Source organism: Rhamphochromis longiceps, linkage group LG4, assembly GCF_057381845.1.
Source record: "Rhamphochromis longiceps isolate RC_006_pf linkage group LG4, R_longiceps_female_GT1.1, whole genome shotgun sequence".
NCBI classification, from domain to species: domain Eukaryota; kingdom Metazoa; phylum Chordata; class Actinopteri; order Cichliformes; family Cichlidae; genus Rhamphochromis; species Rhamphochromis longiceps.
The window spans coordinates 37,647,697-37,716,861 of NC_140560.1; the positions used below are offsets into that span (position 1 = coordinate 37,647,697).

A 69,165-nucleotide genomic window follows, 5' to 3' on the forward strand; every position below is an offset into this window, starting at 1 on the left:
TCAGCTTATTAGCACGATGATTTACTCTCCTAATAAACTCAACTGTAGAAACAACAGCAGAAGTGTCCTACGTGTGGAGAAATGTGCATCACAGGGTTAACAGAGAGTACAACAGGACACACTGACAGGGACGAAGGGAACTCAGGTCTGTGTAAACAGTGGGAACTAACTGGGGATAGGAAATAGACAGGGAACAGCACGCAGGTGAAGACGGTCGGACACACAGGAAGTCAAACTAAAGGTTAAACCTGCTGTCTGGAACAGGCACGCCCTTAAAAAGCACAGATGCAGTGCTGGGCTCCCTGAGGCCTCGGACTTACTGTGGAGAGGTTATTCTGCTCTGAGCCAGCAGCGCCGTCCAGGGGTGACCGACGGAAACGCGCTACTCTGACGTCTTACCTGTTCCTCAGGTTCCGGTACATACCTGTAAAATATCACCTTTTGCTTGTCACCTGTTGCTGTGTCAAACTACAAACATGTAGATCTTACTACAGTACAACAACACTGAAACTCACAGCTCAGCTTTAATCCAAACATGATATAAGCGTGACCTAAACGTTAAAATAAAATAAAATAAAATAAAATAAAATAAAATAAAATAAAATAAAATAAAATAAAATAAAGGGGAGACGCTCACGTTTCAGAACCACCGCCTGCCTGCAGAAAAATCCTGCTAAAGCTTTGCATCATCCATCAGCTGCACATCCAGATACTTTAAATACTTTGAGTGCTTTTACCTGAATACATTTACTTTACTAAAGTCAGACCCGCAGAACTCTGTTTGTTGTTTTTCTTTAGATTTTTATTACCCACTTTGTTTCGTTTCTGTTGTACAAGTTACGTTTTATTTTCTATTTATTTATTTGTCGCATTTTCAAGCGTGTTAGTAAAAGTTTACAAACAGTAGATGGCGGTAGAGAGAAAAAGAAGCTCTTAATCGTCTCACTGAAGAAGAACTCGGATACCCATAATCCTCTTCTTCTTCCGTTTTCAACCATTCGAGTCCTAAGATGGCGGACCGGCGGCGAAGGAGGAGGCGCGCGTCCCAGGACAGCGAGGATGACGACGAGTCCGGGTCGGGTTCGGACAGCGGGAGGTCCGGGTCCCCGTCCTCGAAGCCCCGGGGACGGGAGCCCGACCCGGCGGAGCCGGCCGCGAGCCGGGTCCCGGCGAAGAGCGACGTGGAGTCCGAGTGTGTGAGTACCAGCTAGCGGCTAATGTTAGCTCCCAGGGCTCGCCCGGTCCCGGGCGGGAGATCAGAGCCGAGCTTTCCGGCGTTAGAGCATTTATTCCGGGCCAGAGACCCGCTCCGGGCCCGGGTCACTGTGGGAAATGAACCCTGGATAAAACAGCAGGTGACGTGTTCGAGTCCCACAGACAGCTCGGTGTTTGTTCGGCGTTAGCTCGAAGGAAACGGGTAACGGCTCCGTCTGACGGTTCTGGTCCATGACCTCGGGAAGCCTGGCGGTTCGGGCTGGAACAGACCGAGTAGCTCGCTTTAGCGCTTGTGTCCGAACCGGAAAGGCTCAAACTAACACGGACACCAAACGTGACACAACACCAAGGTGTGAGAGTGATGTCCGGGACCCCCGGGCTGGCTGCATCACGCACCTCCGCGTGACCCGAGGTCTGAGAGAGGCTCTGGGCTGAGCCTCCATTTTGTGGCCGTGGGTCTGTCTGAGATCATCCCGGGCCCCTGTGGTGGTGTTTGGCTGCCGTTTTTGGTCCCCGCAGCGAGGGGAAACATGACCGATTCAGTCCGAGCGCAGTGCAGCCTGAGGCGGGTTTACTGGCTCCAGGATGTTTACATGACAACAAACAGCAGATTAGTAAGAACCAATCAGCAGCAGGCTTGTTGATGAGTGTGCTGAAGTGAAATGTGAGTCCTGCCTGTGATTTCAGACCTTTGCTGTGTTTAAGCGCTGTTACTTTGGTTCCCAGTTTCCGGGCTTCTGCTTCATCTGATCTCTGCTCTCCTTCGGGTCGCCACGGCAGCTCTGCCTCCACCTCCTCCTTTCCCAGCATCCTCCTCTGTCACTCCACCCCTCTGCATGTCCTCCTTAACTACATCCATGAACCTCGTCTCCTCCTGCCTGGCAGCTCCATTTTCATCATCCGCCCTCCCTCCTCTGCACATGCTCAGACGCTCTCTGACTCCGAGCTGTCGCTCATTTCTGACGCTCAGTTGCCTTCTACAAATCAAACATCACAGCAGGTCTCACCACCTTCTCATAAACCTTCCTCTTCACTCTGGTAAATCCTGTTTTTTATCCGGATGCACAGACACAAAGTGAATCTGGCTGTTGGCGTGAGATCAGACCGAGCGCCGGTTTGAAGAGACTGACTCTGTGAGACGTTTGATCTTTGAGCTGCGTTCAGACTCTGCTGAAGTAATCCGAGCTGTGCTGTTGGTGGTCTGTACGGCTGAATAACGTGCCCGGCGCTCTGTGACGCACTCGCAGCAGAGCTCTGACACAAAGCCGCGTCTGATCCTCGGCGCTTTGGAGCTTAACGTTGGTTTTCTTGTTTGTCGTTGCAGGAGAGTGAAGACGGCGTTGGAGAAGGTAAGCTGCTTCTTTGCACCACTCTGAAGTCACAATCTGGGAAATCAGGCCGCTGTCGGGTGATTTCACTCCTCTTTGTTTTTCAGCCGTCCTCTCAGATTACGACAGCGCCGACCCCGAGGACAACGGCTCGCATTCAGAGGTACGACCGCCGACTCGCCGCTTCCTCTCGGCTGTGACGTCACGTTTTAGCCTCTTTAGGGAGTGTTTCTCCTAAAACTGTGTCCTCCTCAGGGAGTGGAGGAGGAAGAGGAAGCAGAGCAGTACAGCGACGAGGAAGCTCCAGCAGCAGCCAGCGAGCCCCAGCCCCCCACTACAGACGGGCCTGTGGAGGGAGCGCAGGGAGAGGAGGAGGAGGGCGGAGAAGCTGAGGAGGAAGAAGAGGCTGGAGGGCGGAGCAAAGAGGAGAGCAAAGCAGAGGAGAAGGGAAACCTAGCAGGAGAGCGACAGAGCGGAGACGGACAGGTGAGACAGGAACAGGAAGTGAGCCTCTGCTCAGGCAGAAGGGTAACAAGAGCGAGGGGAGGGATTAAAGACGGTACCTGCTGCCATCTGATTGGTCTGATCTGAACTTTCATACAGGAGTCGACGGACGACCCGGAGACGAAGGCGGGGGACAAACCGGGGCAGCAGCTGGACGACGACGAGGACAGGAAGAACCCGGCGTACATCCCGAGGAAGGGTCTGTTCTTCGAACACGACGTCAGAGGGCACGCTCAGGAGGAGGAGAGGTAATAGCTACATGCTGCACGCTGACAAACTGAAGCGCTGAGAGTTTAGGGAGGAGTTAGACGGGCTGGAACGCTCCGCCCACAGATTTGCGTCACTGCTTGCACGGGTCAGTCGTAACTCTGCGCAGGTTAGGGCTCGTTTTTAAAGCCTCTCTGCTGTTACCTCATCGATGTGATGTCATTTATGTCCTCTCCGTCTGTCTTCAGGCCGAAAGGCAGAAACAGGAAGTTGTGGAAAGACGAGGGCCGCTGGGAGCACGACAAGTTCAGGGAGGAGGAGCAGGCGCCCAAGAGCCGCGAGGAGCTGATCGCAATCTATGGTTACGACATCCGAAACGGCGGCGGCCCCGGAGACCGAGGGTACAGACAGCGGAGGCCCAGGTGAGCGGCGTGTCGGCTGAACGTTGAACGTCTCCAGAGCTGCGAGCTTTGGGACGTCCGCGGGTCACTTTGAGTGAGGTCATCACACTTCCTGTAACGAGCGTAGCCGCTGTTGGTTTGATGTTTCACCTCCGTCTCTGTCTCCTGCAGACCGACTTTGTCTCCCAGCAGAGACAAACGGTGGCGAGATGGAGGCGGCGAGCGGCCCGTCCGGTCCTGGCAGAACAGGGGAGGAGGTCTGAACCGAGGAGGAGCTCCTCCACCTTCATCTGTCCACCCCTCCTCTTCGTCGCCATCCTCTGCACAGCGAAGCGGCGTCCCCTCCAGACCGCCTCCCTCCCGTAGCAGACCACCCCAGAGTAACCTGCACCCCCCACCTTCGTCTCACTACAGGAACAATGAATCAAACGCACCCCTGGTGCACCACCGAGAGCGGCCGGGTCCTCGGGCTGAGGCGGAGCCTACAGGGGAAAGGGGAGGTGTCAGAGGAGGGCGAGGAGGAAGGGCGCCCTCTGTGGTCATTGAGGACATTACAGTCAGTCAGGGAGGGGCCACGGAGCAGGACTTGAGCGTTGGCGCCGTAACGCCGGCAGCGTCGCCACAGCCGGGCGGTTACCAGTCCACATCGCCGAGACGCCAGCAGGAGCAGCGAGGCGGCACGGACAGATCTGCATCAGGATTGGCCGCTTCCTCTTCCGGCTCCGACCCCTCCCTTCAGTCGGCAGCAGCGACCAATCGGGAAGCTTCCCCTCCCGCCGAGCGGCCAGTGGAGCGCAAGTCTTACTCGCTGGCTCGCAGGACTCGCTCGCGTCCCGCAGACCTGGGCAGTAAACAGGCGTCTGTGGAGGAGTCCGTTGCCGGGGGCAACACCTCTTCTCCCAGCAACGTGGGGGGAAAGAGCTGGTCGGGTGGAGGCGACGCGCCGAGCCAGGCGGGAGGAGGTGTGACGGAGCTGGACCAGGACGTGGCTCGACTCAATCTGGCCAGGCAGAGCTGGAGCCCGACCTCGTACGTGCGGTCTGAGATGAGAGGTGAGCGCTTTTACACCGTCACCTCACAGGTGGCGCTCACGAGTCAGGTGGTTCATGCTAAATGTTGACTGAACAGCTTCACCTGAGGCGGCGCCAAAACAAATATCTACAGCAGTCTTACACCTCAGTGATCTCTGGTCCCTGTGAGGCTGAAACACCTGCGCAGCTTCCTGATGTCTCACATTCTTCTTCTCTCTGTAGATGTTTGGCTTTTTCTAACTTTGTCATTGTTCTGAATTCTCATGCAGACTAAATCTTACGTGTTCCATAAAAGTCAACATTTGAATGTTGTTGATGATGAATGTGGCTCCATGTTGGGCCCTGTTATTTGGCGCCCCCTGAGCGCGTGTGGTTGTCTGTCGTTAAACCAGTCTCTCTGACCGCAGGCCTTCCTAACCCCCTGCACATGCCCAGCGGCCCGCCGCAGTTCTCCAGCATCGAGGAGATGGGTGTCGGCAACAACCGGGCCAAACGCTACTCCTCCCAGCGACAGAGAGCCGTGCCCGAGCCGGCGCCGCCCATGCACCTGGGAGTGATGGAGGGACACTACTATGAGCCCAGTAAGCCTAAGATCACGTGACCAGCACCACATGGCTACGTCACATCAGTTTCCAGCTGTTGTGAAACACCGCAGCGTCCTTTTATGAAAACGAGCTGCTGGAGAAGAAAACGTCGCCTCGCTGTGATTAACCTGCTGTCATTTTCTGTCTCAGTGTCGTACCAGGGACCAATCTATGCCCACGGGGATAGCCCCGCCCCCATGCCGCCACAGGGCATGCTGGTGCAGCCTGAGATGCACATCCCGCATCCCGGTAGGTGGAGTTTGCAAATAGCAAAGAGAAATGAAACATGCATGAAAGAGTTCGGGTCTTAGGAGGTCAATGGATGTTGTCACGCAGTGACCTCATGTCTTCGTCTCTGTTAAGGTCTCCATCCCCACCAATCAGGAGGCCCCATCGCTAACCCCGCCCTATACGGAGGCCCACCAGTGTCTCTTTCACCAGGGCAACCACAGCAACTGCTGCCACCGCCTTTCTACCCTCCACCGGGGGTCATGACCTTCCCCTACCCCACCATGTACCCAAACCCACAGGTACTGATGTCAGTTTAAAAGGTGGCGTGGAATTCACTCTGATTGGCTGTCTTCCTGTCTTTGAGCCTCAGTTTGTGGCCAGTGTCGTGTTCTGTGCAGGAACAATAGAGTGAAAGTTTGATCCAGGAGCTCTCTGATTGGTTGCAGGGTCAGACCCAGGTGACCTACGGAGGCGTGACGTACTACGACACGGTGCAGCAGCAGGCCCAGCCCAAGCCTTCGCCCCCCCGCCGCACATCCCAGCCCGTCACCGTCAAGCCCCCCCCTCCAGAGGTGCCCTTTGCCTCAGAGTGACTCTGCCCCTCACCCCTCCCTGCCACTCCATCTCAGCCTCGCTCTGGTCCAAAAACTGTAGGTGAGTAACACCTGAGGGGGGAGTAGTGGGTGTTTTTAGGAGGCTAATGCGAACGAGGAACGCCGCCCCCTACAGGTGGGCGCAGGAAGTGCACAGGTCATTCTTTGTAGGCTCAGGCTACGTCCACACGTAAACAGCGTTTTGGGTTCACGTGTTGACGAGGAAAACGTAGGGTTAGCCGCACATCGTCAAACATGTGCACCACTGATTCAGGTCAAATTTACAGACTTCTGATTGGCCAACGTGTTGACACGGTTTGCATTATATCGCCACCGGCTGCTGTGGCGTGTTCTTCACAGCGTTTGACTTCGTTTTTTGTGTTTAGATGTGGACGCAGATCCTTTTTTTTTTTTTTTTCCCCCAACTGTACGTGTGGACGTAGCCTCAGTAAGAACTGTGACGGAGGAGAAACGAGCGAAACGATGCGCAGGCACAGAACTGATCCAGGACTCGTTATCAAAGTTTCATGCTTTAAACTAATCAAGTCGTTTAAACAAAAACAAACATGATTCTTGTTTCTTTGATGTTTGTGTGTCCCTCTGTCCGCAGGAGCGAGGTGGGCGGGTCGGTGAGGAGCTGCGGTCCAAAAACATCCACCATGGTAAAGGAGGGAGGGCGGGATGGAGACAGGCTCCGCCCACAGCATCACTGGTGGATTCAGACTTTCTCCCCTTTTTTTTGTTTTGTTTAGCCCGTGTAGCAGTCGGGCGGGTCGGCGGTTCGATGCTGTATCTTTGAGCAAAATGGGACTGACGAGTTGACGAGGAGTCGACCTCGGCGCTGTCGGTGCTCTCAGAGTATTTTTATTTGTTTTCTGTTGAATCTTGGAAACGGATTTCTGCGTCAGGCGCTCCTCCTGCAGGAGGACGCGTCGTGGTCCATCCGTCGCAGTTACAGAGTTTGAAGACAGCTCGGCTTGTTTTGGCTTCTGCTCAGTGCTCATTCCTCTAACTTTAACGTGTAATCAGCAGATAAACATGTAATAAACGGTTAATAACACTTTATAAAGGTGCGGTAACTCACGTGGGCGCTCAGAGGTGCAGGTAGAGCAAAGATCGCTTCCTCCGTGTTCGGACGGCCGTAGTTTAGCGAGACGTCGCGTGTGTTTCAGCGTTCAGTGAAACTGCAGTTCAAACTTTAAACGAGACTTCAAACCTGGAGGAAACAAAAACAGCTTGAATCAAATCCAGAGCTTCTCTCTGACAGCATCACTGCAGCTAAACGCACTCAAACATTCCTGAATGTTTATAATCCGGATATTTTGCTGTGTGCCATCAGAACAGTCTCACACGTGCGACGCAGACGCGTGAGACTCGTGAATAAACTGAGTTTAGCGACTTGTTTCTGTTTAAACGGATGGTTTTGACATTTCGGAGTGTTTTTGAGCTTCAGGAAAATAATTCCAGCTTCTCGTTTTTCCTTATCGTAAAGATTCAAACTGCAGACCTGCGATGGGGGCGGGGTTTAGGGTCCAGCATTAAAAGAAGAGTTATGTACTTTGTGATAAATGAAGAGAATAATTAGCAGATTAAACATCAGATAGTTTAAGTTGAATTAAGCTGAACTTTCCTTCATCCTTTATGAAGGCCTCGAGTCCTGTAACGGCGCCGCGTCCCTTTAACGTGCGGCTGTCTGCCCTCCTGAGCGTACACGTGTCACTTCCTGTTGCGATGGGGAGTTGGGGCAGGTGGAGGCGGTTCGTGTTGCTGTGCAGGCGTACGTGTAAATAGAAGCTGCAGAGTAGAAACATTCTAATAGGCTTAGAGGAGCTTCGGCAGGGACCTCGAGCGAATCGATGGATGATGGAGAGCGGCCGTGTGGGTTTGGTTTCCTCTGTTCTCACGTCTGGTTTTTTGGGTTTATTATCGTTGTTGTTGGGGGTGCGTGCCGCCTCGTCTCTTTGTTTTCTGCACACAGGAAGCTCGAGCTAAAACTTGATGATGAACGCCAGGCTGTCATGTTTCTGTTTGTTTGCGCTCCGTGTTCTGGGAGCTCGTGGTCGGACGTTAGCGTTCCTCCTCTCGTTAAACTCGGGGAGTTGTTTGACTGATGGGTGAGGACAGAAGCGAGTTGCCGTTAGAAACGCCTGCCGTTCAGCCCGTTAGCAGGGTCGTCAGGAGAAAACAGGTTGAATTTAACAGGAACATTAATCGTTCCTGATCCCCGTGCTGATGTTTGATTGGGGGGATTCCTCTGATGGCGGGGCTCGGATTCAGTGGGAGGAAGTCGGGGTTTTGGTGCTTGCATCAGAAACGACACCGCTCTGATCTTCGTTCACCTTCATCGGAGGAGGAAGAGGAGGCCTTCGGCTGTGACGGTAGCTTCAGCTCCAACCGTTAATGTCCACAGATGTTTCAATAAAGTTTAGAGACGTCTCCTGTTCTCTGGGTCTTTCTCTTTGTTTTCTTCTCTCAAATAAATCCTGCAGAGCTGGAGTTGGGCTGACTGCTGTGACCTTTGACCCGAGCCGCCCACACTGCTCACTGTAGCTATGTCCCAATTCATAGGCTGCATCCTTCAGAGAAAGCCTGAAGTGAGCGGCTGTGAAACGGGACGGTCGAACCTTCAGATCTGCGTCACCGCTGTCTGGGTGGAGTTTAATAAACTCGCCGTCTGCTCCTTGCTGTCTAAAATATAACAGGACACCGGAGGAAACTCGACCGTCTCACACTCCTGTTTATCAGTTTTCCGTTTGACGTTTATTCAGCTGTGTGAAAACTAGAACTTTAATCTCAGCCACACCGATTTACTCACAAACAAATGAAACACTGAAAAAAACAAACAACATTTTTAGGTTGTTTAAGTGACTCATACATCACGTTTAACCTGAGCAGAAAAAAGACCGCGGGGGGTTTGAAAGCGATGTGCCGGGAGTCTGGGCGGCTCCAGTGACCCTCGAGCTCCCGGTCAGCGATCGAGCTGGTGGGTAACAGACATCCCTGAAAACGTCGCAGCACTTTTGCAAATATGTGGTGTCTTGATAAACAGAGCAGACATTTGAAGTTTACACAGCTACGTTCTCACCAGGAAATATGTTAAACGTTTATTTTGTGACCCAGAAAGATTAATAAGAGTAACATTAACGCTAAAGGCTGCCGCCATTGTTGGAAACTGGAATTGGCTGGGCCACACTGAATTCTGGGATAGGTGGGCCACGAAGGACACACCCGATCCATCCTTCAAATCTGGGGAAAAGGAGGACTCGTTTGGAGGAGTCTTCGAATCGGGACAGCCTTTGTCACCTGGCTGTGATGTAATCGGCCTATGAATCGGGACATACCTTGTGACCGCAGTTGTTTTACAGTGATGATGATGACTGCATTGATTTGGTTCTGTTTCTATGTGGAGAACGTCGTCGTCCACGCAGAGGGTCAATAAAGAACCTAAAACATGTTTCTGCTCACTGTTTAGATTTATTTATTTTTTAAATAATTTTAAATCCAGCAGAAGCTTCAGGAGGGATTTGGGTTCAGCACCAGCAGCTCTTCAGATGTATTCAAATCAATCATCCAGCATCTGAGCAGGACGCCTCCTGGGCGAGCCTGGTGGATCCAGAACAGTCTGCTCACATCCTGTCGGTCCACTCTGGTGTCATCAGGTGTCGCTGAGGTGTTCAGGACACTGAGCGGCTGATGGGCAGAGCCACAATGAGGCAGAATCATAAAATCACAGACTTATATAAAAAGTAGCCAGCGTGCTGTCAGTGTTTGACTCTGCACTAATTATTCTGAAGCCTCAGTGTTTGTCTTTTGTTTGCTGCAGCCAGCATTCACATATTTTGTTTCATTTATTTAGATTTTTGTTTTCCATGAATAACAGTGATGATGAGAGCAATGCAGTGAGTCAGGTGTCAATCAGCACCTGTAAAGAGGTAAACATCTCAGACAGAAGCAAGTGAATGTGAAAAATGATCAAAATGGACATCACAGCTGTCCCTCTGCAGTCTGGGGTTCAGGCTCCTCAGTGGGAGTTTGGGGGGTCTCGTTGGGCCCTTTGTGTCCTCGTGGCCGCCCCAGTTTTCCTCGGTGCAGTAACTATTCCGTCCAGCAGGCGGCGGCAGCGCGTATTGACTCAAGCCGCCATTATCCCGTAGTAGAAGGAGGAAGAACAGAGGGGAAGCATCCAGGAATTCTGCCACAGTTCTCCTGAAAAACCTCCTCGGCGCCATGGAAATGTCGGGAGCGGACAGCGACTGGAGGAGCCCACAGTTCCGACAGAAAGTCGTGGCTCAGATGTGAGAAAGTCTCTGTTGTTCTGTTTAATGTCACTGTTTTGGTTTGTGTTAGCCGCTCAGGCTAAGCTAAAGGCGGCGCTGTTAGAAAATGCGTCATGTCTGAGCAGGCGTTTAGAAAACGTTAAATTAAGAAAAACCGGTAAAAAAGCAAAGCGAGCTCGGATCTGATGACACGACGGGACACAGAGGACGAAAGGTCCGGATGGTGGCTTCTATTCGGCGAAGAGAAAATGGACAAAATGACGCTAACAGATCATTTCTGTCAACTTTCATTGTTAGCACCATTAGCTGCTGAAGCTAATGAGTTACAGTTATCTGCGCTGTGAGAACGTTCACCTGCATGACTGAAAGTCAGGCTGTGTAGTGTGAATAAGCGGCTACAGTCAGCGTGAGATCACGTGACGCTCCCGCTCTTCTGCTCGTACACAGTCAGGAAAGTAAAAAACAAGCAGCTCAGGGCTGCTTTGGTTTAACACGGGAAAGGTCGCCGGTTCGAAACCGGAGGATTTCTTCAGGTGGGTCGTGAACATGTGTGGATTAATTCCTGAAAGCAGCGGATTACAGCAGTGAGGTCCTTTTAATAAAGATTAGAGTGTCCCCATCTTTATAGAGAGAAATGCTGCTCATCAGGCTGAATGGGTTCAAATCCACTGTCACAATGTTCCATTCACTCCTATAAGGGACGCTGAAAAAAGGCAGACCTGAATCTAAATAATCTGAAAGAGGTGTTATGAAAGTTTGAGTCAGGATACTCTGTTGATCCTGGGTTCAGATTAGGTTTAAAGTGGGCACACTGTTTGAACTGTCCTCCAAAGGCTTCTGATACAGTGCATTGATGTACTGTCCGAGTAAAAACAGAAGCAATAGAGCTCAGCAGAGCAGCAGATCATAGTCTTCATCCAAACTCAGTGCTGTGGAGTCTGTGAGGTCGTTCGTGTCATTTCTAGTGGAAAGAAATCTGTATGTCGATGTAAACAACAGCTCCTCGCGGTGTACCACAAGGCTCTGCTTTAGGTCCACTGCTGTTTTCCACCTGTGCCGTTTTTCCTTTATGCAGAACAGGGAACATTATTGTTGACGGTGGGAAAGATCCAAAAGCTTTTGTTGCATTTAGGAAAGACGTGACATGTCCTTTCTGCCAATAATCAAAAAGTTAGCGAGGTCTGAAAGCATCCGAACATGTAACGTCGGACCAAAATATACGAGCATAGGAACCTCCACTCTGTCCCACAGCAGCAGCAGCAAACAGGTCATTTATAGAAGCTACGTCGTTATTTTTCATCATGATTTAGACTTTTTTTCATTATTAGGTATCAGAACCTGTAATATACAAAGATTACAGCAAACAGCTGGCACGTGTGACTAGTTTAACTGTTGTAGAAGAAGATTTGGATAACAAGTGCTTTTATTTCAATAAAGAAGATATAAAACCTGCCCTCGCAGTTGTAACAAAATAAACACATTTTAATACATTAATAACTTCCTGTAAAACACCTTTCCCGTTCAGCTACGTTTCCCCGGCTCAGCGATCCTGACGTCCCCGTACAGTCTTTATCCGTCAGGATCCTTATCCACATGCAGACTGTGGTGTTCCAGGATTGGTTCAGCGTTGCGATTTGAGCCGTGTTAACTTAACGTGTTCGCTGCTTAGAGTCGTTTCTGTGGTGTCTTCTCACAGGTCCGGTTCATGTGCAGCGTCGTGGTTTTAAATTATGCATGTGATGCTCACGGTGAATGAATGAGTGTAACTGGGGAGGTGGGGGTGAATGCAGAGACCAATGAAGATATCAAGGTGTGTTTGTGACGATGAGTGTGATTCCTGCAGCGAAGAGGCCATAAGGAAGGCAGGAACCTCGAACACCACGCACAAGTCGGGCACGGACATGGAGAACCACGTCTACGTCAAAGCCAAATCCAGGGTGAGTCCCGCCCACCGCCGCCGCGTCTGGATTAGTTACTGCTGACGCTGCTTTCTGAAAATGATTGGCTTACAAAAGAAGTGAAAGTTGTTACTGATCAGTGTTAACGCCACCTGCTGGGCAGGTTTGAGGGGACAAAACAAACACAGGAGAGCCAGATCGCACCAGCAGACTGGTTATTAAACTACAAACTGGGACCGTTTATGAGTTATTTGATCAGCCTTATTTGTGGAAGCAGATCACTGGTTTTAGAGGTTGTTTGAAGCTAGAGAGCTGCATTTTTTATATCACGATAAAATGCAGAATAACAGAAGCAGGTTTAATGCACACTGAAGTATTTAAATGAAGCCGTGAATGTCGCCGTTCTCCTGAAATGTCCTCGAACGTCGTTCAGTGAATGTAAATTCTGCACCATGTGTCTGGTTTTTCCTCAGGAGGAGTATTTATCTCTGGTGGCCCGGCTGATCATTCACTTCAGAGACATCCGTGAGTATCCGAGGAGCGCATCGTGCCTTAGTGATCGCAGATCAATGACCTGTCGCCGATCTTATGGGTGAAGCTGGCGTTGGACTGCAGGTCACAGTCACGCACTAATCTGGTCGTTTGTTGCTTTTGATTCATTTGAGCATCAAATTCAGGAAAAACAAGAAACACAATTTTATATTTCATGTTAGAAAGACAATGTGCTCAGCAGTCGGGCTGAGAGCAGAACGCACCCTCACTGATTTACCTGCCGGCGGGCAGGAAGTGAGTCTTTACAGACTCCATCCACAAAAGCAGAGTGAGCAGGAAGTCTCGTTCCTGTGGGTACAAACGCTTTTTCAAATCAGCAAACGTGACTTTGACTCACATCGCTCATACAGCAACCTGTAAATGTCTGCTGTTTATTCACACCTGTGCTGTTCAGAGAGGGGCGGAGCTTGTCTCCACATTCATATAGAGGAGTTGTTTGTGTATTTAGCTGAGTGGATCTGCTGCTCAGCCCTGAATCCTTGATCAGAGTTATTGACGGCTGTGTCCTCTCTGCAGATAAGAAGGCTCATGGAGGTTCAGGTAGGTGGGCTTCGTGTCTCTCTGGTCTCCCCTCCCCCGCCCCATTTGTTTTCTTTGCTGTGTTCTGTCCTCTGCTGGACCGGTCTGTACCGGACTCATGGCGTTCATGATTTCTGCTGTGCATGTTGGAGCTGCTTAATATGGTCTGTTGTCTACCCTTCTGCTAGATCCCATGAATGCCCTGAATACCCTGACAGGGGTTGGAGGGGGTCCTGGCGCCATTGGCATGGGGCCTCGCCCTGCCGGTGCTCCAGTGGGTGGCATGGGGGCCATGGGGCCGATGCAGATAGGCCAGCATGCCATGGCAGGGGTGGCTGGAAACCCACAAGCCAGTGAGTGTTTCCTCCATGTGGTGTTTGCTGTAAATGCACATCTTCCGAGTGTTCGGTGGAGGCTGGCTGCGTCTACATGCCACGTTTCGGCGTCAGAGCCGGCCTGATTTTCAGTCTCTGCTTTAGCACGGTGTGTGTCTGAGAGTCCAGAGCTGGCCTCGCACGCTGGCCCGCTGCTTCATCTCCCCCTCTCTCTCCCCCTGCAGTCGGCGGACCGGGATCTATGCAGCAGTTGGTGCAGCAGCAGCAGCAGCAGCAGAACGCCATGCAGTTCCAGCAGTTCCAACAACAGCAGCAGAACGCCATGCAGCAGCAGCAGAACGCCATCCAACAGCAGCAGCAGCAGCAGAACGCCATCCAGCAGCAGCAGCAGCAGTTCCAGGTGCAGCAACAGCTGAGGGCACAGCAGCAGCAGATGCAGCAGCAGCTCCAACAGCAGCAGCAGCAGCAGCAACAGCAGGCCCAGAACCAGCAGCAGCAGAACCAGGTGAGACCAGGTCATACTCCCTGCAGGCGGAGTAAATGCTGCGTAGGTGCCGGGATTAAAGTCCGATCCTCTCTGCATAAATCAGCTCTATCCAGAGACGGGATGAGTTGTAAACTGTGAGAGCAAATAAACAGCTAACAGATCATCTGCAGAGGTTTATTTGAAGAGTTTCAGTCAGGTTTCAGAGCTCAGCACAGCACAGAAACAGCTTTAGTGAAGGTTACAAATGATCTTCTTATGGCCTCTGACAGTGGACTCATCTCTGTGCTTGTCCTGCTAGACCTCAGTGCAGCGTTCGATACTGTCGACCATAATATCCTATTAGAGCGATTAGAACATGCTGTAGGTATTACAGGTACTGCACTGCAGTGGTTTGTATCATATCTATCTAATAGACTCCAGTTTGTTCATGTAAATGGAGAGTCCTCTTCACACACTGAGGTTAATTATGGAGTTCCACAGGGTTCAGTGCTAGGACCAATTCTGTTTACATTATACATGCTTCCCTTAGGCAGCATCATTAGAAGACATAGCATACATTTACACTGCTATGCAGATGACACCCAGCTCTATCTGTCCATGAAGCCAGATAACACACACCAATGAGTTAAACTGCAGGAATGTCTTAAAGACATAAAGAAATAATCTGACTTTCAGTGATCAACAGTTTCTGCAAAATCAATTTAAAGCTAACCTTCCAGCGGTGCCTTAAGTTGCCTTACAGAGGATAAGTTTAGTGCCCCGAGCTCACAGCTGCGATCTGGCCACCCTGAAACCACCGCTCTGATCGCTAGTGGCTGTGAGGGGAGACGAGTGGCTTTCCTCTCATTACTCATCAGCTGTGTTTGTCTGATTACAGATGCACCAGTCCAGGCTGCAGCTTATGCAGCTCCAGCAGCACGCTCAGGCCCAGGCTCAAGCCCAAGCTCAAGCCCAAGCCCAGGCTCAGGCCCAGGCTCAGGCCCAGGCCCAGTCCATCCAGCAGATGGTGCAGCAGCAGCAGGTCCAGGCTCAGACTCAGCCGGTTCAGATGCCTCCTCACTCCCAGCAGCAGCAGCAGCAGTCGGGCATGGTGTCTCAGTCTCTGGCCGGACAGATGCCATCCCAGCACGTCTCTCTGAACCAGCAGCAGCAGAGGCTGCAGGCCTTCCAGGTGAGACAGAACTGCAGGTTTGGTTCTGTAACTCCGACTGAATCACAGCCAGACAGTCGGTGTCTCAGCGTTCAAAGTCCAAATCGAGTCAGAGAAATTGTTTTTAAGATTGTAATTCATAACATAAGTTAGCACAGTTTCACTCAGTGCTGTCATTTAAAAAACTGGACGCCTGAAAAAGCAGCGAATCAGATTTTCAAAGTAAAACAGGAAGTCTGCAATGAAAATCCGACCAGAGGCTGTGATCAGTCTGCAGTTCCTGCTCCAGTGGTCTGAATTTTCTCAGTGCTCCCTTCCTCTGCTTGCATGCTTTGCTATGTGTGTGTGTGTGTGTGAGAACAGGCCCGTGCAGCCTTGCAGCAGCAGCAGCAGCAGCAGGCAGCGCAGCAAGCTCAGCAGGCCGCAGCGCAAGCACAGCTCAACGCAGCCGCCGCTGCAGCCGCCATGCCGGGACAGGTGAGGACGCCGCCACAAACTCAGGTTCATCAGCTCTGAGTTATTTAGACGATCAGACAAACGGCAGGAGATTGTAGAGCAGGTGTCGGGAGTACGCTTCACGGCAGCAGAAACAGGAAACTCAAAATGACAGGTTCGCCTGCTCCGGGGCGACCGCTTCCTGTTAACTGTAGGTTAAACTGTCCACACCTGATATTCTCACTGCTCAAGTCACAAAGCTGAACCTGCAGGAACATCTGAGCTGGTCCTCACAGGTGTAGAAAGACAGAGGTCTCACCTGTCCTCTCTGCTCACCTGTGCTTTGTTTCTTCTGAAGCTGGTTCGTCCTGGGATGCAGATTCCAGCCCGGCTACCTCGAGCACCTCTGAACCCCATCCCTCCTCAAAACGCCACCACCGCTGCAGCTGGCGTGGTGGGAGTGCAGGCCATGACACCGCAGGTATTTATCCCCAGTGTGACCTCTGACCTTCACCTGCTCGTCCTCATGTTTCTTCAGTCTGAAGCAGCTTCATGAGGTGGAGACAGTTTCTAACGACCTCATGGAGCTGCTTCACGCACACAAACATCGTGCCTTCCCCTCTGTGCTCTGATTGGCTAGTTTGTCTTTCCTTGTCTGTCCAATCACCTCGAGCAGATGTCATCGCCCTCACCGGTGCAGGTCCCGACTCCTCAGTCGATGCCGCCTCCTCCGCAGCCGTCACCCCAACCCCCGACCTCACAGCCCAACTCGGCCAGGTACGTCCAGTAAATAGACCACACCGCTGACCTTTCAGGACAGCAGTGGGTCAGCCAGTCGTCAGCCTCTGGCTGAGGCGAGTTCAGATTCACGTCTGCGTCTGGTCTCTGACCCGCTCGGTGTCACAGGACAGAATCGGCGCAGGTTACATGTCTGTCAGCGAGTCTAACTCCTTCTGGCTCCTCCCACAGCTCCGGTCCCACTCCGTCTCCGGGGGGTTTCCAGCCCAGCCCGTCTCCTCAGCCGTCGCCGAGCCCCGCCAACTCCAGAACCCCCCAGAACTACGGCGTGCCCTCCCCCGGGCCACTCAGTACTCCAGGTAACCCCACAAACATCTGGAAGGAACTTTTCACAGAGCTCAGAATAACGTGAACGCAGCAGCTCCGTCACGCTCGCTGACCACGCCGCTGAGCGGCGCAGTCGTGTGCACCTCGATCACAGCTACACACACACTGAGGTCAGAGAAGGTGAAACACACGTCTGTTTTCCCTCCTCAGAGTTTCACCGGCTTTTATTGTGAAACTTTCAGTGAACCCGAGCTCGGTGATGAGTCCGGCGGGGCCCACGTCTCTGGAGGACCAGCAGTACATGGAGAAGCTCAAACAGCTCTCCAAGTACATCGAGCCGCTGCGCCGCATGATCAACAAGATCGACAAAAACGAAGGTGAGCCGCTCGCCTCGCTGACATCACAACCTCCTTCCGAGGCGCCACAGCACACACATGCACGGGTTCCCAAACTGAGGTTCGTGGAGTTCATCTTTGGTAATGGTACACTTGGAGATTTAAAGGATAAATCCTCTTCTTACTAAAGAAACGAAAGCACGATGATCATGACTGGAAGAGTCGGAAAGGAAAAATGTTCTGATAGGAAACATGAACAGGAAGACGATGTCGAGGTAGGAAGTGGAAGGGAAGCGAGGAGCTCATGATTAGAAGGGCAGTCATGTGACACGAAGTGAGGAGAAGAAGAAACACATGATCGAGTCGTTCATGTTGATGATGTTCAAACACGAGTCCACTGCAAAGTCACAGAATCAGCAGATCGCTCGAAAGAAGGGAAACTTCTGCTCCTGAACAGGGATGCGTATCGTTTAGGTTTGATCCGGTGCCCGTCCTGAACGCATCCACGCGTGGTTAAAGTTCAGCTGCTTTCTTCTGTGTTTTCAGACAGGAAGAAGGACCTGAGTAAGATGAAGAGCTTGCTGAACATCCTGACCGACCCCAGCACCAGGTGGGATTCATTCCTTTCAGGTTCGATTTGTGCGTGAAACAATCCAAACTCGGCTGACGTGGTTAGCCGCCTCCACCCAGAGCCTGCTCCACGTCTTCGCATCAGACACTAGGAGTCCGGCGTTTTCCAGCTGTGGTCGCGTGATCACAGCTGGAAAACACAAACACTGTAGATATGGGAAGTGATGTCAGCCACGCCTCCAAGCTCACAGCTGAAGCTGCTGCTCCTCGCTACACTTCCTGACCTCCTTTTCCTGACCTTTGACCTATAGGTGTCCCCTGAAGACGCTGCAGAAATGTGAGATCGCTTTGGAGAAGCTGAAGAACGACATGGCGGTGGTAAGGCGAGCGCCTCCTCTCATTTCTAATCTTCAGAGGGTCGACGCCAGTCTGAGCCTCTGTTTGTGTTTCCTGTCCTTTCAGCCGACGCCCCCTCCCCCGCCCGTGGCCACCAACAAACAGTACCTGTGTCAGCCGCTGCTGGACGCCGTCATGGCCAACATCCGCTCGCCCGTCTTCAACCACTCCCTCTACCGATCCTTCGCCCCCGCCATGAGTGCCATCCACGGACCACCCATCATGTAGGTACCACACACACGTCGCGCTACACTTTACAGGTCAGAGGTCATATTCACAGCGTCGCGTCCTCCTCAGGGGGCCGAACATCTCCGGGCGCAAGAGGAAGCACGAGGACGACGAGCGGCAGACGATCCCCAACATCCTGCAGGGCGAGGTGGCGCGCCTCGACGTCAAGTTCCTCGTCAACCTCGACCCCGCGTACTGCAGCAACAACGGCACCGTGCACCTCATCTGCAAGCTGGGTGAAAACGCCGCCCCCCACTGCTCCGCCCACTGCTCCGCCCACTTCAGATCACACAGTGAAACCTTATTGGTGTTTGATTTTTCTTTCAGACGATAAAAACCTTCCCAGCGTTCCTCCGCTGCAGCTCAGTGTTCCCGCCGATTATCCCGACCAGAGTCCGCACTGGGCCGATGACGGAGAGCAATACGGTAAGACACGCCCACCACCGCCATCTTTCATCACCCAATAGAGCCGCACATCCACAGAGACGTCCACAGGCTCAATAAAAGTATTAATAAACAAAATGCAGATAAATAGGTGAAAACACTCTTAAAAGCATAAATTCACAAAAGTCTAAATTAGAGCAGGAAATAAGAGCGTTTGTGAGGGGCAGCCAATCAGGATGCCACACAGAGGCGTGGCCTTGAAGAGGGAGGATAGAGTCAGAGTAGAAACGTTTCTATCAGATGGCCGTCGGACATTTAAAGTGTTTTTGTCTTCAAACTTAAATCTGGGAACGTGTGGTGATGACATCATCGACTGCGTGCGTTTCAGGTGCGAACAGCTTCCTGCAGACAGTTCACAGGAACATGACGTCCAAACTGCTGCAGCTGCCCGACAAACACTCGGTGACCGAGCTGCTCAACACCTGGGCTCGCAGCGTCCAGCAGGCCTGCCTGTCTGCAGCCTGAGACCCCGCCCACTGCTCCCCGTGCATGCTGGGTAAGACCTGCAGATGGGCGTCATCAGAGCCGAAACCCATTACCGATTTCTCTGCTGCTCCTTGAATGCGTCATGAGTCTGTTTCTGTTAGTTTAAATAAAGTTTTAGTCCCTGTTTTGTATGACGTCTTTTTGTATTAAATAAAATGTGTTCACTTCAGTCCAATCAGCTGTTTTCTGTTTACCTGCTGCAGGTGTGAACACACACCTGTCAATCAGCCGTTTACTTCCTGTTCACTCACAGGTTCATCTGTGTCAGTGAAAGAGGCGGAGTTTCCAGCATGTGACTAATCAGAAACAAACCGGTGAACTGACAGCAGAGTGTGCGTGTGTGCTGTGTTAATAAAGTTTATCTAAAAGCTTTCGTAGGAGCGTCACAGCGCTGATTTCAGTTGGGAACACTTTCATGAGCGCACACCTGTGATCAGAACATCAAAGTTCAATTGTTCATCACAGGGTGGGCTCTTTGGTGGTTGGTTTAACCAGAGCTCAGCTGGTGAAGACGAGTGAAGCGTGGTGTGCTTTTATTTTCATATGTTTATTCTTTAAAGAAGCTCACAGACAGCTGATACAAAACGCCCAAAAACAAATAAAAACATGGAAAATGAACAGACAGTTTATCGTGCGTGGGGTCTCATGAAGTTCGGAGTTCAGAATCTGAGGGAGAACGCTCTGTAGGACAGGTTGGTGAACACGTCGATACGGTCGCTGCTGCCGCCGACCGTCAGCACCTGAAACACACGACACGTTCACTAACACTGGGGGGAAAAACCTGACGTCGCTCTGTCTTCATTCACATCCTCTCTCTTCTGGCCACACCCCTTGCTGACTTTTAATGTGTAGGATGTTCCGGTTGTCTTCTCCAGCTTCAACCAATCAGCACTGAGCCACATTGTACTGTCCCGCCGTGTTTGCACACGCTCAGTTTGTCACGGCTCAGGTGTGATATGTGGACTTTTGAAATAGCGAAGTGTGAAACGCGTTAAACTTCACTCGTGAACCTGTCGTGTCATGTGACCTCCGTGTTTGCGTGAGGATGTGCGTGCTGCATTCAGGGTCTCACCCGGTGCTCGGTGCTGTTGTTGTTGAGCTGCAGCGTGTTCAGGCTCTGTGGGGTGCAGGGAATCTGAGCTTTGACCTCGCCGCCCAGCAGGCAGTGCGACACGAACGCACCTTCACCCACCGTTAGGATCTACAGGAAATGCATCACAGGAAGTGAACCAGAGCGAGCACCGGCACAGATGGACAAACACTGACTGAAGCGTCTTCCTCACCAAGTCCTGATGGAAGGTGGACTGTCGTTGGCACCCGCTCAGGTTAAAGATGGAGGTCGGTGACAGCGAGCGGAGGTGCCACAGAGACAGAGACGGTCCGCCGCCGCACAGCTGTGAGAACAGGAAGTCAGACATGTTCAGAATCTTACACATCTGGAATCTAAGGAAACATCTGTAAAAACAACAAACCTCAGAACAAGAACGAAGGAGAACGTTTCATCTCGCAGTTTAACGTCACCTGAACTCACCTGGAGTCCATCACCTGTTTCTAACACAACACGAGTCCTCACAGAGTCAGTCTGACTCAGAAATAAGACTTTCATCTTTAGAGGTTTTCACGGTTAAAGCTGTGATCAAAGATCAAAGATGACATCATTTTCATCAAAGTGAACTTTGATGAAAGGAGGGGGAGGAGTCACAGCGATGCGAGGAAACGTTTTCTCACCATCCAGTCGGAGTCGGTGGTCACGCAGCTGATCCATTTACCGTACTGAGGACGCGCACACACCTGAAACACACACACACCTGTGTTTATCCTCAGATAAAGAGGAAGTGACATCATCACAGGAAGTCTGCGACGCTTTCCAGCACTCACCTCGTACTTGTAGACCTCGATGCAGTGAACACACTGACCCGTCCTGCTGTCTGCAACAGCAACACATCACCTTCATCATCACCTCCATCACCAAAATCCTCATCGTCACTAATATCACCATCATCCTCACTAGGGCTGAGCGATAAGGCCTAAAATCCATATTGCGGTATAATTTGAAGCATGTGCGGTAACGATATATAGGCGCAGCTTGATGAGATCATCAACATGCGCCATCACGGTAGAGCGGTATAGTCAAAACCCCACGTTGGCCAAATTCATATCGTTTCTACTGTATATTGTTTATACCGCCCACCCCTACTCCTCGCCACCATCATCATCCTCCCGACAGCCCCATGTTTCCTGTGAACTCACCCCACAGCCTCACTGCTCCGTCCTCTCCCCCCGACAGGATCTCCGCCTCCCTCTCTCTTACAGTCACGCAATGGACGTAGTCCGAGTGACCCTGAAGCACCGTCTGAAGACAAAACACAAACCTGTCACCATGGAAACACAGAACTCCCCCAACAGACGCTGCCATGAAAATCAGATTGAAACAGTTCAGTGCACACACGGACATCCAGGCATAAAACCTGCAGTTCCTCTGACATCCAGCAGAGGCTCCAGCAGTGAGTCGTTCCCCACAGACTCACACGTTAACAGCAGAAGTCAGCATTTACACACACACACACGACAGCGACGTGCTGTAAGGAGAAAACATGGAGTCAACGTTGTTCCCCACTCACCTTGAACACACCGTTTTCCAGGTCCATGACATGGATGTTGTTATCGCCTCCTCCAACCACCAGGCTGTTATCCTGACACACAAACACAACTCCTCATTACACGTCGGAGCGACACGTCCGACAGAAAGACAACTATCCTCATTATCATCGGAGAAAAGGCCCCGACTGCAGCTGCATCCCTTCTACAAGCAAAAAATTAAATAACATTCAAAAAGAATGAAAAGAAGTCAGAATAATAAAAGGACCTCAATAAAACATCCAAAAACAAATAAAGGTTTAGTAAAAGGGTGGCTCTGACGACGAGGATGATGAGGAGGAGAATATTCTTCATACTGTCACAGGTTTGTGTTTTATTTCAGGTTCGAGTGTTTTCTGCTCGTAGAGGCGGGCCAGCTTTAACGCGATGAAGAGAAGCAGAGCAGACAGGTGGAGCTGTACTCACTCTGGGGTTGATGGTCATGGAGTTGATCTCTGGGATCTCCAGGCTGGATCTGTAAGGAGACAGCAGATGCGTGAGTGAGGAAGCAGACAGGAAGCAGACAGGAGGCAGACAGGAGGCAGACAGGAGGCAGACAGGAGGCAGACAGGAAGCAGACAGGAGGCAGACAGGAGGCAGACAGGAGGCAGACAGGAGGCAGACAGGAAGCAGACAGGAGGCAGACAGGAGGCAGACAGGAAGCAGACTGTTACGCCCCAGTCTAGGGGTACAGGAACGCAACACAAGTTTGAAAGAATTGCCCCGCCCTGGTCCCCAAAACCATACACAAAGGGAAACCAATTTCTTAGTGAATCATGATTTATTTTTCTGCACTGCAAAAATGAAGCTCCGGGGTGAACAAAGGCCAAAATAACAAACAAAACAAGCTAAGACAGGAGGAGGTGTTATCTACAACCCTATGTGAAATCAAATATCAAACAAAAGACAAGCGCTACACCTAACTCCCTAACTGAAATAAACAGGAGAAAACAGTGCAAGGAAAAACAATAAGGCAGCTCACCCCTTCTGTTGCAGTGCTATTTACAAGGCTATTTACAATGAAAACTAATGTACACACTATATACAAAACTCCCAAAAAAGTCGCACAAAGTCACAGGCACAAAAGTCTCAGGTTTTGGAGGCCAGGGTCAGGTCTGCTGCTGCTGTCAGTGGCTGCCCCAGGACAACTGCTGGTGAGGGATTTGAATGAAGATCACATGGCCAGGGGACCAATCAGCAGCCGTCAGCTCATCCACTCCGGGACCTGCAAAGACTTAAAGGCACAGACAACAACAGCCACCAAAACAGATTATGGACAGGGCCATAACACAGACAGGAGGCAGACAGGAAGCAGACAGGAGGCAGACAGGAGGCAGACAGGAGGCAGACAGGAAGCAGACAGGAGGCAGACAGGAAGCAGACAGGAGGCAGACAGGAAGCAGACAGGAGGCAGGGGTGGAAGACTGGTTCTCACTTGTAGTTCGGTCTTCGGGTCCACAGAGGTTTGACGTTCTGAGGAAGCAGAGACACAAAAATCAGGCAAACTCGTTTTCCCTCTCCATCTATGTGTCCCTGAAGACGTTCCAGGTTACCTTCTTGGTGAGCTCGCTCCAGCTCCAGGCGCTGATCTCGCCATTTCCCGCGCTCAGCAGGTGGCAGTCAGTGGACAGAAGGGAAAAGACCGGTCCCTCATGAGCTGCAGGACAAAAAGACCAAAAAGGAATCTGTGAGGACAGTGTGTCCAACATCAACACGGACACAATAAACGGCCACTAAAGTCCCAATGAAACCAGAACTCGTCACAGGGCAGCAAATAAAAAATCACAATAAAATGAGCCTCAAAAATATTGACTCACAAACACACCTGGAACTCCACCTGCAGGCTAAATCCAGAGTTTTGGTTTAAAATCAGCTGGAACCTTCACGTTTTCACTGATTCTTTATTTCCAGCGTGTTTTCAGCATGACGCAGATGTTTGTCACCAAACACACTGACGCTTTAGCGCCTCACAAGAGCGTCCAGTGTGACGGGAAACAGACAAATGTCTGGATCTATCAAACAAAAGGCTGGAAAGGTGAGTGTGTTTTCATGTGAGTGAGCTCAGACTTCCTGGGTTCTCATCACGTTGTTATTTTTTTATGCCACTGTTCGAGTCTGCAGGTGTAAAACACCAGCAGGTACACCTGTGACGCCCTCGCCATACTGCAGAGGCTCGGATGGTTTAGGGCGACCTTTGGCCCGAACACTCACCCGTGAAGGTCAGAACAGGTTTCTGGTTGAGCGCGGTGGCGTCTGGACTCAGAGCTGCAGACAAACTGAAAAAAACAGCAGTGACAAATAAGAGGTGTGGCCCTCGCAGCCGAGTCGAACCAGGTGCGTTTGACTCACCTGAACACTGCGATCTCGCCGTAGTTGTTTCCAGCTGCCAGGAAGCGGCCGCAGGGAGAGAAACTCTGAGAGAACACGGACATGTGCAGCAGCTGCAGACACAGACAGGTGCGTTAGTCCAAGCGCCACAACACAGGTGAGCAGCCACACCTGTGCAGGGACATCTGGACACTTAGTTACCACGTGCTGTAGGACATTCAGTCATGTGACGTCACCTTTATTCACCTGAGTGTAAATCAGCTTTAAATAAACAGTTTGTGAATGAACGTGCATGTCTCTATAAACAGATGACTCGGAACAAAGGTTGTTATTAATACTGATCACTTCCGGTCAGTAAATCTATCGCACATCACATTCACCTCAGCCTGAAACTTTTTAAAGACTCGAATTTAAATTCAGTGGAATTTTTAACGGAGTTTGTTTTCCGGTAAAACCTGGAACTAATCCGAGCTCGTTCACTTCTTTGTTTCTATCGTTCAGCACGAAGCTCGCTTTACTCTCAAACATCAGCCGGTTTCTCTATTTCCTGTTTCCGGTGAGATAAACGGAGCAAGCCTCACCTCCACGGGACCCATGCCGCTCCCACAAACACACCGAGCTCCTTTAAAACGAACAGGCACAAACACCCAAACAGAAGCAAAGGAACCAAAACTTAAACAGAGGAGGGAAAGAGCGGACCGGGGCGAGGGAATGTGACGTCACCAACACCAGCCCAGAGGATTCTGGGAGATGTAGTGTAGAAGCGGCAAGACGCTTCTTTTCCTCAGCGGCTCGTCCTCCTTCACTGCATCCACGAAGTTTCTCTGAGCTCTTCCTCTTCTCTTCCTGCCATCAGATTAATCATCATCCTCCCTCCTTCCTCCTGCAGATCACAGAGTCGCCTGCCTGGCCTCATCAGCCATCCCGTCGAGCAGTACTGCAAAAAAGCAGGGGCTCAGAGCAGATCCCTGATGTACTCCCACCAAAACCTTCAGCCACCTCAGCGCTGTCCTCATACGTATGCTGCACCACCCTCACATACTCCTTCATGGTTCCTCGTGCAGTACCGTCAGTCATCTGCTTCCTCTGATCCACAAACACACAGAAGCTCCTTCTCATCTACATTTCTCCATCAGGTCTAACGTCACAGCTCTTCCTCAGCATAAAGCCACATGTTGGTGGTGTGGCTCACCAGCGTCATCCTCTCTCCTAGACTTCTCCATACCCACAGAGGTACACTGTACTGCCAAAAGTATTCACTCGCCCATCCAAATCATTGAATTCAGGTGTCCCAGTCACCTCCATGACCTCCATGACCGCAGGTGTTTAAAGTCAGCAGCTAGGCATGCAGAAATAATGTGTGGAAGCAGGGCTCGCTCTCAGGAGCTCAGGGAACTCCCTCGTGGCGCTACCATAGGATGCCTCCTGTGCAACAGGTCCAGCTGTGGAATTTCTTCACAACTTAACATTCCACAGTCAGCTGTTAGTGGAATTATAACAAAGTGGAAACAACTGGGAACGCCAGCAGCTCAGCTATGAAGTGGTCGACCGTGGTGCGAGGCGCAGAGTGCACAGAGGTCGCCGACTCTGCGGAGTACGTTACCACAGACACCAAACCTCACGTGGCCTTCAGCTGAGCTCAACAACAGTGCGCAGAGAGCTTTTTGGAATGGGTTTCCATGGCGACCAGCTGCATACAAGCATTACATCATCAAGTGTTTAATGCAGTGGTGTAAACCACGCCACTACTGGACTCTAGAACAATTGCGGCATGTTCGCCGGACTGACCGATCACGATCACGAGGACCGGCCTGCACAGAGTCCTGACCTCATCCTGATCCAACACCTTTGGGACCAATCAGAGCGGAGACTGTGAGCCAGGCCTTCTCCTCCAACACCAGCGTGACCTCACACATGTGCTTCTGGAAGAATGATCAACACTCCCCATAAACACTCCTGAACCTGAGGAAATCCTTCCAGGAGACGTCCAGCTGCACACGGTGGGCCGACATCATATTCACTGGAGTTCATGGCAGAACGGTGGATCTCATCTGGACCAGTCGCCTTTCCACTCTCCACCCTCGTCTTAGCTGCTCTCAAAGTTATCATAGTTTTATACTCTCAAATGATTTTTTATTTTTATTTCATTTTGAGTTTTTAATTCGCTTTAGTTTCCAGAGCACATTTTCTTGTTTCGGTTTGGTTCAGTCCACAGCACAAAAAAATCATCGGCTGCCCCCTGCCCTCTTTGTCTGCTGTCTACAACTCCCGTTGTCTCAGCAGGGCCAGAAACATCTCAAAGGACACTACCCACCCCGCCTACCATCTTTTCAACCTACTGCCCTCTGGCAGGCGCTTCAAATCCATTCAGGCCAGAACAAACAGACTCGGGGAAGGCTTCTTCCCCAAAGCTATCACCATACTCAACTCAAACTTGCACACAAGGGCGTAGATTTAGAGATTATTGAATTGTCCCCACCAATAGAGAAATCAAACCCGATAGAAAGGAAAAAAAAGATCTGTCAACGTCTCATTCACCCAGCGGTGCAGAAAGAGTGAAATTAGTTCTCTACTGGAGTCCTACCTCATGTGACAAATATGGCCAGTATGATTGGCTGAGCCTTTCAGGGAGCTCTGTTTAGTTTTAGCAGCGGCAAACCTGCGCTGCGAGGAGGATGGCAGCAAAGAGGAAGAACCTGGATATAAGAAAGTATTTTTCAAAGAAACCTGTAAGTTAGTGCTGGGCCACATCATACCGTTCACGGTAATACCGGTATGATGTTGGGCAACGATGAGAAAATGAAGTATGGCGACCGTGGCTCAGGGGGTTGGGAATCGCATCTGTAACCGGAAGGTCGCCGGTTCGATCCCTGGGCTCTCTGTCCTGGTCGTTGTGTCCTTGGGCAAGACGCTTTACCCTACTTGGCCAGAGGGGCCGATGGCGCGATATGGCAGCCTCGCTTCTGTCAGTCTGCCCCAGGGCAGCTGTGGCTACAACTGTAGCTGCCTCCACCAGTGTGTGAATGTGAGAGTGAATGAATAGTGGCATTGTAAAGCGCTTTGAGGGCCTTGAAAAGCGCTATATAAATGCAATCCATAAAACACGCATGCGCTGTGCCTTTGTTTTCATACGCACATGGCGGAAAAAGTATGACGGAGAACGAGAAGAGCAAAAGCCGATCGTTGAATGAAACGATGAACCAGAACTGGTTTGTAAAAATGCTGCAGCTTCACTGGTGTGGAACTGGTTTAGCTTTCGTCCGTCAGACACACAACAAAGCACTATTTTTGGTAGCGCATGCTAGCGGGCCGTCGTTATTACCGTGTTGTTTGGAAAATACGGCGCACTTAAAATCAATCCTTTGATTTTTCTGAAAGTCGACAGAGCCCCTTATAATCCCATGTGCCTTATGTATGAACTCTGGTTGTGTTTACTGACCTCGAAACGATTTTATGTGCACGGCGCTCGAAAATCTGTCAAATGTTTCAGTACGACTTTGCTGAGCTACGAAGCCGCACCGCTTGATGGATTGTCGGAGCGTTACGGCTATCGTAGGCGGAGCCTCGTGGAGTGATACGTACTGTGCTTCAGCATAATATTACAGTGTTGTGTGTATAACCTCTTTTTAAGTTTTGTGGATGTTATACATGGTTATGCTGAGGATGTGTCGGCCAGTTTCCACTGGAAATGCCTTTTGGTTAAACTGTCAGCGAGGAGTTTGCACAAGTAACAGCTGCTTGTTTAAGTGAAAATACATTGATGGGTTTTGCACTAATAAAGTTGTGGAGTTGTAAAGTATTTTTTCTTGTGACAATTATATCGTCAGTTATCGCAAATTTTCAAATGTATATCGTGATAAATATTTTTGATCATATCGCCCTGCTCTACTGTAAATCACTTAAAGCCAAGTGCTAGGCTTTGGCCCACATCAGTCTGAAACTGTATGTAACCATGAATAACGTGTTTTGGAAACATGCAGCACTATTAGTTCTCTCAGTCTCAGAGCAGCATTTCTAATTTTGATTGAAACTGTCAGAGAAAACAGCAGCCTCGAGCGAGCCAGGATATTAGTTTACAGAGGCTGTTAAAATTATATGTCTAACGTTAAAATGTTGGTGACACAATAATTTTATCCTAATGGCTCTGACATATTCATAGGGTTAATTTTTGAGACAAAATGTCATGAGGTAGTCCTGATTTTGCAAATATTCCACCTTGTAGTGCAGTGTGCACAAATTGTTTTAAAAATGCACTCACGCTACAAACATTACTGATGAGTCAAGATCTGCACAAAGTGACAGAAACACATTTTATTCTTATTGTCATGTATGTCCTATTTGTCAGGTGACAGAACCAACACAGAGCTCAGAGAGTAATGGTGACAGAAGATCACAGGTGGAATTGGATGATGACTTGATCAGGCCCCATCTTATCTTAATGACCTTGTAGTACCATATCACCCTATTAGAGCACTTCGCTCTCGCTCTGCAGGCCTACTTGTTGTTCCTAGAGTATTTAAAAGTAGAATGGGAGGCAGAGCCTTCAGTTTTCAGGCCCCTCTTCTGTGGAACCAGCTTCCAGTTTGGATTCAGGAGACAGACACTATCTCTACTTTCAAGATTAGGCTTCAAACTTTCCTTTTTGCTAAAGCATATAGTTAGGGCTGGACCAGGTGACCCTGAATCCTCCCTTAGTTATGCTGCAATAGACGTAGGCTGCCGGGGGATTCCCATGATGCACTGGGTGTTTCGTCTTCACTCACTATGTGTTAACAGACCTCTCTGCACTGAATCATATCTGTTATTAACCTCTGTCTCTCTTCCACAGCATGTCTTTATCCTGTCTTCCTTCTCTCACACCAACCAATCACAGCAGATGGCCCCGCCCCTCCCTGAGCCTGGTTCTGCTGGAGGTTTCTTCCTGTTAAAAGGGAGTTTTTCCTTCCCACTGTTGCCAAAGTGCTGCTCATAGGGGGTCATATGATTGTTGGGTTTTTCTCTGTATCTATGAAGCGCCTTGAGGCGACTTATGTTGTGATTTGGCGCTATATAAATAAAATTGAATTGAATTGAATTGTTGGTTCATGACTGTATTTGAAGCACATGTGTGACTGCATGTATGTGGAATGTCTTACTGTTGTTCTGTCCACCAGGAGACACTGGACAGTATAGATGTAAAACCAATATGCCAGCAGTTTATCTCAGTTAGTGAGAGGAGCAGGCCTGTGTTTGGCTGCTTCACATAGTGAACATTGAGTTGTTGTGTGGGACATGTAGTCCATGTCTGTTGCTGTAACAGTAGTTCATGTTTAGAATTAAAAAATCCCAGCTCACTGAGTTGATCGGGGCAACAGTGCCTAAAATGTTGCATCATTTTGCTGAGAGATCTTTTGTGGTAATCTTAGATGAGTAGTTTTATGGACAAAACCCAGCAGGTCATTCAGTGTTTCCTTAGTGCTGATGTGTCAGAGATGTTGGTGTAACTGAAGTAATGTTGTTAAGTCCTTAAAGTCATATTCTTTTATTGTCATGACTCTATTTTTATGTTTGTATGACACCTGATTTATATTGAATATGACTGAAGTAAACTAGTCTTTGGCTACGTCCACACGTACACGGGTATTTTTGAAAATGGAGATTTTCCGTTTTCGTTTTAAAAAATAATCCCGTCCACACATAAAGGCAGAAATGAAGGAAAACGCTGCTATGAACATGCCAAAGCAGCAGGTGGCGCTAGATTCCTAACCGTGCAGAAATGTTGGCCAATCAGAAGTCTAGAAGCCTCGGTGGGAAAAAGTAAACAAAGCTGGGGCATAGAAGCAGAACCGAGTCGTATGTGTGGAGGGACAGTAACTGTGTGTATATGTGAGCATTTAAACACTGCAGAGAGTAGAATTAACAGTAACAGTATTGTAGAAATTCATTTCACCCCAACAATAACATGGGCACAGTGTGACGTCAAAAAAGGCGCACATCTTTGACGCTCACACGTAAATGCAAAAACTGAGTTTTCAAAAATATCCACCCTGGCAGGCGTTTTTAAAAATCTCCATTTTCAGTGACCGAAAACGCCGTTTACGCGTGGACGAAAGATGCAAACGCATAGAAACATCTGCGTTTTCAAAAATACCCGGGTACGTGTGGACGTAGCCTAAAATACTTAGTCATTTGTTTAATAGTAATTTAACATAATTCACATATAAAACTATGAATTGTAATTTTAAATGGTCTAAAAGCACGTAGAATAGCATATGCAGGGAAGTATATTTCTCCTTTATTTTTATCAAGAAGCAAAAACAAAAAGGAAAAAAGAAGAAACGGGGCAGGGGTCGGTGGTTGAATCATCCGTCTCCACCAACGCCAAAACCAAATCTACGCCCTCGCTTGCACACAAGTAATCTGCACTGAAATATCATCAATTCTCTGCCTGTCGGTCTCTGTCATCAAGTACTGTACTGTGTATTTATATTTATATTAAGTGCATCTCATTATACTATGTATAATGACAATAAAGACTTTCAATTCAGTTCAAGTTTTTCTTACTTTTAGTCTTTCTAAGTATTATTATTGGCATGAGTCAGTGCAGGTAAAATAAAACAGGATTTTGGATGTAGAGAGAAACCAGTCAGGACAGAATTCATTGCAATATTTACATAGTAACATTTCCTCTTCACCAAACTTTCCTTCTATTATTATTTTATTTTGTTTTATTTTGTTTTGCAAGTTTACAAAAATAATTCAATTTTTACTTGAGTTGATTAAAAGGATTTTTCACACTTGGCTTCAGTTAGCTGTGATAACCATGGCTGACCTCACTTCCTCCATCCTGCTCTTCATCCATCAGCTCCACACAGAGCACAGGTGCTCGTTAACCTGACCATCTCATCTTTACGATGTGCATGTTTGCTCTGACATCAGATGGACTTCCTGATAAAACCCTCCCAGTTTATCTGAACCAGGACTACACTGGCTCGTGGTCCCCATGTGGCTGGGTTAAGAGACATTGTGATATTATGAAAATAATAAATATAAGACAACAAAAGGGAGATAAACAGTATTCAGTCTTCATAATGCGGGAAAGTTTGTACAAAAAAGGGAAAAAGTGCTGATAAAATGTTGTTTCAGTTTAAAACTTTTTGGTTTTTCCACCATCTCACACTGAAACATGTCGATTAGATCTGATTAGACTTTTATTGTGAAGTATTACTTGATGGGACTTTTGGGATTACTTTATATTCTTTTATTCTGGTATAAGTTTGTTTTTTCTGACAGTCAGCTGACTGATGAATGGACCAGCTGAGGTTTGCATTCACACTGATTGTTCCTGCAGGGACTCGTCTGATCCTCGTGCTCTGCAGATCAATATGTTTATTGATTTCATGACGTTTTATTGGTGCTTCATGGAGCTGTTGTATAACTTTAATGAAGGACCTCCTCAGAGTCTGTGAGGGGAGAGCTGCTGGCCCACTTCATTCACAGCAGGCTCGGGATCGCATTAATGCTCCATCTTAAAATGACGACTCGACACTGGTTTGTTTGTTAGAACTTTGACACCAAAGCATCGGTGCTGTCTGATGTTGTGTTTTTATGAAGGATCTGCAGGACGAACACAGTTTGTGGGAAATGTGAGCATGCTCTTACTGAAGGGAGTCAGCTCAGAGATTCAGAACCATCTGTATACCCCAGAGACACAACATCTCAGCTACAATGTATGAATGATTGAAAATGATGTGCTGTACCGAGAAGGCTGGTTTAGACTTCTTTGTCCATCCCTGTTTTGGGAGACAATCAGCAATGCAGGAACGTGCTGCAGCAACATCTCCAGAAACCATTACACCTGTGACACCTGTATCACATATTATACACCATATATAACATCATATCACCTGGGTTTGTTGAGCAAGGTTTACTACAGTGTGTAAAAGTCCCAAAGTTACCGTTATGATGCAGAGTGTAGCATGTTTCAGGTGTGTGTGAACCTGCTGCGGGGACAGAACAGCACAGGTGAGTATTTAATGGTCACACTGCAGACTTCCCAGTCCTGAGCACGAGTCTGTGCGTCATGCAGACCGGCCTCACCTTCACCTGTGTGATCGGTGCCGCACTGAGTGGGATAATAATTGGCGGCTGATTAGTGGGCACAGGGACCGACACAGAGGCGGCTGCAGGGCCCAAGGTGTGAGCGCCTGAACGAGTCCCTCGGCTCGGTTCTGTTTTTCCCTGACGGGCCGGGCTGCGGTCGGTGTGTCTGCGCCAAAATGGACACCGCAGAGTCCGAGCCCTGAGAGCCCGGCGCCGCCAGCGCGCCGTGCCGCTACAGCGGCGCGAGGACTTCACTGTGCGTGTGATGACGCGCGTGCGACCGAGCGGCGCTGCGCTCGGCTAGCAGCGGCAGGAAGTACGCTGCTGAAGCGGCGGCAGGGGGACCGAGCCAACAACCAAAAGTCGGTGATGAGCAGGGGAGGAAAAATAATCATGCCTAATCCGTGAAAGTGGCTCATTTTGCATCTCCGCGCCGTGCATCGTTCACCCTGCGGGCGCAGAGGCCATTTGAGGGGTAAGTGTGCGCTGCGAAACGCCTCGAAAACGCGGTTTTCCATCAAAGGGGGCCGCGGTGTGTTTGTCGAGATCTTTGTGTCGCTCCGGACTAGCCTGGGGTTGCTAAGGCTAGCTGGGACGCTAACCCCTGCGAGTTCCTGCAGCTTCTCCTCGCTTGTGAGTAAAGTGCGGGCTCTCGGTGGCGTGTGCGGCCCAGCCACGGTGTTTTTGTGTGTCTGTTTGTGCTTTTCTTGTGTTGAACTTCCGTTATACCCCCTTTCTGTCATAGCGGGGGGTTGCTAACGGGCTAGCCGCGTGCTAACGCTAGCGTTAGCTCGGCCGTGTGTGCGTGTGTGCGTGCGCGTGCTTTCAGCGCCTCTTCTCTACAAAATGCGTCTTATACAAAGACGGAGACGGTCGGGACTCACTCCGCCGTCAATCTGCGTCGTGTTTCGCTCTGTGAGCCCCGCTCGGCCCGCAGCTGGAGACCACCAGCGGGCTCCGTTTGCGGGGCTAAAACGCGAGCTAACCCCCGTTAGCTGGGGGAAAATGGCTCGCTGCTCGAAAGCCATTTTCCGAGTGAGATGGGGTCTCAGTGAAAGTGGGCTGATGGCTGCCGGTGATCTACCAGCTCTGTTGGGAGCATCACATAGGAAAACAGCCACAGGCGTCTCCCCCATCGCTCACCCCGTCCTCCTCCAGCGGCGGAAAGCTGCGGTCTGGAGGAGGAAATGTCGGCCGGGTGTCGAGGAGAAGATGCCCCGCTTTGTCCCAGCAAATCCCGACCGAGAGGAGACAAGCCAAGGTCAGGGAGCCCCGCTGCGCACATTGGAGGCAGACCTCCGGGGAACACCGCGGCGGGAGCGAGCGCAGCGGCTCTTTTGATCCTGCGGTAGTTTAACGAAGCAGGGCGGTTTGTTTACATGATGGAAGGAAAAAGTGACAGGCTGCTGATTGGCTGCCGCTCCCGGGCCCGATCACATCCCAGTGTGAATGAGACCCTTCGTGTGGAAAACCTGACCCACATTATCGCCGTGGACGTCTCTGTGAGCAGCCTCGGGTCCGTACGTGGGCTCCCAGCCACAAAGCGGCTCTGTTAAGTGTTAACAATGTGTTGCAGTTCAGAGTAATCCTTAAAGAGTGAAACACCAGATGGGCGCTGAGTTTATCTATTTATTTATTTATTTGTACAAACTGGGTGAGAGGGGGGTGGCCCACAAAAATTCAGTTGTTTATTTTACTTTTAGTGGAGAGGTGTGTAACTACACAAACGTTTAGCTATGATACAAAGTTGGGTGGAGCTTCTGTCCACTCTGTGTGACATCATATGAATCCATGTGTAGAAAAACTGTATGAGCCTGAGTGTCAGGTATATTTTTAAACTTTCATTTGTGTCATTATTCAGATATTTTCTGTTTCAACATGAAGAAAATGAGTTTGTTCTTTTCACACAGGGGAAAAAAACTGAATAGGATCTGAAATGTTGAGAGTCACTCGGGCGGGGAAAAGGTTTCGTTTTCCTGAAGATATCAGATATTTTTGATTTGCTGTAACATGAAAACACAAGTTTCTAAAGCTGTGATGCTCATGGGACGGAGGTGAAATCTTTGGTTCAACTATAAGTTCAGAGACGCAAAGCAAAAGCAGGAAAATTAAATGTGGACACTAAAATCTCAAATAACTCTCTCTCTCTTTGTTATACAGTTTCTTCCTTTTAATTGGATTTTGTTGAACTGAAAGGGTTTGAAGCAGATTGCTTGACTTGGTCCTGCATAAATTCACTTTATTGATCATATACGAGAGAAAAACAGTCTTTTTGTCTGAAAAAGGAAGTGATGCATTGTAAAAATAATTGCTGATTTTTCTTTTGAGTAATTGAGCTCTAATCAGTGTTTAACTGTTATTTAATAATATGCAAATCTGAATACTGTAAGATAAGCCACATGGTCAAACATGAGGGCTGTATTAGCCGTTATTCTCATTAGGTAGGTTGTTCATTGTTACTTCATTAAAAAAAACCTCAAAGCTGAAAGTGTTCAAATCAATTTCTTTGCCTCCAAATATTCACTTTATTGATCATGTATGAGACGGAAAAGCAGCAGAGAGGGAATTTGACTTTTTCTACAGGAATTTGATTAAATGTGATTATTTTCAGTGTAGTCTCTGTAAATTTGTCCTCTGATTATTCTGTGAAGCACTCGGAGGTAAACGTGCAGAATGCATTAAAAAATAAAATGCAGATATTCTGAAATAATTTATTCTCGATCATGCGCAGTTTGAAGTAATCTGAGTGTATTACAGAAATATTCCAGCGTCTCCTTTAAGTTAGTCAGAGAAACTGAAGCTCAGTGAGGATCTGAGATCCACCGTGGACCGCACACACTTCAGCTGTTTGATTCATGCGAGCCACAGGTAGAGCTGCGCCTACCTGTGGCTGATGGCAGAGCGCTAACAAGACGGTTTAAATTTCAGGTCCCTCTTCGTGTTTCAGATTCGCCTCGACACTCAGCCGCAGCCAATAAAGCATGAGCACTCTGTGAGCGTTGGAGAGTCGAATCACTGATATTTAAATGGAGTGTGTGATTTGTTCTTGTTTGTAAAGGAGAAATAAATTTGCAGCGCTTTAATCTGCGGTCTGTGTGACTGAACAGCGAGGAAATGAACGCCAGGTTACTCTGTAATGAAATCACGACTGGCCTGTTTCCCTCGCCGGTGGCGTCTCCTGTCGCCTCTGCTACTGCCGTGGGCTTTCTTTGTCCTCACATCAAACATCTGGCCGAATGCAGCACCTCCTCCTTGTTTACTCCCCCCGCTCCTCCTCTCCATCATTAAAACTCGTCGCAGTGGCGGTCTGAACATAACCTTGGCATTTAAGGGCGACCTGCTCGTTTCCGTTTATTCCTGGACTCTGCTACAGCAGCGCGATTCACAGAGTCCCTGTTTAACACACTGGGAGGCTTCACGCTTTCATGTCTTATCTTCTCCTCGATCGTTTCCTTTACATGAAAGTAACAGAACACGCTCAGGTGTCTGCGTTCATCCTAACCAGCACATATTTAGGCAGAGAAAATGTCTCGCTGCCATATTAGAATAAAAGATTTTATTAAATTTGTAAGAGAAAAGTCTTAATGTAAATGAGCTGGGGAATTTTCAGCGATTTCTAGAAAGCAAATTTTTGCCTCATTAGGTTTAAAAAAATAAATAAATAATAGAAATGCGTCCACATCTTCTGTTTGGCTGTCCCAGCTGGACAGCTCTGTGACCTCGTAGAGATGCAATGGCATGAAAACACTGATAAACTGAGTGTCAATCAGTCTGCAGCCTGAACTTGGGGCTCTCAGGGATTACTGTACATACAGTAGGCTCATTATTAACTTGGCTGTGTTTAAAATGGACATCCATCAGTAGAGCAGGAGACACATGACAGGAAGTAATGGGCAGGCTGGTTTTAAACACGTGGCTGGTAACAAGTCCATCTCTCCTTTACATGTCGGTCATGTGTTTTACTTCCTCACACAGAGTGGACAGTAAGTCGTCAGCGATGCAGTGTCAGATGCTCCGTTTCCTACTGAGAGTCTGACAAATACGTTGAAAAAGTCGTCTTTTTTTCAGCTGTTTTTTTTCTTGAGTAACGACTCATCAGTAAATGGTCCTTACAGATGTGCCAAACTTTATTAGCAGCTACTGCTGTCGTCTTTATCCTGCAGTAAACATGTTATGTTCTGCTGTACAGTTTTAACTTCTATGGGAGTCTATGGGGACTGAGGCACTACTGCCTCTGCTGGACCCCAGAGGAACTGCAAGGAGAAAAAACAAGAAGCAAAAAACAGAAAAGTGCCCGAGTTCACAAACGAAAAGCTTCATAATGATCAAGAAGGATGATAAAGATAACAAAGTCAGCTGAACACGTTGATGCACCGCAGCTCTGATAAACACAGCACTCGCCTGCTCTGAGGCGATGATGCTGGGTTATGTGCAGGAAAAGGCACCGATCTGGTTCTTGTGTCCCCGCTGGTGAAGGCATCGTGCCGCCTGTGGGCTGAGGTGGGGGGCTCTGCAGGTAAAAGCTCTGCAGGGAGATGTAGAGGAAGTTTCCCCTCACATCCTTCACTCGCTCCTGCTGCTGTTTATTTTCCTTGCTGCCTTCCTGCCTGTCAGACTGCAGCTCGTCAGCGCCTCCCCCCCTCCTCCTCAGGTTACCTCTCCTGCCAATCAAACCCTCCTCCACACCTTTATTTTCCACTGCAGCCCCCCACCCCAACCCCTCCTTTTCCCCCTCTTTCTGTTTTTCCCCTTCCTTCATTCCTTCCCCTCCCCCACGCCTCCCCTCGTGTCTCACCTCGTTTCCTGCTTCCTTCCTTCCTTCCTTTCTTTGTTCTTCTGTTTCTCGCTCATTACCGGTGAATCTGTTAATTGCTCATTAATGAAACGACTGTGGTGATAACGGTACGACGGTAAATATTTTTGTGTGGAGATTGGCGTGTTTTTCTTGCGCAGACAATCAGTCTCTGCTTCCTCTTGAATCGTTTTAATTGAGTTCCTGGACCGATTTGTGCTGCTCAGCTCAGGTTTTCATGCTCATGTTTTATATTTAACAAACATCCAACAACTTGTCGACTAAATCACTTAAAGCTCCAACCTGCAGCACCACATTTGAGACCCGGGTGACCTCTGTCCTCTCACAGGTAGCTCACCTTTAATGAGACATGCACTGATCAAACATCCGTGGTTGATTGGGTATATTTGTGTTGATCAGTCCTGTAGTTTAGCCTCACCGCTGATATATTCGCTGCTGACTGGGTGCTGTTGGGTTTTAGAGCAAGTTTGTTTAGCTGAATTCCCATAATTCCTCTCTGTTCAGCCAAAGAGAACATAAACACAAACCCGAGACCTTAAATCCCACCTGATGACCAGGTGGTGTCCTCGTAGTGCTGACGCTATCGCCCGTGACGGCTTGTAAACCGTTTGATCCTCCTTCCTGTCAACGCTCTTTTCCCGTTAGCCAACATCTGTATTCCGGGCCTTTTCCTGCTCATAGAGATTCTCCAGTGGAGACTACACACATAACTGTGATATGTTATTTAACACAAATCTGGGTGTTTCCTTCTTCACGAAACGCCTGAGCTGTGGTCCATAAAGTTAAGCTTTAAGATTTATACTGTCTGCTGCTGCATCACAGTCGGCAGTTTGAAGCTGAGGTGGTGATGTTTACGTAGGACCCAGCTCGGCGGTCCATTACTATGTCTAACAGGAGGTTTCAGCCTCTCGGTTTGCTCACATTTAAATTAAGCTGAAATCTCAGATCAGTCGTTATAGACGTTGTTCTATAAAACCATCGTAAGCAAAGGCTGGTTCAGTTGTAATGCCATCAGAAAATCTGCCCATGAGACCCTTTGTGTTCTAAACGCTTCAGTTCCTCTGACATCCAGCAGAGGCAGCAGAGAGCCCGTACCCATTGACCCCCATGTTAACAGCCTGATACACAAACTGTGTAGGTTTATGTATATATTTCCTTTTCATAAAGTCCTGCACACGGAGACGATGTTTGGACTGTGGCTTTGGAGGACTTTATTTTAAATGATTTTTATGGGCTCAAATTGTGGTCATAAATATTTTGTACTTGTAAATCAGGATTTGTATGTGTAAAAAAGATTTGTGTGTGGACTTAGCCAAAAAATACGTGTGAAACTCTGCACTCAAGTTTCAAGTTACAAGTACGAATTTTGACCACAATTTGAGCCCATAGATTTTAAGTGACAGCCAAGTGACAGTTCTTTAACTCCCCCAGAAAACGTAAGAAACAATATTTTACATTTTCACTCTTAAAAAAGAATAATTCTTTGAGGCGTCAGTTGTAGAAAATCTAAATCTGTGCGTCTCTGCTGTGATTCATGATGTTCAGATTTGTTCATATGCTCGGTTATTGACGTCACCGACGTTATGAACGGTGTTTAAGCCAAACACTGGCCGAGGCTTGAACCTGCAGAGATGAGCTCGTGTTGGAGTTTTATAGGGATCTGTGTTATCAGGAGAAACCTGGAAAGTCTTTGAGCGGGCCTCGAGCCAGTGTTTGAACCCAGCTGTGTGTAATGAGATGAACACGAACGGCTGCTGTAATCTGCCACAGATTACAGATTACACATGAGCCTGTTAAAAAGGACGCAGACACTTTAATCCCACTGAAGGATCTGTTGAACTGATTCCTGATCAGTTTGTGTCAGACTTCCACCAAATGTCTCACTCAGAAAAATAATCACAAGCATTTTAAACTATTTTTTAAGATATACTTTTGTATATTTCTGCGAGTTGTGGTTTTGGAGAGCACATTTTAACGAGCTGTAGTTAAATTTCAGTCGTTTCTGAAGTGGAGCTGTGGCTTTTGTAGAGTGAGGACGTTTGAGCTGTCGGTGAGCTGTCGGTGGAACAAAACGCGACACCTGAAGGCCAAGCTGACCGACATTTCCTCCACTTGTGCTTCTTTAATCTGGAAAATAAGGGAATTCTCTATTTCCCAGTGAAACTCGCTGACAGGTGCAGCGCTCACTGTCACGCGATGTCTGGACAAACCTGAATCTCACGCCTCCACAACCAGCAGAAACACAGCAACTGCTCCTGGAACCATACAATAAACCGGAGCATTTTCAGTCCCAGCAAACCCAAACAGGACCGATTCATCAGCAGCATCAGCACGTCCGCTTGGACTGCTTTCTTGTCTTTAACCGACTGAGGCTGTCCTCTTTAAGTGTCTCATTTTCTTCTCACACTTGGCCAAAGAAGCATTGAGTTTGTGCCATGCTGCCATCCATCCATATTTCACAAAATCCACTCCTCCTCCTGCATGATGGGTCTGAATTTAATCCAAACAACAGTGAATATTTGTGGGTATTTACTCGCATTGTGCTCAATGCAGAGGTCCCGTTTGTAGTTTTATAGGCAGTGCAATGCACAGTGAGGCGGATCAGGTCCTGCATCACTGATATTCTGGTTTTTCAGTCATACATGTAAAGTCCAACTAATCTGGACTTTAGAGGTTCGGTCTCTGATCGGTTAGACTGCATCCCACTGGGGTCCTAACAGAAAACACAAACTATTTGATCGAGGCAGATTTTAATCAAACTGTTGTCTAATGAGTGAAAAATAAACTTTTACATTTTTTCCCTTCTCAGAACATAAAAGTGATCCAACCGTTACTGACACGGAAAAGCAGCACATTTTTCAAACTGGAAATTGATGTTTTAAATATCAAAATAGTTTCAGAATATTTCTCTTAAAATATAAATGGAGTTGCCTCACACATTGGAGGGGTTACACAAGTTTTAACAAGTTGTCACATTCAAATAAATCAGGAGGTTGAATTACACCTGACGTGTTTCCTAAAGTTTGGCCTGCTGCTCCGTTATCATCGTGCAGATCAGGTGGTTTTCTGCTCTCACCCTGCTGTGGCGACTAGGACTGGATCAGGTTTACCTGACTGTGGGCCGATCCATTCACAAGTCGGATCGTCCTGTCCAAAATTCGCAAGATAGAAGTCACTTTTGAACAGTATGACCCAAAACAACTGAGACCATGAACTACAAGACATTTTTAGAGATAAGCTAAGAAATTAGTTTCTATAAGATGGGAAATGTTTTTGCAACCACAGGTATCGCTGTCTGATGGCCTTCAGATAACATGAAGATTTAAAGCACTTACCCACTGCCTTGTTTTTTTTCTGACAAAGAAGTTACATCCATTTAATGGTCATTTATTGGTATAATAAAAAAAAAAATGATATTTTGTTTCTAGAGTCTTCCAGTTAAACTAATTTGAAATGTTTGGTCTGACACTTTATTAAAGCTACAGCTGATGCTTGTGCAACTGTGCTACTTAATTGTTGTGGTTAGCAAGCTGCTAGTGATCACTCGGACTATTGCTGATCCTTAAGATCACCATCCACAATTTCTATATCCAGCTATAAAATTTGTGATGCAAAAGCATAATAAAGAAAATTAAAATGATAACAGAACCTAGGACCAAACTAATTTATATTAAATAATCTTTGTAGGGCTTTCCTGAATATCCCAGTCATTTTGAGATTCTGTTATAATCAATAGCAAATAGCTGAAACTTAAACTGAGGGACCTGGACTGAACTTCGAGATTTTAACAAAAGATAAGTAGGTATTTGAGTAACCTGTTTTCTTTTTCTTCTTCTTTTGTTTCTCCACAGTGATCCCTCATTGGCCGGTGTGACCCCCGCAGGCCTGCCACCTCCCGGGGTGGGTCCTGATTGACCTCCGCTGACGGCTCCCAGGGAGAAAATGGCCTCCACTGCTGCCCTCAGCTAAAGAGCTAAGCCCTACAGTTTCCTCCCCCACCTCCTCAACATCACTGTTCATTGCTCTGTTGTGAACCGTGATTCCCTCCAAACGATTTGCTTTAGAGTACTATGGCAATGCATGATATGAGTCGTGCCAAGGGTTTCCCCTGTAAAGAATGTGATATGGTTTGCCCGAGTACTCCAAGTCTTCTAGAACATATGAAAGCACATTATCAGCAAGAAGAGACCGGTCGTTTTGAGTGTGAACAGTGTGGACGAATTTATAAACACGCAGCTAGTCTAGCCAATCATAAAAAATCTCACGAAGTTGGATCATTCCAGTGTCCTGTTTGTACACGTACGCTGCCCAACGCAGTAGCTTTGAAAAATCACTTACGGATCCATACTTTATCCCCTAGTAGTGCACACACAGAGGAAGAAAGCGAGGAAGTGCCCGAAGAAGCCGGCCACGACGAGAGGGACTACGGTCTCACCCAGGACCTCTCGGACGGGTTTGGGCGCTCCCATTTGAACAATAGTGGTATGGGACATAGTGTCCTGCAAAGCCACGAGACAGACGAACACGGAAAAAAAGGCTCCCCTGAATCTGACGACGCTTGGGACAGACCTTTCAAGTGTGATCAGTGTGACAGAACTTACCGGCACCACGGTAGCCTGGTGAACCACAAGAAGTGTCACCAACAAGGAACGTTTAAGTGCTCTGTGTGTTTCAAACTATTTGGCAACCTGGCTGCCTTAAACAGCCACGAGAGAACTCACTCGAAGTTCAAGACCCCTGGGGCCTCAATGGTGAGCAGCAGCAGTAGCAGCAGCAGCCTCCACGACTCGGAGCGCAGCACTGGCACTCAGTCCTCTCAAAGTGAAGACACTACCACCTGTTTCTGCCACCTCTGCCAGGTAGCGCTGCCAAATAAGGCAGATTTCCAAGAACACATTCTGCTGCACAACACTGCTTCACCTACCCTCAGCCTGCCACGGAGTTTTCCAGGCATCATGCCTCATAATCTGAGTGCTGTTCGATCCCCGGCATACACGCCGGCGCTGGGGGACCCTCTGCCTCTGCCTCTGCCACCAGTGCCGACTGAGAAGAGGGGCCCCTATGACCCCATTATGGGCCCTCCAGTCAACAACCCCATCTATACATGTGCATACTGTGGCGCAGGACACCCAGATCTGGAGACACTGAAAGTCCATTATCTAACTCATGATCCCCACCCTCCCTCCCATAGTCAGGACAGCTCCATCCTCAACTCGGAGACTCTAAGTTCTGGATCCCAGAGCTCGGTGGCCTCCCCGTCAGGAGGTCGTGTGCCCCAGGCTAATTCTCCAGATGATGAAGAGCGGCGCTTTAAGTGTGGGGAGTGTGGCAAAAGTTACCGGCATGCAGGAAGCCTGGTCAACCACAAACGCTGCCACCAAACGGGCCACTACCAGTGCACCATCTGCTGTAAGCAGTACCCTCACCTGGCAGCACTACATAGCCACCTACGAAGCCACAAGGGTCGTCCTTCCAATCAGCCTATTAACAATGACAGCAACGACTGGCTATCCCCAGAGCCCCTGACTCTGGACTCGCAGCAGAGCTACGTCCAGGAAGGTAGTGGTGCCACCACTCCAATCTCCCTGCCAGGAAATCTCGGCGAAGCTGCCCACTTTGTACCAGATGGAGGCCACAGCAGTGGGCTAGACTCTCTTGAGTTCCATGATCGCTTTGATGGCAGCTCACTCTCCCAGAGCAGCTCTGCTCACCGGCAAGCCGACCGACACGTATGTGCCGACTGTGGTGAGATGTATGGCGATGTGTCTGGCATCAAGTCGCACATGTGTCCCCGCCGTGGCCAGCAGCAGCAGGCCAATATGTCCAATGGTTTTATGGGGAATATGAACTACCATAGCTCCAGTGGAACCTCGCTGCCTGCTGGAAGCTCCAGCAGCCTGAAAGAAGGCGGCAGTCAACGACAGTATCCTCAAAGTGGAGGCAAGAGAATGGGAAGCAATGACAAAGATGACGATGATGATGGAGAGGTGTATCAGTGCTCAGTTTGTGGCAACCACTATGCTAGTTTGAGAGCTCTCAGAAGTCACCTGCGTAGTCATGCCAACAACCCCACAGGGCCAGGACCCTCCAACCTGCAGCAGGACTGGAGGATGATCTGCTGTACCTGTGGCCAGACTTTTGCCAGAAAGCAGGATCTCCTGAATCATCAGTTAATCCATGGGCCCCAAAGGCCAGATGGTCAGCAACAGGGTATTGCAGGGAGTTCAGCCAACGGCAACGAAAAGATGGATGGCCGGAGCCACATTTGTGTTGACTGTGGCATGTTTTTCGCCGATCGCCACCATCTGATCACCCACCTGTGCCCTGGGAAGAATCGAGGTAACTCGATGAACAAGCCCGGCCTAAATGGAGCCAAAGGGATGTCTGGAGGAGAGGGCGTTGGCGGTGGTGTCGCTGGAAGAAGTTGTGACGTTGGCGCAGATGGACGTAGGCCAATGGTCGATCAGAGTGACAAGCCCCACAAGTGTGACCAATGTGGGCGAGGATACAGACACCCATGCTCTCTCCTTAACCACAAGAAGTCCCACAAGACCGGTGTTTTCCGTTGCCTTGTCTGCCAAAAACGTTACTACAACCTGCTGGCTCTCAAGAATCACCAAAGGACCCACTTTGACTTAAAGAGGTAGGTCTTCTGCCAGTTTCGAATGTCTCTCAACAAATTCTTTAAAAAGTTAACATTAGAAACAGTTAATGGTAGTGCCTACTGGAGGTCAAATCCAAAATTATCATGTTACTCTTGTTTTGTAAATAAAGTAAAGACGTTAATAAAGTTTTGTTTATTTTTATATAAATTTTGTAGCTATTTTACAGTTGGTACTGAGCACCAATTGAGGCATGTGACAAATTAAAACTGTTTGGCTAATAAAGATCTCATTCTGTCAAAGTGAGTTTTTTGACTTTAGTTGGCAAGATTTATGGATAACATTTTCATTGGTTTTCATCTAAACTTTGAAGTACAGGAGAATTGTTGCCAAAGTAGGTAGGGGTCTGAGGCTAGTAAAACTGCTGAGAACTGCTAACCTTATTAAGAATCTGACTTAGGCCACCCTAGAAATACCTACAAAGTGTCATTTTGCTTTTGAAATGTACTGAAAGAGATATTGCTGTTTTTTGTTTTTTTTTCTTTACCTTTGCCTATTTTTGCTACAGGCACAAGTGTGAAGAATGTGGCAAAGCCTTCAAGATCCAAAAGCAATTGATCAACCATCTCCGTCTCCATGAAGAACACCGAGCCAAAGGCCTTGTTCGGACCGGCCCAAACGGTTCCCGCTTCCAGCAGCCTGACCCATCTCAAATGCAGACTATGAGAGGGGAGCCATCGAAGGGCCAGGTGATGGGGGTCAAATACAGCCACCAAGGGTTCAAAAAGCCCTACTCGTCAGCCGGTACTTCCAGACCCCAGAAGTTTGATCCTGCCGAAAGTGCACGGCGGCCGTTTGCCTGTGAAGAATGTGGAAAGACTTACCGCCATGCGGGCAGCCTGGCCAATCACAAGAACCTTCACAAAATTGGAGAGTACCACTGCAATGTTTGCAACTCTACATATCCGAACAGGCTTGCAATGAAAAACCACCTTCGTCTCCATTTTGCCCAAAAGAAGCACAACTGCCAAGAGTGTGGCAAGGGCTTCCGCACCCAAAGGCAGCTCGCTACCCACACTACAGCCGGCCTGTGCAAAGGCCCACAAGGCCCTGGCGCTCAGATGGATTTCGAGTGCGACGGCTGCTGCGAAGGCTTTGCCACAGCTGACGAGCTCGCGGCTCATGACTGTCCAGCCCAGCACCTGCCTTCATCGTCCTCCACCAACACCTCGACAACCATCAGTACCGAGAAGAACTCTGTAGACATGGACTCTGACGAGAGGCCCTATGCCTGCGACCTATGCAGCTGCGCCTACAAACACGCCAGCTCCCTGTTGAACCACAAGCACACCCACAAGACCGGAAACTTCAGGTGCAACTTCTGCGACAAGCCCTATACCAACTACATGGCTCTACGCAACCACATGCGCATCCACACGCAGCGGAAGAAGCACATCTGCCACACATGTGGGAAAGCCTTCCGACTGGCCCGGTTCCTCCGCAACCACCAGAAAGTCCACGAGGAAGGCGCCACCCCGTTTGGCTGCCCCACCTGTGGGAAGAGTTTCCAGGGGAGGTCCGGTCTGGCCAGGCACCGCTGCGGGGACAACCAGGTAGGCATGGAAGTCAGGAGGAAGGCCACTGCACCCACGGGAGAGGGCGAAGAGTGTCGGTACACGTGAGTTCTCGTCAGTTGTTTGTGATTCTTCGAAGTTGAAACAAACAAATAGTGAAGATAAATTTAGGTCTCTACATGTCTATTACAGGTATATGATCTCCAATCCGGCTTCCTTGGGACCATACGCGTGCCGGAATTCGGATTTTTCTGAAGTTTGGACAAATTGAATTAGTGGAGAGACCAGATAAGTCAACCCCGTTTGCTTACAGTTAGCATATATCAGACATTTTTAGGCTAGCCTCAGTCAAACATGTCATGTTCAGATGTACTGTTTACATGCTTTGTTTTTTTCGAACTCTTTAAGTAGTATTTTGTGTGCAGCATATTGAAGTGTTGATGTTGTGTGTTCCTTGCTTCTGTTCTGATTTTGATTGCAGTCTTTGTGTTTATTCTGACACTGGTTAGCTAATAGATTAGGAACTGCAGTTATGTGATGGGGCTGTTGCATTTTGATGTTCTGAAAGGGAAGATTAGGAAGTATTTGGAGCTAGCTGCACTGCACATGTCCACAGGTCACCAGTCTTAACACCTACAGGAGTCTTGATGCATGGTAGTGGTTCTTTGGGCATGTTTGATGGTTTCTCATCACTACATTCAGTATCCAAAGAAGGCTGAGACAGAAGGTTGTTTTATTTGTGCAGTGCAGGGAGCAGCAGATACCTTCCAGTTCCCTACACTTGTTTCTCCATAGTGTCTCCCATGTCCCTCCCTCCCTCACCCACCCAGCAGTCCTCTCCCCTATGACCTGTGTAGAAATCATTAATGGTACACCACTTTGTAGACTTCTTTGAAAGCTTTGAGCCGGATTTCAGATCATATACCTGTATGTGCAACATCCTAGATGATGACTAGTAAAAATACTTGAAATACTTCTCCAGAAAAAGTGGTAACCAGATGAATTTGGCTACAGCATTGAAATCGGACATCCATGTTCCGTTGCTAATCTCCTTCCTCTCTCCTCCACTCCTCTTCTTTGTTTGTCCCTGCACAGATGTGATCAGTGCGGCCGTTCCTACCGCCATGCCAGCTCCCTCCTCAACCACAAGAACACCCATACTGTCGGCATCTACCACTGCGCCGTGTGCCTCAAGACCTACTCCAACCTGCTTGCCCTGAAGAACCATCGCCGTATCCACTCTGAGACGCGGCGCCACCGATGCCACGACTGCGGAAAGGCCTTTCGAGTTTCCTCCCAGCTCTACAACCACCGGCGTGTACACCAGAAGCAGCGGGAGCTGACCTGCCGGTCCTGCCAGCGAGCCTTTCCCACGCAGGCTAGCTTCAGGCTCCACATGGAGATCACTCATGGCCAGACACCGCAGCCCCGCCAGCCCAGAACCCAGCAGCCCCGCCCAGGGGGCTCCCAGGACCTGGGCTGGGGGTCAGGCCTGGACCTCACCCTGATGCAAGAGCAAGGACTCAATCCCAGCAACGTCGCCAAAGTCCGCGGCCAAGGGAGCAACAGCGAGGTCGTCAAGTCCCATGTCTGTGACCAGTGCGGTCGCTCGTACCGCCACGCCAGCTCCCTGCTCAACCACAAGAACAGCCACAAGACCGGGACCTACTTCTGCAGCTCATGCCAGAAGGAGTTCCCCAACCTGATGTCCCTGAAGAACCACCGGCGCATCCACACTGAGCCCAAACGCTACCAGTGCCCTGACTGCGGGAAGTCCTTCAGGGTGTCCACTCAGCTCATCTGTCACCGCCGCATCCACACCAAGGAGAAGCCGTTCTCCTGCCAGCAGTGCGACAAGCGCTTCTCCTCCAAGTCCAACCTGAGGCACCACATGAAGGTGCACTGGAGCGGCTCATCGGCGCCTCCACCCATGTCCATGAGAGCGCCCAACTTCCTGGGTATGCCTGGCGGCCCCTTCATATAAGCTGCAGGGTGAGGGGGGGGGAGGTGGTGGTGATGATGGTCTTAGTGGGGCTGGGGGAGGGGGGGGTCACATGCCGAAGATTGTGGAGGTGCCAAAAATGTAGCGTAGCCTTCCTCATTGACCATGTGTGGCTGTGGTGTGTGTGGAGGACAGACTGACGTGACGCCCCACACACACGCACGCACACACAGACACGCACACACCCTCACAGAGCACTATGCTGCCCCGCACGCTGACTGACAGGCAGACTGGACTGACCCCCTGCTGCATGTTGCCTTGTTATGTTTCCCTGCCACGGACTGGTGCACCACGAGGCCGCAGCCATCAAGCTGCACCCAGATGGAGCGCGGGAGTCTGATTGGTCCTGTTTCTGATGGTGTTTACAGGACGTTTTCTTCCCGTGGCCTTCGTCACAGTGTTTCTAATCTGGTCTGGAGAGACTGTTTTGATCAACAGCGTGCAGGCCAGATTCGTGTTTTGTACCTTTATCCTTTTGGCCTGGAGGCAGCAAGGACTTGTGGGAACTTTTAGGACTGAACATGGACACTTTGGACTCAGAGGGACTGCTTTAAACGTGTGTGTGTATGTGTGCGTGTCTTCTTGTGTGTTGCAGCGGTGACCACTTCCTGACTTCTTGTTCACACGTGTGGACCCGGAGCTGAGAGACCGCTGCGGCTTGCGTGCGGTTTAAAATGGCCCTTCTCCCGTAGCGCCTGAAGTTTGATTAAAGACGTGATCAGTTTTTAAAAAGAGGGTTTTCAGACTTCCTGTAGCGCGTCCTGTTTGTGAACACGCTAATGCTGTGAACGGAACACGTGTCATATGTTCAAACCAAACGTTCTCATGTGAAAATGACTGTTGGAGTGGTCGTGGACCATTTCACCGCCCACTAATGGGCAGCGACAGGGCGTCTGTGTAAGATGAAGAATCACAAGACGACTCCTTTTAATCTGATCATCAGCTGATTGGCGTTTAAATATTTTTCCTCAGGCCTCCGTCTTATCACACCAGCAGAGTTCATACCTCAGTCTGATTTTATATCCAGTTTTTTATATTATTTAAACTTTATTTAAACGGGGATGTTCGTGGGTTGGTCCGAGCTTTCATTTAGGAAACTGTACATGCAGCGAAGTGTCCTGATTTAATTTCACCTCTTTGAAGCAACAAAAAAGAAAAGAGAGAATCGCCTCCTTTCATTACGTTTCCTCACCAATCAGCAGACAGCATGACACTAACAGGAAACAACCCGATCAAAGTATAAAACAACACGGAGGAAGTCCAAGTCCACCAAACTAACTGAATGTATTCAGACATTTGCACCAAGTCGAGAGTAATACGTTATGTTTCGGTTATAGTTTGGGTCTCGTCTGCCTCCACGTCAGCCTCACGAACCGTTAAAAAGTTAGCGTAGTTTAACAAAAATCATATAACAAAGGTTAACGGTGCCGCCGTGTCATTGTGTAAGAACGTTGGTCTACACACAGCCGATCACTACACATCGTTAATTATCCTTTCACTGTTAAATATTAAAGGTTAATTAACTGTCAGTATTTTAAAACGTTTGCTTCCTTTGCTCGAGCTCCTACAGATTTATAGATCAGAGACTTCCTGAAGGAGGAGGTTGGAGGAAACACTCAGGAACCTCAGCAGGAATGACGGCTGCTTCCCTTATTTCTCGTTTTAGGCGTCGTTTCATTTTCAGTGCAGGGGGAAAAAAAACGTTTTGGTGGTTGAATGCGTCAAACGGTTCAAAGTGAGTAAAAGACTCAGAGCTTCCAAACGACCTTCGACCTCACGACGGACGCTAAAATAAACGTGTCAGAGAGTGAAACTGAATCCAGCTGTTTGGAAACAGACATGTCGAGTTAGTGTTAAATAATCGTGTTCACGAGATCCACTCTTTCAACCCCAGAAGGATTTGTTTTTAACAGATGGCATTAACGCAACAAACCCATGGACTTCCTGTCTCACAGGGGCGCTCTCGAGCTCTTCCAGAATAAATGAGACTGTGGAGCTGAAAAGCACTCGTCTGGTTTTAGGCAGAAATCCTCGAGACGGTAGATTCACTTCCATTTTTACAGTTCTTTTAGTAAGACACATTTTTGTGAGTGTGATGTCACAGCGCCACGAGCCAGAAGCAAACGTAGCCGGTGTGATGTCACCCATTTTCTTGCTGCCTCGCCTCCATCTGAACCGAAGGTGTTTAATAAGGAAAGAAGAACGTTTTATTGGTGTCTGCAGGTGTCGCCTCCTGGTGGTCATCATGTAGAGCGCAGTTTTAAGGCATCTTTTTAAACTCAGAAGCTACGAGCAGCTTTTATTCCTGCGGGTCACAGGAAGTGGAAATCTCAGCAAAAACCAATAAAAATCCTTCAACTTTCATTAAAAAAAACACGAGGGAAAACAATCCCCTGTGATCGATCTCCATGACAACACTCAGACCTCTTTGCTGTTTGCAGTGAAAACGACCCTCCCCTGCCCCCGGTGTTCAGTAGGTGTAACTGCAGCGTAAAAAGCTTTCCGGAAACCAACAGCTCCACCTTGAACTGTCCGTTCTCGCGCTTTACGTCCACACGTATGAACAGGAAGTGACCCCTCCCCTCCTCTCTCCAGCCCCAGTAAGTATGATAAAACAAAAAGGCGAGGCCTGAGCGGCGGGAGGCGAGCGGCTGTACGAACTCGACGTTTCTGCAAGAAGGAAAAAAGATGACAGATCATGTAGTAATTCATTTATTTATATTATCATTATTATTAACACTTGTAATGGACAGCGCTAGTGTTTAGGATGTGAGTTTAGAGCTGTGTTGATGTAAACACCCCGCCCTCCTTTTACCCACAATGCCCCTCTCTGTGGACTCCACTGAGGACCTGAAACACGCCGGAGACGCTCTTCTTGCCTTCTTTCACGAGTGATGATGTGACGCTCCTTCATCCCTCTCTTCTTCCATATTTATCTCCTCCTCCTCTTCATCAAATCAGACTGAAAGGGACGCCTCGGTGTGCTCGCCGACCTTTCTGTTCCTCTTTATGGTAACCTCCTGTATTTATTGGTGTTTTGTTCCTTTTTATTTAATTGTTTGGGAAGCGTGTGCGTGTGTGTGTGCGTGTTTTCAGCACTGGTGCTAGTTTAAAAAGAAAAGTTAAAAGTGAAGCCGTGCAGTGACCGTCAAGTGCTGTAGGAGTCCGTGTGATCTAGAACACAGAAGTAATAAATGTCCATCCTCCGTCTGGTTGTCCTCGCCATGCCTGCTCTTCTCTGTGTCACACTTTCCGCCTGCATTTCAACTAGTTTGTAGAGAAGAAGAAGAGGACTGGTTTGGCACAACTACTACTCCCCGCCCCCCCCCCCCCCCCCCCCCCCCCCGCCCCCCCCAACCCCCACCCCTTTTTTTTTCTTTTGTTTGAGTTCTAACTTTTGGTTTCCATGCATATATATGTAATGCTTACTATACACTTTTATAAACTATGTTTTGATAATTCATTTCGTAACAGAAGATCTTGTCCATAAACTATAACCCTACTGCTGAGTACTGAAAATAAATAGCTGAAAAACACAGTGACACTCGGTGTTTTCACTCCGTCCACATCGACGTCTCTCCCGGCACCTTCACTGGTGTTGGCAGGAAGTTTGTGCAGAACCTGCTGAATGCATCTCCAGCTTTTAGTATCAGAGTGCAGACGGTCTGAAGGTTTTTACAGCGTCAGTGAAGTAAAGTTGTTTTCACACGACTATGAGTCTAATGTTTGTGACACACACAGCTGCTATTACCGTATTTTTTATTTATTTATTTATTTTTTGGACCTTAAGGCGCACCGGATTATATGGCGCATTAAGCGAAACAAAACCGACTCATTCTTCTTGCTTCCTCCACTTCTGTACCATTGATTCATTAATGCTGTATTCTATCACAGCAGCTCTGTTCCCGTGTTGTTGCAGTAAATTAATGACTAACCTCGTATTGTGGATGAATAATCTCAGTTGTTCTGACTGAAGTTTGGTCCGTTTACAGCATCCTGCCATGTGATTGCATTTGTCTCTAACCATCAGGAACCCTCACATTAACTTTTATCGAGTGGAAAGAAGTTAGCGTTCATCCTCCAGCTTCACTGTGTTTATGCTAACATAGCTGTTTCACTAGCGATCATGTAGCACATCATTATATACCAGCTAGCCCAAGGACCCAGGACCCAGATTCCTCCGTGAGGCTCCAACAATCCATCAAGCAGTGCGGCTTCGTAGCTACCAAAGTCGTACTAAAACATTTTTTTGACAGATTTTTGAGCGCCGTGTAGCACATAAAATCGGTTCAAGGTCAGTAAGCACAACCAGAATTCATACATAAGGCACACTGTCAATTTTTGAGAAAATAAAGGATTTTAAGTGCGCCTTATAGTGCAGATAGTACGGTAATAAAAATCCAGGTTTCACTCACTGAAGGAAAAACTGCAGTTTTTATCCCATAAATGATGTTTGCTCATTATTAGATGTGTTTAATTACTATTAATAAGTTACTCTGAGTCACAATGATAATTCAGCATCACTATGTTGTTAATGTAAAAGCTGACAGCACAACTTTAAGGTTTTTCTGTGTCATCACTGATGATTTTGGATCTTTGGACACTTCTCCCCCAGGAAACAGCCGAAGGTGTTATCATTAAGTTATCATTAGTTCATAATAAGAGCAAACATACAGCTTTGTCGGTTAAAAGACGATCGAGTCGCTGACGTATAAATGGGTTTTTTGTTTTAAGGCAGGGGTGGGGAACTCCAGGGCCGGTGTCCTGCAGGTTTCAGATATCACCCTGAATTAAATGAGTTCATTAACAGGCCTCTGGAGAACACATGTAAATCATCTGTGTGGATCGAGGACACGTTTAAAACCTGAGCACATCGACCCTCGAGGCCTGGAGTTGGACACCCCTGATTTAAGGCACCAGTAATTATGTTTGTTAATTAATGATTTTGTAATTTTCTGATGTTTATCTGAGGATTTAATTCATGTGTTTATTTTCTGCAGTCTAATGTTGATGATGACAATCTGATCTTTAATTCACACTAAAAAACATAATCACGTAATTAAAGTGTTTTAGCGTTTATCGGACACGTAGTCGTGTGACACGTTTGTAGTTTATCAGTTTATAATGAAACTCTTCACATCCTGTGACTTTAATTCCTTTTTTAGAAAAATCTCACGAGCGTCAGAAACGTGATGCCGTTCATTATGGTCCTGCATATATAACCCATGTATGTGTTCACGTGGCTCACACCTGTGCAGGGCTTTGACAGCTGAGGAGACAAGATAAGAGGTACGGAAGCAGCCAATCACAGGAGCTGCAGGCAGTGCGTGACAGGCGTAACACAGGTGTTACTGTTCAGATATTTCCCATCAGTGTTACCTGAAGGAAGCTCGAGATGGTTGCACAGCACACTCCCTAAAATAAACCCTCCGGCTTTGCTTCGTATTCGGCCGGTCGTTCTCGTCACTGACTTGATAAATGACACACTCGAGCCGCTCGTTTCAAAATTCCAAAGAGAAGTTTGGAGGCTTTGGGGGTGTTTTCCAGCTTTTCCTGGTTGGAAAATTGGAGTGACAACATAATATTCCGACTCTGTGATTGGCTGATCTGACAGTGAGCTTCAGAGCCGACAGACCCTTTGTGGGTTACCCTGAACTGAAACCTTCGTGTTTCTCTCCTCCCAGATCTGAGGCCGGTGGTTTCGAGCAGCAGCTCCAGGAGCTTCGTCTGCGGCCAATGCGGTCGCTCGTACCGCCACGCCAGCTCCCTGCTCAACCACAAGAACAGCCACAAGACCGGGACCTACTTCTGCAGCTCGTGCCAGAAGGAGTTCCCCAACCTGATGTCCCTGAAGAACCACCGGCGCATCCACACTGAGCCCAAACGCTACCAGTGCCCTGACTGCGGGAAGTCCTTCAGGGTTTCCACAGCACTCATCTGTCACCGCCGCATCCACACCAAGGAGAAGCCGTTCTCCTGCCAGCAGTGCGACAAGCGCTTCTCCTCCAAGTCCAACCTGAGGCACCACATGAAGGTGCACTGGAAGAGCCCGCTGCTGTCCAGAAGCCGGTCTTCGGCCTTCCTTGCCGTCTCCTCCAGACCTTTCTGACCATCCGGCCTCGCAGTTCTCCTCCGAGCTCGTCCAGTCTGACAGACCCGGACAGCATCGTCTCCTCCAACATGTTACGACCCTGCTCAAAAGCCGCAACATAAAAAAGGCGACGAATACCACACCGGACTAGGTGTGGCCAATTAGCACCATCTGAGCACATTGAGGAGATTAGGGGCTTGCTAGGGGCGTAACAAACAATATGACCGTATAATTCAACCTCAATTTAATCCTTCCGGCTGAAATCTGAACTAAGATCCACATTCAGGAAAGTTTCCCCAAATCATTTTGTGATGTCACAGTTCAGAGGGCGAATCAGCAGAGATCCTCACGTACCTGTTAGCTGCCTCGGCTGTTATCCTTACATTAAACTAACGGAGAGCTTGGTGCTCATTGATTGGCTGGACTAACCGTGTCAGACTTTTGGTTTACATCTGGTTTCGATTTTTTCAGTTCCTGTCTGGTGAGATTAGGGCACCAAAACCTGATGAGGCTGAGGTTCAGCTTAGATTAGCTAGACACAGATGTCCTGTGGTGGATGGACGACGTGGCTCGGCCAAGCCGTAAATATGGTGGTGACGATGGTAAATGGCCTGTGTTTGTATAGCGCTTTACTAGTCCCTAAGGACCTCAAAGCGCTTTACACATTCAGTCATTCACCCATTCACACACATTCACACACGATGACTTATAATGATCTTTTAACAACCTGATGACATTTGAAGTGGCTGAGTTGAAGCAGCGGCCTGTAGTTTGTGTAGTTATCAGGCAACCTGATGATCTTTGTTAGCCAGTGTATAACTGATGGATGTCGTCCGTTGGTTTCTGAATGTTTGAAACCTCGTTGTTGGCGCCGTGTTGGGTTTGAAGTGGCCATATTTGAATAACAGCTGGGTTGTTATCACAGACTGTTTGGGGAGTGTCGCACAGACGGAGTTACCTGCTAACCAGTGCTCAGTAACATCCAATGAACAATCTCAGATTTCACTGTGCACCTAAACTCTTGCCCCGCCTCCTCAGACCGTCTCTTAGCAGCAGACGTATTATTGGTCTGAAGCCTCACAGACAGCCAGCAGCCACAGCCGCCTGTGTCACCATCCATCTGTCAGTCAAAGAGGCCACGCCCCCATACATAGCAGACCACATAAAACTGGAGCCATGCAGCTGTTTAGTTGTCTCTAGTGGATGTTAGAGAAAGTGCAGGTGGTCGCCTGCGTTGCCCAGGAAGTGTAAAACTAAATGTTTAGCATTTCCAGCGTTTCTTTGATAGAATATTTCATCATGTCCACCAACTGCAGCAGATTTAAGCAAGTCAGAGGAAACTGAAACCCTCACAGCTTGTGTTCAGGTTTGCTGTGTGACGAGGACCTCTCCGGACTTTTGCTCCTGGTGGGAACTCGAGTTCCTCCCCGGCGATACTAACGGTGCTCAGGTCTTTGACCCCGCCTCAGACAGACCTCTCTGACGGTTGGCATGTTCTGGCTCCTCGGCAGCAGACACCAGGGGGATTGTGGGTCTTTTTAAAAAATTTTCTGTGTTTCTGATTATTGCTAAGGATGAAAACTCATCATCTTCCTCAGCTGTTGCTGTACCCCCGAGGGGAGGCTGAAATCTGACGTGTGGTTTGTGAACTTTCTGGAGGCCTCTGTTCACCTTCCTCCTCACCTGGTCCCCAAAATAAAATCCAGTTAAATATGGAGGCCCAGTGCTGTCACTTCAAAGGAGAAAATTGATCTCGTAATAATAATAATTTTTTTCTTATAATGATGTGAAGTTTTCTATTTTTTTCTTTGTAATTATAACATCAAGTAACTGTTTAGGTTTAGATGTTTGTAGACGAGCTCTGGTGTGTAAACTAAAGCTCTGATAGGTACTTAGGTGATTACTATTAGAGAAATAAATGACGTCATACTGTGTGATAATCTGGAGAGTAATTTGTGAGATTATATCGGTTCATTTATCTCCTCGTCTGGATTTTGAGGTTTTTTTCTGTGATAAATCTGAGAGAAACGGATGAAACGCAGAAATATTTCCCTGCACGCGTCCATCAGAGGTTGGACGCCACTGTGGGTTTCCTCTGTGGACGAAGCTGGTGTCAGGAGCCACGCAGTTTTGTCTCTGAGGAAAATCAGTGAAAAAACAGACAAGCAGAGACAACAGTGCATCCTCGACTTCAGTCAGACTAACTGGAGTTTGGACCACAAGCCTGTGACTGTCAGACACAAACTAAGATGGAGAACACTGACGGTACTGATGTGATGCGTTTGTAGCTGATTCTTTAGGGACTTCCTGCTCATCTCTGTATCTCTGTGTCTATTTCCTCCCGTTAGCGCTGTGTTATTCACGGTTTTTACAGTTTTACATTCACAGTTGACCCTCTGCGTCTTTACAGCTGTCTGGTAACTCGTTCATGTCTAATTAAAGCATAGTGGACCCAAAACCGAACCTTGTGGAACTCCCGTTTTCTAATGTTCGAGAGACATGAAATAACGTGCTGCTGTAACCTCAGAGAGCCGTGAGAACACGCGAGATCAGGTTGGTTCAACCCAAGTATTAGTGTGATTAATTACTTGTTTAGATTTAGACTTTTCTGTTGTTGCCACTTCCACCCATTTGATAAAGCGGGTTGGTCAGCGTCTGGAAGCCTGCCGAGGGGCTGTACCCCTGTCATATGTATATGTTTTGGGGATGCCCTGTTGTCCCAGACGTCAGGGGTGGATCTAGAGACATTTCTTAGGGTGGCAAAATCAAAGCCGTTATTTTACACACTTGCAGGTGTTACATCCTTTAATATGAATTATACACTGTTATAAAACATCAAATGCAGTAAGTATACACACGTTTCGTATAAATATACTCTAACTTTTTCTTACCCCACATAATTAAGCATTTCAGTTACATAAAATGTGAATTTTGATTCTGTGTTTAGCCTGGATGGTCTAAGCAGCTTGGAAAGAAAGCTTGAAAGAAAAAAAGCATCTGGGCTTCTTTTTTTAAGTTTTCTTGAAGACGTTTCATTAAAGAAGCTTTTTCAGTTTTAAGCGCAATTGGTGGAGAGTCCCAGATTTTAAGCCCTATGGGAGTGTCCGCAAGAGGGTCATGGATCCCCTATTGGTCCTCTACCTAATGGGGGGGTCCATGACTGAAGAAGCTTCTCGAATGAGAGGTGGGACGTCCAGACTTTTCTTTCCATGCTCCTTAGGCTACAATGACCTGGATGGATGACTGAGAACCTTCACAAACATAGCCTGTATCATAAATTAAGCATGCAGAACATATAGAAAGCTACATTGTTGCTTAAATTTACACAAAATGTCAGAAATCTACAGCATCATGAAACATTTTTCACCAGAACTGTAAACCTATTTTTTCATGATGTATGAGGTTAACCCTCCGGGCTCCAGGGTATAACTGCTCATTATTTACTACAGTTTGATTTTACCTTTAACAATATTTTTGCCTCACATGTCTGAATTTACAGTTATTCTTTCATTGACACATTGTAAAAAAAAATAAAAACCAAGTAGGGAAAAAGTTCTATTTTTTACCTGTTTAGTGAATCACTTTCATAACTTTAAATGCAAATATAAACTGTAAATTTTATTAACTTATGCACACATGTTGTAAACAATAAAGTTATACGAAACTATTTACCCTGATTTGCAGCCACCCTATCATTTATATAACCATTTTAAACTAAAACGAGAGAACAATCAGGTGTCACAGTTAAGATGATACTCAAATTATTCAAGTTAGTCCACAGAGGAGAGCACCACAGGCCTGACAGCAGGAGGTGCATCACTCAGCGTTTATGCTGCAATCCGTCTTTGGTGGCTTTTTGGCAGCAACTGTGATAGTGTTGTTCTGACACACACAACAAAACAAAAACTACACACTAACTACACACTCCAAACACGCTACACATCACAAAACTCGCTCTCAGCGCCATCATTCCCAAAACGTTTCTCTGTTCCTACCAAATAATTAAATCCCACATTGTTCCGTATCATTTTTATTGGTCGACATGTTTACACTTTTCCACTAGTAAGAAAAGGTGGTACGTGATTTGGAGGTGTGGCATGTTGTTTGACCCCAGAGGGTTAATAACACTCACCTTCATTTCATTTCCACAGTGTAACAACTAGAAATCTGCAAATGCCCACAGTGTTGATTCAAAATGTGCTCTGGGACAATCACAGGCATCGGTTGCTACTGACAACAAGAAATAAAGGTATGGGCTGAACCATTTTTTAGTGGTGTTGTAATATATTCAGTTTTAGAATTTATATTCAGTGCTAACTGTAGCTAAGCTCAAAGTGTTAATGCTAGCTTATGTTAATAAACTTAATTGTGATAAGCAAAGCACAAAGGGTGGCAAGAGATTATTTTAGGGTGGCACATGCCACCCCTGTAGATCCGCCCCTGGCAGACGCATAAAAACGTGAACTAAAATGTAAAACATTGAGCTGCATGTTTAAAGCCGGACTTTTATATAAAACTAAATTATTTACGAACAACTGATGTTATAAAACCTATACACGAGAGCTCGAGATCAGCTGTCCCCCAAACCAGGGCTGGACTGGGACAAAAAATCGGCCCGGGCATTTTGACTAGAGACCGGCCCACCAAAAATGTGACGTCATTCAGGGGTAAAACCGCAAAGGATTCTGGGAACTTGTGGCAAGAGGTACTAGCGCATGCAGGCTTTCAATTGAACTCAGTTACACAGCGATAAAAAGAAACACAAAAAAATGGCAAGAAGCTGTTGTATTATTAACTGCAATAGCCGGTGTTGTGCCAAAAAGCGATTGTCTGCCAGAAACTGATTTCCGGTATTTGCCAAAAACTGATTGCTCGTATTTAAATTGCTATAAGTAACTTGCTGGGCTATAATATGTGAAACATATGTCAAATGCATCCCTCATGGATGACATAAAGTCATCTCTCCATCTCCAGCTCTTTTATTTCTCTCTCTCGCTCCATCTCTCTCTGCTGCTCTTCTGTCTCCTCTGTCACAGACTTCTCCACTTTTGATGATAAATCAGCTGGTGCAACATGTAAGGATTGGCACAATTTGTTAAGATTTTGAGGAGTTTGAGAAACTAACCTTAAGCATAAAATAAAATTTACTATCAGTAACTTCATAGCACCCGCCCAGCAGTATTTAAACTCCGTCATGCTAGCTAGTAGCAGTACCAGTTATTCTAAGCGCCTGTAAAAAGTCAGCACAACAAAAACAAACTCCAACTAAACTTGGTTTATATCTGACACAGACAGCAGGTCATAACTTCTTACCTGAAGTTCAGTTCCTCTGCCACTATGACCGGCGGCCGCCTCGGGTCTCTCCTCCTCTTGCCTCCCCTTTCCCTTATCCACCTGCTGGCCTCCACCACTTGCTGATGTTGCTAAATCTGTGGAAGCTATGCCATAGCTACCGCCAAACAATTCAGTTATTTTTACACATTTGGCAGCGTCTGCCTGAAGGGCTTGTTTCCTTTTGGCCCTAATTTTTTCTGCACCTCCTTTCCATTTTTTGTTCTCCATTTTCTTTAGTTCGTCTATAAGATTGCTAAACAAGGGGGAGGGTGCATCCGACCTCCTTGGCTGTAATTGGTCCAGCCCAGAGTCGATCATGACCAATTGGCCAATCCAACACCTTTCATTATTTATACCCTGCCAAAAAAAAAAATCAAAAAAAAAAAAAATCGATCGGCCCATAAAAACAAAAAATCGCCAGCGGCCCACCGGGCAAATGCCTGGTATGCCCGATGGCCAGTCCAGCTATGCCCCAAACCAACCAAGCCAAAGATGTTTCCTCCATTTCAGCTTCTCTGCAGTGGAAATCTGTAGATTCAGTTCTCTGCTGATGACTGCGGATCAAGAACGCACATATCAAACGCGTCATTTCATTAGCTGCACTGTGCTAGTACCAGATTGGACTCCGCTGTTCTTTCAGTGGAGTCTAAACAACATGAAGAATTAATCTTTATGCTCAGATTCAGCTGCTGAGATTTGGCTCCATGTTGATGTGACATCATCGTGAAATCATCACACAGCTGCTGCATCCATGGTGACAATCTCCTGATCCTCCACATCCCATACCTGCTCTGTCGGACTGATCTGTGACTGAGTGCAATGAACTCATCGTCATTTTCATGAAATCACTCTGAGATGATCTGAGCTTTGAAACAGGGAATCCCAGAAAGCTGATTCTGTTCATCTGGACGTTTTCAGAGGGAGAAACATCGTCATCATCAGGTGACGTCTTCAGTCTCAGCTGACTGCAGGTTTCAATCTTATAAACAGGACATTTGCACAATGACTGAAACCAGCCCACTGAAGGAACAATGGGCTGTGAGGTCAGTTTATGATCATTAATATGCAAATTCTCATGACCACTGATCAATAACCATGAGTCCCATTCACAGAGAGTTGGGGAATGGCTGCAATCACAGCATGTAAGATGGTGACAGACGTACCCTTAGGCCCCTCCTCGATTCAGAGATGGTCTTTCCCTTTTCACGTAAATGGCCTCCTTGACTCCGCCCTCAAACCAGCGTTCCTCCCTGTCCAGGATGTTACATCCTCATCATTGAAAGAGTGTCCACTGGCCTGTAGGTGTAAATAGACTGCAGAGTCCTGGCCTGACGAGGTGGCTCTGCTGTGTTGTAGCCAGAGGTTGTTTGGTTTCCCTGATGTATAAATCCTGGTAATCCTCCTGCACTTGACAAATGTCCAGCTGGAATAACCACATTTACTCAGGGCCTTCTTGATGGTGCCCCCCATGTTTCTACCTGTAGTACTGACCCATGTAGCCTCAGTGTTCTTAATGACAGTGTGACACTGGTGTGGTCTTCTGCTGCTTGAAGGCTCAGAGATGCTCTTCTGCACATTGATTGAGGGTTTAGTTAACTGCCTGTTGCCTACCTATCAGCTGAAAGTGGTCAACAACCACGTGCCACCTTCAAGGTCTTTGAAATCACGTTTCTTCCTCACTCTGAGGCTCAGCTTCATCACGTCCACATACCTGAATGCACGTGCTGCCGCCCTGTGTTTGGATGATTAGACGTTGGTGAGCAGCTGAACAGGTGCAGCCGACATGCAGGTACTTTCCCAGTAAACGAAGCCTTTAAATGCTCACACCTGCAGCCAGGTGAGTGCGAGAGATTAAACAGAGACAAAGCAATAAAGATCCGGAGACGCTGCGAGGGTACACTGAACAATCCTTTTCTTTATTCTTTTTTGTTATCATTTCAATATGTCTGTCAGGGTTTGGTTTTTTTTTAAGTTTTTATTTTAAATTAAAATTTTGACACACTTATAAAAGACAGCATCTGCATAGAGTTGTCATCTTAAAGATCCATGAAGAGAGAGAGAGAGAGAGAGAGAGAGAGAGGAGGGGGAGAGCGAGAGAGGGCGGAGGGGGCAGGAGAGAGGAGTGAGTGGGCAAGGGGTGAGGAGGTGGGGGGAATACTGGCACGTCACATGAACTAAACAGAACAGCCAACAGCAGTACAAGAGAGGGGGGAGGACGGGGGAGGCGGGGGCTGGAGGGGGCAGGGTCGGGGGGGAATGTTTTCTTTCTGGAGGGGGGAGAGGGTTGGGGTGGTGAGGTGGAGTGGGGGGGGGGACAGATCGCTTTTACATTACGCTACGCACACATACACACACAAAAAAAACGGGACACAAGTTGCATTTCCGGTCAAAGTTGCGCGCGGCGCCCCTGTCCTCTCTCTTATTCAGCGCTTTGCTTTTTTCTGACCTCAGGGCTCCGCCTCCACCTGCCGTCCCCCTCCCCCGAGATAGCTTTGTTCCTCACTCATCCCACGCCCTAAAAATCAGGTGGGGTTCACACTTCTGCTGTCGCAATTACGGCGTCTGAAGTTCCCGTGCCATGGCCAACGCCTCTGCATGATAAAGACAAGCCCTTGTTTCTCTGAATATTGCACGCTTCGTCAGGTTAGGCCTGTGTGAGGCTAGAGAGCGGGCCTGAAACCAGGTGGTGGCGCTGGTGGCCGTGGCGTGGAGGTGACGCTGAGCCGTCACACCAGGTGAAACCACAGGAAGTGGACCGCTTCACCTGCGTGTCGTCTGGAGCTGAGACCTCCTCCAGGAACTCGTGAGGACTAAACGATGGAAAAGCCACGCAGAAGGAAGACTGCGGCGGCCAAGGTCATCTAACCATCTGAGACGACGATTCTTCTACTAAGATGGACGACTCCATTAACGTGCCGAGTCTCGGTTCTGACGGGCGTAAGCAACCTGGCACCGTGACACCAAGCCACTTTCGCCAGTCAGATTGTTTACAGTGCAGCAGGATGATATTGGATATGGCTAAGTGCTGGCAGGTTGAGTTTGTTCTTTTAGACCTAGGCTCAGGCTAAACTCTGGGGAAGCAGTCAGGTAAAGAGGCGGAGCTTTCGGTGTGTCGTTTGGCGAGCTTGCTTCAGCTGAGATTGAACAGGACGGCGAGAGAGGGAGAGTTTAAAACTGCTAACTTGGCTTCCAAAGTGACGTGCAGGTGTGGCCTGGAAAGCCCTGAAGGCGGGCTTAATTTTCCTAATATGGAGGGAAGCACTTTCATCAGAGGAGCCAGTGGGTGGAGCCTCTGGACCTGGGGTAACAGATGGAGGTGTGGCTGCATTTGTGCCGCAAAAACCTGTGTGGTGTTTTCATTCGCTCCTTCAGAAAGAAACTAAGAGACACGGGCACTCAAAGGGACGGCGGCACCGCTCAGCGGGCGTCCTGCTACTAAAAACACCGCCGTGCCTTCTCCATCCACAGGTGGGCGCAGACACAGCTTCTGAACTGAGCGTGTGCAGACGCGACAATAGGAAGCCAAGTTTCTCCTAGTCTCTGCTGTCGCAACTCAGCTGCACGGTACAAACAGAGGGGGCGCCACAGCAAGGGCGGGCGAAAGAGGCGAAAGAGGACAGAGGCCGGCCTACGTGCAGACTTTGACGGGAATAGATATCTCAGTAGATTTATACATAGACATGCAAGTCATTTTTTCTCTCTTTGAAGTTATTTACAATAATTACATAACACAAAGAATCCAGTTTCAGTTTGACAAAATTGCGAGCATTCAATATTCAATATGACTACTATTATTATGATAACATAACTCCTTTGTACTTCTTTAAATCATTGCTATTATAGAATCGTCATCACCTCCATTTTTAAAGTTGATTCGATCACGTTGTCTCCCTCCGGGTTTTTGCAAATGTTTACTGCATCTTTATTTGTCTGTTTGGTAATAATCATAGTAATAACAACAGTAATAATGAGGATAACGATGTTATTTCAGTGTCTTTCCTACTTGTTATGGCAGGGGTGATTGTGGGCGTGGTCTGTCTCTATTGCCCCTCCCCTAACCCCTCCCACCCCTCCCACTAGAGAACATAAACACTGTTTAAAGTGAATACTGTCGGAGAGCAACGGGACGAGCGCGAGCGCCAAATAAAGAACACTGAACATGTTTGTGATGTCATCACCCAGAGCGGGGCGCCGAGCACGTTTTGGTTTTTCACAATAGTTTCAGGAAGACAAAAATCAGCGTGGAGGCGGCTTAACTGCGCCACAGCGGAGGAGCGACGAAGCGGCAAAGACAGACGCCGCTGTGCTCACGAGTCAGCGTACAGAAATAACCGCAGAGCGCTGGAACGCGACCCCCAAGTCAGGGTCGGCCCACACCGCATTACTCCCACACGGGCTAACGGCTAACGGCGAGTCAGGCTATGGCGTCTTGCGTGTCGCGCTCAAACTCTCTTCACGTGATTTTTTCCAGCGTTGTGCGCCCGCTCTGTCAGAAATGGAAACAACAGAAAGGCTGAATGGCGGCGAACATCCAGATGTGACTCAGATTTATGTTTGTTTGTATTTTTGTTGCGTACACATGTGATGTCACACGACTGCAGTCGGCCTCTCGCACAGGAAGAATGCTCGCTGGAGGATCTGAGATCAACCTTTGACCAAATCTGCTGATGTTTAACTTTCTCTCTCCGGCTGTTCGGAGGTATGTGGGGGGCGTGGCCTGTAACCCTGCAGAGGAGCGTTGATCCTGCAGCGTGAAGACGCAAACCAACTGGGACTCACTTCACGGATGTGTCATGTTTTCAGTTCGGACTCTGAAGGTGGAGGGAGAGAGGCGGGTCGGTCTGATTGATGGCAGTGGAGGGGGTGGGGCTTTTCTATTTGTATATTTATTCTGTTTGTAAACTCGACTCGCGTTGTGCTCTTTGAGATTAGCGGCGAACATTTGGAGGGGAGGGCGGAAATGCTTTGGTCTGAATCGAATCAACGCCACGGCGGTAACAGTGATCATGGCGTCTGCAAGCTTCTCTCCTCGCTTCTGTCGCAATCTAAAAAAAAAAAAGTGGAATTTTGAAACCTGCTGCAACCCGCCCACCTGCGATTGGACGCTTCGCACACTGAAACACACTCGTGCTGCTTCAACACGCACACACACAAATGCAACAGTGGAAGCGAACACGCAGACATCGGGAGGTGACGGAGGCGTCCGAACCCGGCGGGAGGGCTGGAGTTCGTGGGATGGGAATTTAACCTTTCACATTTATTTAAACATCACACCGGTCTCTGAAGAAAACATCGTAAAAATGACGCGTCACAAACGAAAGTAACTGTGAAGTGTTTCCATAGAAACCAAACGGGGTCTGATTGGCGGTAAAGTGCACGACGTGAAGGGTGAGGCGGGGAGGTGGGGTACAAAAAACACCATCATGCAAACTCCACAACGCTTTTGCATGCCTTTTTTATTACCATTATTATAAGTAGTACACACAGTGGGATGGGCGGGGTCTGCAGGGCGAAGGGAGGGGGCAGACTCCGACCCTCTGCGCCATCTTTTTGTACAACCAAACATCTACAGCACGACAGGAAGAGACGAGAGGACGGGGCGGGCAGACGTGCCGACGACCATTTGAACCTTCACTTAGCCGAATCTCCAACTGTTGCCTGCGTGGGTTTCGTGAGGTTTTGTCCATGTTTTCGAGAGGATGGCGGCGGGACCCGACAAGTGACCGCCACGCAGGAGCGGGAACTTTACAGAAAACAAACACTCACACATGGCAAAATCAGTGTCAACAAGCTGGCTGGTGCTATGACGGCATCCTCGCATCCACCACAATCACCAACCCGAGACTGCCGCGACGACTGCGACGCCGCCTGGACAACCGTCAACCGCTCGAACGAACAAAGAACGATGAACGAAGCAGCCAATGGGGACGTGGGTTTAGGTTCTCTAAATGTCCGAGGGAGTCGTGAGACATGTAAACGCAGGTAAAACAAGCACACTGGTTCATATTGAATTGACAGCTCTACATGTGAAAACACCTAAAACCAGAATGGAACGAATGGGCAGAGAGAAAAGTGCGAGATCGACCTACATCTACAGACACGGCACATGACCACACATCTGCTGGGCTCTTTGGAGGAGTCGGGGCGGGGACGGTGCCTGCGAAGCTTTGGTGAACGCGCGTTATGTTTTGGTTTTGGGAAGCCAAGAATGAAACAAAGCCTAACAATCGTCTACACGGCACCACAGACATCTAAAGCTAATGCTAGCTACTGTGATGGGTAAGAAAACACGTTTTCCACAAAACAACATCCGCTTTCCAACGCTCGAGCTGGCTGAGGAGGACACACGACTGTCAAACGAAAGCTAATGTCAGCTTCCTGTCGGCAGGTCTCTACAGAGCAAGGAAGCAAAAAACAGCTTTGACTTGTTATGAAAGGCGGCATGTTCTGTTTTTTAAAGCCCTGTCTCTGAAAAGCTTCAAATAATACATTTCTCAGGAAACATGAAACAAAAACTATAAGTCAGGGACGTCGGAAACCCGATCAGGGTCCAGCTAAAAGATCCAGAGCAGAACAGGTGAAACCAGAGAAGACGCCGTCAAACAAAACTAATCGTGAGCACTGAGCAGGAGGGGACCGTGAGGTTTTAAGGTGGTATTTGGTCGTCCAGCGAGGCCTCAACAGAAGCAGATGAACCTCCGTATCACAGAGCCTGAGCGTAGACGACCCTTCCTCTTCAACGCCGCGGTCCTACATGTTAGCGCAGGCGGTGGCGCGATCTTCAACACAGCACGCAGTCCTGAGATAGGCTGTTTGCTGCGTCACATTTCTATTTTAATCAGCAGTCGCTGTAAGGAGTGACAGTCCTGCAGACGTTCAGCTAACCGCTAATGCAACAAATTCTACTCCACATTTTCAGCCGCCTTTGTCCTGATGCCAGTCTGGACAGAAACGTCTTTAATGTTTAAAAAAGGAAGAAAACTGATGACCCATCTGTAACGAGCAGCTTCTACATAATCTACACGAAACACAAGCTAACGCTACAGCATGCTATAAGCGACGCAGTCACTGGTTCGATATGTAACACGGGGAATTCGCGAGTTAGGGGCGAGTGTCCAGTGTGTCTGCATGAAAAGTTAAACATGGAGTTCATGCATGAGCTGCTGCTGCATTTAATGTACCGCGGAATTTGGAAATCAGCACTGGGAATGACATCCGAGCCATCAACGTTCCCGCAGGTTTGCTTTACTGCTTTTCCACAGAGAACGTAAAAGCAGACGAAGGCGTTCAGAACTGATTTGAACTCATGAACAACGTCATATTAATCAGAAACTTCCCAGGTTAATGAAACTGGAAATTCCAAGTTCCCGGTTGCAATTGAATGCAGCATATGTTGGGAATTTATATGAATGTATGCGTGTCACATGTTCCACCTTCCACAGAGAAAATCCACCAATAGGAACACCTTCTGCTGGTCAGTAGCACCTGTGCAACTCATGCGCTCACACAGCGTGGATGAAAAATCGCACACACACACGCACGCACACTCGGGGCTGCAGGTAGGATCTGGGCGAATGCTTTAAAACGTACAGACTAAACATTAACAGCTAAATCGTGTCAGGCCGATACGTCACGGGACGCGTCACACGCACCAAAACAGCAGCACCACGGAAACAACGAAGCAACAAACGTTCCCCATCAAGAAACGGGAAAGCAACGATATCACCGCGACACTCAGGTAACCAGGGCAACCAGCGCTTCTTAGTGTTGTAGTTACATTTGTTTTTCTTCTTTACTTTTTAATGCGTTCTCTTCATTTTTTAGGATCTTCCGGAAGAACAGCTGTGACAGCTTCGAGATGACGACCGCGGACCTGATCAGATCACCGAAATGCCCAATCCTCATTGGCTGTCCCAGTGACGGGGAGGCGTGGTTTTCTAAACTGCATAGACTGACTCTTGCTCGTCCGAACCCTCCTTCCCCATCGTTCACCTGTCAGTCAAACGTCACGGTCTTTTCTGCCGCCGGCCAATCAAATTCGGCCTGACAACCAGAGGCCCTCCCCGGCTCTTTGGTTGGATAGGTGTGACGAAAAGGGGAGGTTCTTGCCGCGGACACTCCTCCCTCCCCCGAACTCAGAGGGAAGCGTGTCACGGTCAACGTCCTTGATGCGTCCTAAATAACGTGTGGCAGGCCGGGCTTCGCCAGGTTAAGCTAATTTCATTGGCTGACTGAGGTGAACGCCAGGAGTGAGCAACCAATGAGAGGTGGTCTAAAGAGGCAGCGGTGAAACCCCTCCTAGCAACAAGGGGGCGGAGCGTGTTCTGCCAAAGCCGGAAGGTGCTCGTTCTGCAGGCTGACATTCCGGAACCTTCGGCTGCTTGTTCCCGTCTGCGCTCTGGAACAGAAAGTATTCCAGGGCGCAGCTCAGGAACGCTCCAGGGTTCCAGAATGTGATAGAAACATGTTCTCTCTCTTTTTTTTTGGGCTTTTATTTTGTTATCTGAGCTCGTTCCCAAAGGCGCTAAGCTCCGGAGCCTCGACGGGCAGAACTCCCACCCGGCAGCCGTCGCCGTCACTGTCCTCGGAGACTCCGGAAAAACGAAAGAAACTTTTAAAAAATAAGAAAAGAGGCAAAACAAGCAAACAAACAAGTAAATGCCATATTATAGGTCATCAGTTTTTACAGGTAGCTAACCCACGTGTTGCTTCATGTTCAATACATTTACATGTACATCTGTAATAAATAGGTTTATCTGTACCCTCTTTTGTATATGTAGTGTAGTCAGTCAGCTATGATGTCATGGTGTTTTCTCGTGGTTTTTTCTTGTTTTTTGAACCCCACCCGAACCCGTGGTGTTTCCTCTTATCTGTGATTGGGTCGTTATCTCTTCCTAGCTGATTGGTTATCTGTCTTGCATTTGTGTTTCAAGTTTTTGTGTCGTCGTTGGTGTTTCTTTTCTCTGCTGGCTGTCGGTCGGACGGTCGGTCAGTCGGTGTTCGGTCGTCACGGCAGCAGGTGGCGGAGCGCGTTACATGCCCAGCGTGCCACCGATGGACGACGCCAGGACCACGCCGAGGATGACACAGCAGATGATGATCATGATCTTCTTCTGCGGGGCGACGACAGAAAACAGAGCGGTGGTTAAAGATGTCAAAAGTCTTAACACCTGGATGTAGCGTCCAGCAGGGGGCAACTCTGAGCGCACAAAATTACACATCATCTCGCTCATAACACAAATGGGGGCTCATCCGGGATTCCTTACCTTGCGAGCCTGGCTCTGGTATTTGACGGCCTTCTTGGTGTCGGAGACGGCTCGCTCCACGTAGTCGACGGAGTGCTCCACGTTGTACTCGATTCTGTCAATCATCTCGCCCTAAAAAAACACACGGGAGGCAGAATTTAACTTGAACCGCCCCATGGCAGCCCTTTGACGGGCTGCATGAATTTCCTGTTGCATCACGGGACGCACCTGGCTCTCGACCAGCATGGCCATGTCGACGAACATGTCGTGCAGCTCACGGATGCTGTTTTCCAGCTTGATGATCTCAGTGTGCCGGGTCTCGATCTCGTTCAGGGCCTGCTTCGTCATCTGAGAGTCCATTTTGATCTGCGAGGCAGGTTCACACAGGTCACAACTCTGAGCAGCGATGGAGTAATTGTGATTTTTTCCACCACTCTGATTTGCTTGTTCTTTTGTTTGTTTTTAATTTTCTCTCCATATTTATTGTCATCAGATTTTTTATATCAGTGAAGTCGTACAAATGAAGTCAAGAATCGAAGATCTTCTACTCTTCTCATGTTTTCATTTATAGAAGTTATTAAACTGGTTCTATTTAGAAAAAAATGCATAAATGTTTTTAAAGATTAAATTAAATTAAAATTACATTTTATATTAATTTCAATACAATTAAAAATCTCTTGACAATATTTCAAATCAATCTTTCAAATTAAAATCATATCAACCATTTTTTGTGAAAAAATTGAGCATAAAGTATTTTTCAGCTGCTTTTCGATGGATAAGTAAAACTAATAGGATCTTCCTTTCAGATGGTTTTATTGTGGAAAAAGTGCAACTATGTGAAATATTTTTAGACTCTCTTTTGGTTCTTCTTGAGGGAAACTCTAAACTTTGATTCAAATTAAACCTTTTCAGTGCTAAAGTCTGTGCCTGCTGAATTCCTGAAAGGCTTTTAATTTGAAATTTTTGAGCTGTACTGAAGTATGTCAACTTGCAGTTAAATAGAAAGCAGAGCTGAAGTACCTTGGGAGGGTGAAAGCAGTTTAAATCTTTCGATTTAATTCATACTAAATGAAAGATTTTAACAGTTAAACCTTCTAACAGCACATGCTGGATACAGCTGTGACCTCTGACCTCCAGTCCTTTCAGAATGACTTACCTTTTTGCTGTAACCGAACAACTGCTGTCA

General features: G+C 48.1%; 5 protein-coding genes across 7 annotated transcripts in view; 3 read left to right on the forward strand and 2 right to left on the reverse strand.

Annotated features, from left to right (window-relative positions):
* The first annotated feature begins 984 nt into the window (after nucleotides 1–984).
* casc3 (casc3 exon junction complex subunit) lies at nucleotides 985–9,548 on the forward strand. The gene is made up of 12 exons (XM_085404901.1): nucleotides 985–1,196; nucleotides 2,540–2,564; nucleotides 2,651–2,706; nucleotides 2,799–3,029; nucleotides 3,147–3,295; nucleotides 3,503–3,676; nucleotides 3,827–4,707; nucleotides 5,094–5,267; nucleotides 5,421–5,519; nucleotides 5,634–5,800; nucleotides 5,948–6,155; nucleotides 6,705–9,548. Exons 1-11 carry the CDS (start codon nucleotides 1,011–1,013, stop codon nucleotides 6,092–6,094), a joined length of 2,289 nt encoding a protein of 762 aa, XP_085261027.1. The 5' UTR covers nucleotides 985–1,010; the 3' UTR covers nucleotides 6,095–6,155; nucleotides 6,705–9,548.
* A 665-nt stretch (nucleotides 9,549–10,213) lies between these two features.
* med15 (mediator complex subunit 15) lies at nucleotides 10,214–19,446 on the forward strand. Of its 3 annotated transcripts, XM_085404899.1 has the most exons (18): nucleotides 10,216–10,389; nucleotides 12,215–12,308; nucleotides 12,743–12,794; nucleotides 13,338–13,361; nucleotides 13,529–13,693; nucleotides 13,900–14,180; nucleotides 15,040–15,333; nucleotides 15,676–15,789; nucleotides 16,106–16,228; nucleotides 16,424–16,524; nucleotides 16,717–16,844; nucleotides 17,055–17,189; nucleotides 17,694–17,757; nucleotides 18,029–18,095; nucleotides 18,180–18,337; nucleotides 18,411–18,577; nucleotides 18,669–18,767; nucleotides 19,114–19,446. In XM_085404899.1, exons 1-18 carry the CDS (start codon nucleotides 10,322–10,324, stop codon nucleotides 19,248–19,250), a joined length of 2,271 nt encoding a protein of 756 aa, XP_085261025.1. In that variant the 5' UTR covers nucleotides 10,216–10,321; the 3' UTR covers nucleotides 19,251–19,446. The 3 variants fall into 3 exon arrangements, with proteins under 3 accessions (XP_085261023.1, XP_085261025.1, XP_085261026.1); XM_085404897.1 differs by having other exon boundaries at nucleotides 10,214–10,389; nucleotides 18,029–18,337; XM_085404900.1 differs by lacking the exons at nucleotides 10,216–10,389; nucleotides 12,215–12,308; nucleotides 12,743–12,794; nucleotides 13,338–13,361; nucleotides 13,529–13,693 and adding an exon at nucleotides 13,703–13,823 and having other exon boundaries at nucleotides 18,029–18,337.
* Nucleotides 19,447–19,799: 353 nt separating this feature from the next.
* Nucleotides 19,800–24,975, reverse strand: thoc6 (THO complex 6). Its single transcript, XM_085404902.1, has 13 exons — nucleotides 24,818–24,975; nucleotides 24,258–24,349; nucleotides 24,120–24,184; nucleotides 23,462–23,565; nucleotides 23,344–23,381; nucleotides 22,335–22,383; nucleotides 21,893–21,964; nucleotides 21,522–21,624; nucleotides 21,150–21,199; nucleotides 21,000–21,062; nucleotides 20,555–20,665; nucleotides 20,344–20,472; nucleotides 19,800–20,011 (listed from the first exon to the last, which is right to left on the reverse strand). The coding sequence occupies exons 1-13, from the start codon at nucleotides 24,830–24,832 to the stop codon at nucleotides 19,931–19,933; spliced, it is 972 nt and encodes a 323-aa protein (XP_085261028.1). The 5' UTR covers nucleotides 24,833–24,975; the 3' UTR covers nucleotides 19,800–19,930.
* A 7,638-nt stretch (nucleotides 24,976–32,613) lies between these two features.
* Nucleotides 32,614–57,069, forward strand: LOC146672324 (zinc finger protein 646). Its single transcript, XM_085404912.1, has 5 exons — nucleotides 32,614–32,793; nucleotides 40,983–43,774; nucleotides 44,302–45,411; nucleotides 46,403–47,265; nucleotides 52,994–57,069. The coding sequence occupies exons 2-5, from the start codon at nucleotides 41,202–41,204 to the stop codon at nucleotides 53,416–53,418; spliced, it is 4,971 nt and encodes a 1,656-aa protein (XP_085261038.1). The 5' UTR covers nucleotides 32,614–32,793; nucleotides 40,983–41,201; the 3' UTR covers nucleotides 53,419–57,069.
* A 3,564-nt stretch (nucleotides 57,070–60,633) lies between these two features.
* The window catches only part of stx1b (syntaxin 1B), a 51,835-nt gene continuing 43,303 nt past the window's right edge, over nucleotides 60,634–69,165 (reverse strand). Inside the window, exons 8-10 of the mRNA XM_085404909.1 lie at nucleotides 68,208–68,345; nucleotides 68,001–68,111; nucleotides 60,634–67,847 (exon numbers count right to left, since the gene is read on the reverse strand). Of these exons, the coding sequence (XP_085261035.1) occupies nucleotides 67,767–67,847; nucleotides 68,001–68,111; nucleotides 68,208–68,345 (330 nt within the window). The 3' untranslated portion in view covers nucleotides 60,634–67,766. The remainder of the gene's footprint in view (nucleotides 67,848–68,000; nucleotides 68,112–68,207; nucleotides 68,346–69,165) is intronic.

Coding starts and splice junctions, on each gene's coding strand:
- LOC146672324 (XM_085404912.1), top strand. CDS start 41,202: ATGGCAATGCATGATATGAGTCGTGCCAAGGGTTTCCCCTGTAAAGAA. Junction 43,775..44,301: donor ACCCACTTTGACTTAAAGAG/GTAGGTCTTCTG, acceptor TTTTTGCTACAG/GCACAAGTGTGAAGAATGTG. Junction 47,266..52,993: donor GAGAGCGCCCAACTTCCTGG/GTATGCCTGGCG, acceptor CTCTCCTCCCAG/ATCTGAGGCCGGTGGTTTCG.
- thoc6 (XM_085404902.1), bottom strand. Junction 23,566..24,119: donor ACCTGTTCTGACCTTCACGG/GTGAGTGTTCGG, acceptor TTTGTCCTGCAG/CTCATGAGGGACCGGTCTTT. Junction 22,384..23,343: donor ACCCGAAGACCGAACTACAA/GTGAGAACCAGT, acceptor GTCTCCTTACAG/ATCCAGCCTGGAGATCCCAG.
- casc3 (XM_085404901.1), top strand. CDS start 1,011: ATGGCGGACCGGCGGCGAAGGAGGAGGCGCGCGTCCCAGGACAGCGAG. Junction 3,030..3,146: donor GACAGAGCGGAGACGGACAG/GTGAGACAGGAA, acceptor ACTTTCATACAG/GAGTCGACGGACGACCCGGA. Junction 5,801..5,947: donor CCATGTACCCAAACCCACAG/GTACTGATGTCA, acceptor GATTGGTTGCAG/GGTCAGACCCAGGTGACCTA.
- med15 (XM_085404897.1), top strand. CDS start 10,322: ATGGAAATGTCGGGAGCGGACAGCGACTGGAGGAGCCCACAGTTCCGA. Junction 16,229..16,423: donor TGCAGGCCATGACACCGCAG/GTATTTATCCCC, acceptor CACCTCGAGCAG/ATGTCATCGCCCTCACCGGT. Junction 18,578..18,668: donor GCACCTCATCTGCAAGCTGG/GTGAAAACGCCG, acceptor TTTTTCTTTCAG/ACGATAAAAACCTTCCCAGC.